The 72,089-nt window shown below is 41.6% G+C and overlaps 1 protein-coding gene across 3 annotated transcripts; it reads left to right on the forward strand.

The window, feature by feature from the left end:
• Positions 1–267: 267 nt before the first annotated feature.
• Positions 268–33,855, forward strand: ints2 (integrator complex subunit 2). 3 transcript variants are annotated; one of them, XM_036143433.1, is made up of 25 exons: positions 268–629; positions 2,343–2,652; positions 2,773–2,911; positions 4,119–4,221; positions 9,268–9,381; positions 10,305–10,435; positions 13,019–13,189; positions 14,038–14,258; positions 14,411–14,536; positions 15,548–15,619; positions 17,941–18,055; positions 18,549–18,617; positions 19,659–19,793; positions 20,290–20,466; positions 22,833–22,944; positions 23,635–23,739; positions 25,737–25,901; positions 26,098–26,299; positions 27,875–28,000; positions 28,135–28,336; positions 28,433–28,714; positions 29,025–29,132; positions 29,275–29,380; positions 29,631–29,807; positions 33,319–33,855. In XM_036143433.1, the coding sequence occupies exons 2-25, from the start codon at positions 2,360–2,362 to the stop codon at positions 33,498–33,500; spliced, it is 3,633 nt and encodes a 1,210-aa protein (XP_035999326.1). In that variant the 5' UTR covers positions 268–629; positions 2,343–2,359; the 3' UTR covers positions 33,501–33,855. The 3 variants fall into 3 exon arrangements, with proteins under 3 accessions (XP_035999326.1, XP_012720676.2, XP_012720677.2); XM_012865222.3 differs by having other exon boundaries at positions 269–638; positions 22,830–22,944; XM_012865223.3 differs by having other exon boundaries at positions 269–629; positions 22,830–22,944.
• The last annotated feature ends 38,234 nt before the right edge of the window (positions 33,856–72,089 follow it).

Consider the following 72,089-nt stretch of genomic DNA (forward strand, 5'->3'; position numbering starts at 1 on the left):
TACAGGAGAAGATTAGGACCATAAAAAAAGAAAAAAAAAAAAGTCTATTCAATTCTGACTTTAATCTCAGAGTTATGACATTTTCTCAGAATTCTGAGATTGAAGTCAGAATTCTGAGATTAAAGTTAGAATTGAATAGACTTTTTTTTATTAAATGGCCCTAATCCTCTTCCGTATTTTAAAATTAAACAGATACTTTTATTGTGCTGACGCTGGGTTCTGACTCCGCAGTCAGTTTGATGCTAAAACGAAGCTGCACAGCAATCAGTGAGACCTCAGAGGGAGTTGAATATCAGCATCGCTGCCTGGCTGCTGGAGACCAGACAGACCCAGGGCTCTTCCAGTCAGAGCTGCCTCATTGCGCCACTGACAGCATCGGTACTCTCACTTTTAACGCCGTGTTAAAAGTACAGGAGCTAACTGCAGATAGTGAATATGAATAATAGAGACGGTTAAGATATTTCCTTAAAAACCAGCCGCCGGACAGGACGAACTTCTCTGTCCCGGTCCTCCGGGAGAACGGCAACCGGCTTGTGACGTCAGGCTGTGCGGCTGACTGGATGCAACACAGTCCGAGGTCTCAAGGCCTCGATGGTTTGATCTCTCTCAGAAGTTACCGCATCAGTTCAGTAAGTGGGGTGAGCTACGTTTTGTTAAAATAGAAGCATTTTTAGTCACAGTTTAATTCAGCGAAGACAAAAGCGAAAGGGAATGCTCTCTGTCAAACTTAGCATTAGCATGCTTAGAGCCGCACCAAACTCACTGGGAAGCAGCGACGCTTTCTTTAGCCGCTAGCAGCTACTAGCCTCACAGAACGATAAACCCAGGAGCTCCGGGCAGTATTATGAGCTTTTCAGCACCTTTCTTAAACATTTCACACCTCTTTGCTGATATAATATATAGTCTTCTGACAAGAAAGTTCCGAATCAGCAGTTTACAATGATGAATCAGTAGAGGAAACCACTAGCCTTACATTGTTGTGTTGGTAACTAGATCGATCAATTTTGTTTTGTTGCATCTGAGTGATCAAACATGCAATGAGATTTATGAATGACATTATCATAGGTCAAATGTTACCCAGGCACAGCGTTAGCCATGATGGAGCAGTCATTTAATGGTATTGCTACAAAATACATAACTAACAGCTGTTAGCTTATACATGTCATTTCAGAAGAGTTATCGCTGGCTCAGTACGGCTTTAAAACATGATAAATTATTATTTGAATAAGCACTAAGCCATTGTATTGCAGACTACGTGATTTGCTTTCAACTTTACTCAGAATATACAGTAAAGGGTTCCGTACCCATATATTTATTTTTGTATCACACCATAATGTTTCGGATCATAAAACACATTTCAGTAGCCTAATAGTCAAAGATAATCTAATTTAAAAATAATAACAACCACAGTAGGCTTACCACCCATGCCTGATTACTGTCCGACCTGTAGAATCGAGCACTTCCTACAAACTGGACATGTCTCACAACTCGAAGCAGGCCACATTATGTAAAGAAACAACACCTAATGGTTACAGGGTGATTTCTAAGAACCCCTAGTGAACCACATTGACCGTTATTCCCTAATGGGGAAAAGCAAGGCACAGTGCTAAACCTTCCCAGAAGTGGCTGTGCCTCCAGAGAACCCAGGACAACATCTAAGGCTCCTCAGGCCTTACGTTCCTCTGTTAGGGTCAGTTTTCATGACTCAGCGAAAAGAAAGAGACCAGGCAAAAATGCCATTGTTGGAAGAGTTTCCAGGTAAAATCTACTGCAGACCAAAACGAACACAACGGTCTTTCTCACAATTGCTAAAAAAATATCTTCATGATCCTGAGACGTGTGTGTTCTGGGACATCTGGGTTAAACCGAATTCATTTCAGAAAATTAACATCATACCAGCCACCAAACACAATGGAGCTAGTTTGATGCTCTGATATAGATAGCTTTCTGTAATTGATGGAGTTAGGAATCCTGCTCTTTAATTGAAAATCCTAAAGGAGAGGGCCTGGCACATTTGGGTTATGCTGCAGGATAACTTTCCAACGCCACACACACAAGTCCACATCTGAATGCCTCAAAAAACAAATAAGTTCTGCTGTGGCCTAGCCCAAATCTGAGAATAAATCAGATTGACATGCTGTGACATGTTCTTAAACAGGTCAACTATCCTGTGATAGCATTTTCCCATAATAAATGAAATTACTGTTTAAAAAGATTTGTTTCTGTGTGCTTAGGTTATCCTGATGATCCATAACATTTAGGTGTGGAAAAAAAGCCTAAATAGAATAAATCTTTCACTTTATTCACAGCGCTCGTATCTCTTTTACACTTGATTCCAACAGGGATTAGGTGAGCAGGCATGGCCGAAAGCGCAGGGCTTCAGTTTGTCAGCTCCTATGCCTTTGAAGCCATGCAGAAAGTCGACGTGGTACGTCTGGCCGCCCTGAGCGACCCAGAGCTGAGGCTCCTGCTTCCCTGTCTGGTGAGGATGGCTTTATGTGCTCCTGCAGACCAGAGCCAGTCGTGGGCGCAGGACAAGAAGCTCATCCTGCGCCTGCTGTCGGGAGTGGAGGCTGTCAACTCCATCGTGGCGCTTCTGTCTGTGGACTTTCACGCGCTGGAGCAGGACGCACGGAAGGAACAGCAGCTAAGGTATCGCGGGCGTTTTCTGTGACGATGGCTGCTGAGACATATTTCTGCACTGCAGTTGCATCCATCCATTCAGTCAATGTCATGTGTTCATTAGAGCCAGTGTTCTGTGCTTCCTACCAGACACAAGGCAGGCGGCTCCAATGGAGAGAGCATCCTGGTGACGCAGCTGCAGCATGGACTCACCCTGGAGTTTGAACACAGCGATCCTCTGCGGAGGCTCCGTTTGACCCTCAGCGAGTTGCTGTCCATCATGAATAAGGTTGTCACAGGCCGGCGGCCATGCTGTATTCTGAGCCTTTGACTGAAACTTTGTTTATAGATGCTCTTGATTGTGCTGTCTTAAACTGCGTTTACATGGACAAAAGTAATCGAAATAAAGGGCCGGTCGGAATAAAAATGCGTCATGCAAACGAGCCAATCGGAATGTTGTGATCGGAGTAAACTCGGTGAGAATGAAAATGTATTCCGACTGAGAGGGGTGGTTTATGCCGATTGATAATTCCATTAAATTTAATTTTATTTATATAGCACCAATTCATGAAACATGTCATCTCAAGGCACTTTACAAAGTCAAATTCAATCATATTATACGGATTGGGTCAGATCATACAGATTGATGCAATCAACTGGGTTCCCTTAGATAGGAAATATTTTGACCAAAGTCCCGATAATCCGATCAGCGTCTATGTAAATGCTGGTCAGGGTCAAAATATTCTGAATGTTGCAAACTGACCCAAGTGTGTATGTGTGCCTGACGTAACGTGACGTATTTCCGTAATTGTTGAGTGGTGGAAATATGTCGGGAAGCAAAACTGTCGGGGCTCCCGATACAACCTTTCTATTAGAAACATTAAAAGAGCTCAAAATTGTTATTTATTCAGTAACAATTCAACCGGAATTACAATGTGGTGAAAGTCTAGCCTGGGCGCTTTGAAGAAAAGTTTTTACAGTATTGTTTTGTTCACTATTTTTTGTTGTTCAACAAAGACGGAGTTCTTCCTCTGTGTTTTTTTTTTTTTTTTTTTTTTAAGGAAAATTTGCTAAGTGCGCATGTCAGCGTGGTTCTATTCTGAGTAAAGCCAGGTGCATATACATGCACATTATGATCAGATTAATTGATTGTGTCCCCATATAAACAGTACAATCCGATTATTTTCTTTATTTATTTTTTTGTTTTTAATGTGAATACTTTTCAATCCGATCGTGAAACATGGAAACGTCATGCAGTAATGCCAAAAACCTAATCCCGAGTGTCTGGCTGTTGAATAAAATCCTGTGCGCCGATCATCTTACGCGTGTTTTAATTAGTAGCAAACGTGCTGATGTAAAACCAGGAATAAATAGAAATTGTTATTATTAAACCGTGTTACAGGTGGACTTTCGTTGAGTATTTGTCCAAGTTGGTGTTAGAAATGCATTTCTGGTTGAATCTGGATCTTTCTCAGATAATTGCTGTTGTTTCTTAGGTGGCAGACTCCAATGGAGAGTTTTTCTTAAAGTCCTCTGAGCTCTTCGAGAGCCCCGTGTATCTGGAAGAGGTGGCTGATGTCCTCTGCATTCTGCAAGCGGGTAACAATTTCACTTTTTTATTACCATTTTTTTTTTTTTTTTGTCTTTTCAGAGATTATTAACATGTGGCAGTGTCCTTGGGCATGGCACTACATCATCCCTTATTTGTGGGATTTCATCTTAGGTTCTGAATTGGTGCCTTTGTTACCTAAAATACTAATAGATAATTCATTTAGAAATTGGAGTGAATGGGAAATTTGTTATCATTTTTATTGATTTTAAAAAAAGGTTAGGTGCAGAGGTGAGAAATTACTATGAATGTCTTCTAGTTCCAACAGGCTTAAAGGCTAGAATTGAGACACATACAGCTCAGCCAATATTTGGATGAATGTCCTTGCATTATTCTGACTTTTTTAAACACACTTCTCATCACAGTTTATTTAAATAGCTTTGTTTCTTGACCCAAAGCCACCTTTTAAACCTAGTCTGTCATTCTTTTTAAGGGTTGATGTCCAGAAGGTCAATAATAGCCTGCTTTATCTGTTTCAAAACCAGTTTTGATGTTTGTTTGGTACCATTGTCCTGTTGAAGTACTCAACTGGGTCCAAGTTTCAACTGTCTGTCCGTCGCTAGTAGATGATTGGAAAAAGGCGCAAGCCTCTCAGACACTGGGAATGGCTGTGGCTGTCCACAGTGAAAAGAGTTGTTATAGTTCCTAAAATATTCAGTGCAGTTTTCACACATGGACCTGAGTGACGTCCCATTCTTCATTTTTGGTATGATGTTGGGTAGGCCGGCATGTTATTTTGGAACTTTCTTGTTACTGCAGGAACAGGGTAAGCAGTTTACACGTCACAAAAAAATGCTCTGACTGCATTAGATGGCACCGAGCGTTTGGGTTCTCCACGCCTGTGATTTATTCAGTGACACTTGTTGTTAAATGCAGCATAGCAGGTTTTTAAGGCAGGTCTGCAACCTGTGTCTCTGGAGCCACATGTGGCTCTTCGAAAGTTTGGCCAGAAATATTAGAGAATTGAGAAATGGAGCTAGTGTTAGCTTTTTTTTTTTGTCTATTTTCCATCTATATTTGCATAGAGTTTACACAACTGGATGACAATGTTGCAAAGAATAATTTGGTGTGTAGTAGGTTGTTGTCATTGGGCTGTAAAATGCCCCCCCCCCCCATGAATATGAAACGTTTCATTCAAGCAAATGTTTTTTTTTCTTTTTTTTTTTTTCTAATGCCTAAACTTAGAGATACTTTTTTATCTGTTGTTTAACAATTAACAATAAAAACATAAACATTTGTACAATAATAGCTTTTCATAAACTTAAAAAGGTCATGTAGGTTTTCTAGCTCTTGATTGAAATTTTGATTCTTGTTTTATGGCTCTAATTTGGGTTCTGGGATGAATATACCAAGTTAACGTTAAACATCTGGATTTACTCCAACCCCAACTAATGAGAATGTGTGAGCTCCATGGTGCAGAAGTAGGTCGTTTTAACAAGCTAGGGCAGTAAAATATCCTGCCAGAACCACGCCACACCTTTGTGGAAGGCAACAAAGGCGTCTGGTTGAGATGCAACTAGCTGTGTGGCCTTTTCCAAAAATCTTACTTGGTTGCATGAAGGGTTGGGTGATAAATACATTTTATCGATTAATTAAAATTTGTAATTCATAAAGATTAGATTTTTGGAAAATCAAGCTTTTTTTTGTTGCCAACATACTCCTTGGTCTTCCATGAAACATTGCACTCTATTAATCCTGATAAGGGAAATAGTTTATGCAATGTTAAATATATGTTTAAGAAAATATACTGTCAAAATACTGTAATGGAAACTTTTGACCCTAGGACAAGGCGCTTAGTTTAAAGGTAAACAAGTGAAGTGAAGCCTAGCTCACTGTGTAAAGCACATGTTTTAAAGCTTGTATGAAATTGTACTTTGAATTCAGGTCAACTCCCAGACGAGATGATTGAAATAAAAATAAGCTTTTAAAAATAATTTCATTTGTTTTATTAAATGAAAGGGAGATATTTGATATAGCAAAAACCTGAAATTTTATTTTCAAACACTGGTTGTATGTATGTATTTATGTATATATTTGTGCATCTATGTATAATATTGACCTTGTGTGGTGTAGAGCAAAAACCAACAAATTCAAACTTTCACACACAATTCTTGCTTTCAGACGTTACTGAAGCTGTATATTGTATCATCGATCCACCTTTTTTTTGTTTTTTTGGGGGATTTTTTGCGGCTCTAGTGGACCTGAGTGAAGTTGGCCCCCCACCCTCTTCAAATCAGACGAAATTGGTGTCAAACATTTGTGCTACGTTTGTGCTGGTTTGTGCAGCAAAAATTTTCGTTTGTGCCGCTATCATTTTAAAGATATAAACAAATGTTTTTAGAGGTCAAAGGTCAACCAGCCCCCCCACCTTCTTCAAATCAGACGAAATTGATGTCAATCAACTCGACTCCGTTTGTGTTGGTTTGTGCAGCAAAAATTTTCGTTTGTGCTGCTTTCGTTTTGAAGATATTAATGAAAAGGTAAAGGTCAAAAGGTCAACCAGCCCCCCACCTTCTTCAAATTAGACAAAATTGGTGTCAAACGTTTGTGCTACGTTTATGCTGGTTTGTGCAGCAAAAATTTTCGTTTGTGCCTCTATCATTTTTTTCCAGGTTAAAATTAAATTATTGTTATTCATAGGTTAGCAACTTATAATTTGTATGAAATTCACATTTTCAGCATGAACAGATGTTTACTGAACCTTTGATGACCTCTACAACTTATTAATATCATTAAAATGATAGTAGTGCTGAGTACTTGACATGAGGCAGTTTATGACCTCCCTCTCTCCCCATGAACTTTTTAGAACTTTCACCTCTCATGCAGCCCTGCTCACACTCCACCTCCTCGTTAGTTCCACCTGTCGTTTCTAATTTTCCAGGACTCAGTACACCTGCCAACACCTCTACTTAAACCCCCCTTAGTCTGCTCTTCCCCGCCGGTCAAAATCAGAATTCAAACTGCTGAAAGTACTGTAAATATAAGAATATTACATACTGTTCAATAAATGATAAGCTTTTTAATTAAGAGTCATTTTCATTTTACGGTCCTTTTATGGGGGCAGCCACCTTGGTGAAGAACAGTACTGCCTCCTCCCAGTTTGTGACGTCAGGTCGCAGTATCGGCTGTAGAGCAAGTCCCAATGCCCTATCTGTCCCCTTGTAAGTAAATATCCATTTTCATGCCAAACTATTTTTTAACCCCTTATACAAAGATAGACATGATATTAAGCATTTCAATTTAAATTAATACTAGTTTTACATTTTAGAGACATAAAAAGACAACAAATAAGCATTAAATACGGTTTATGGGTTGGGTTCTGCAATGTTATCAGGGAGTAAAAACTCATCTTTAGAACCAATCTCTGCTCAAAATGGTGATCTGCACCGCCTAATCTACTTTCAGCAGTTATCATCAGTTATTGCAACCGTAAACTGCAGAAAATACGGCCAGATCGGCTCCTTCTGAGTTCACTCTGCTCCTGTCAGGATGAGCTGCAGTGTGTTATGAGGCGGAGGGATATTTCAACGTCACTTAGTTTAGAGCCAAAACAAGCAACTTCATTTTCAGAAACAGGCCCAAAAAAACCTGTAACCTGCAACTCATGAAATTTACAAGCGACTGTATAAAATTAGTAACCTGACGCCGCCAGATAGATTTGCTTCGCATATCCATCTGGAAACCTTCCGTTGAAGTAATTTTGGGAAGGGGCGAAAATACTGGTTAGCTGATTGGCCTATGTTGGTGATAGACGGGCCAAATAAACCAATCAGATCAACGAAGCATATGACGTACTCGTCAACATGCTTCGTCGTCGCTCGTAACCGAGTGACGACGAAAACACAACCACAAGCCAAGCTACTCTTGCTGCTGCAGGTAAAGGCTCGTTAGCTCAGCAAAGAAATATTCTGTAATTACGATAAAACTTGCTCGATAGCCACGCTAACGCTAGTTTCATCGGCTGAAGCCGCCATGTTCTTTAGACTGAACTGTCGCGCTTCTCGTTGCGTCACACCTCAACCCGCCTCAAAGCCAACGCTGATTGGACGTTCGTTTGGTGAACGGCTCCAAATTTTCTTTAACGGAGAGTAGCCAGACTGATCTGCGAGTGAAACCTTGAAAGCTCGCGAGATCAGGATGGTCTCACGAGGCTATAAAATTAGACCAAAGTCACATAAAATAAGAGGGCTTCACAACAGTGAGCATCCTTTGAGAGTGTGTCGTATCACTCCGCCATTATTGCCCATATACAGTGATTGAGACGACAATTTATGCTTTTATTTTCTTATTGATTAACCCTAAATTCAATAAATCACCACGAACGTTTAATTTTAGGTATAGCTAATGATCCCCTGATTTTTCCTCGTTGACCGGACTTCTCCTTTAAAATGAAAGCGGCACAAACAAAAAATTTGCTGTACAAACCAGCACAAACAGAGTCGAGTTAATTGACTCCCATTTCGTCTGATTTGAGGAAGGTGGGGGGGGCTGGTTGGCCTTTGATGACCTCTAAAAACATTTGTTTATATCTTTAAAATGATAGCGGCACAAACAAAAATTTTTGCTGCACAAACGTAGCACAAACGTTTGACACCAATTTCGTCTGATTTGAAGAGGGTGGGGGGGCCAACTTCACTCAGGTCTCTAGTGGCTCGCTTTTTTTAACACTGTAGGCTGACAGGAATGGGGGTGGAAGAGGGGGAGAAACATGCGGCAGTAGACCGCAGGTCAGAATCAAACCCGGGTTGATCGCGTCGAGGACTAAGGCCTCCGTACGTGGGTCGCGCTACCCACTGCGCGGCCCTCATCGCTCCCCCTTTGATTAAAAGCCATTAAAAAAATCATCAAAACCCCCAAATTAAAATGGTATAATGGCAAATTAAAAATGGATGCAGGTATATCTGGTAAATATGTGCTTATAAACATTATTCCAGACTCATCTGGCTTAATTAAGAATTAAAAACAGTCTGTAAAATTCGCAGCTTGTATATATTTGTGTATTAATGCAACCTGTGTGTTTTTTGTCCCTCTCCCAGAGCTGCCTTCTTTGCTGCCCATTGTGGATGTAGCAGAGGCCTTGCTTCATGTCCGCAACGGTGACTGGTTTATGTGCCTGCTGGTTGCTAACGTGCCAGACAGCTTCAGTGAAGGCAAGTCATCGGTCTGGGAGGACTGCACAGATTGCCAGCAGATAGCGCATAAAAGAGCGGCAGGATAATTGGCTGTGCTAATGTCATCAGTACTGGCTGGTGCAGAGCACAGATATGAGTCAAAGTTAGCTCAGAAACCTCTCATCAATTTAATATATTTTTGAGTCAAATTTTACTTTATACTTCTAGCCTTTTTTCATCACTTCAGCTATTTCCCCTCTTAATTATAGCCATGCCACCATCCTCAAGGGGGTATGCATTTGTCTTTGACGATAAACATGAAATTCCCCGGCTTACAGAGAGAGAGAGACGCGTGTGCTTTAAGAAACAAATTAAAGGAGATCTTCTGTTGTCTCCAGTGCCTCCTTATCACAAACGGGGTCGGGGCTAAGTCGATGGAGTATTTGTGCGTTACAGACCGGTTAACATCATGAAATCCACTCGACATCATGACTAGAAAGACTTTGTTAGAATAAAGCGAGAGCCAAAGTGTAAGAAATGGCATGTCTAGAGGCATCGAGAGCAGCTTTTTTTTTTTTTTGAACATCAGCTGATAAGTGGTCTGAACTTTGCATGAAGAAGATGTTGGATTTAGCAGAGAAAGAAACCGATCTGATTTGAGAACATACCACAGTCTTATTCAGTCACAACATTTTACTTTATAAGCTGTCTGCTGTGGGGGAACTAGAGGGAAAATGAGATAATGCCTCCCTGATGAGATTAGAATTGTGTTCCCCCGACGGCAGATGAGTCATGACTCGGTGGTGTACAGTACTAATGAAAGGCAAGACCGGCCCATAGCAACAGAGAAACGGTCGCCTCACAGGCGCATGTTTGGTAAAACGTCTGATTGAAATTCTTCCACTGGTAAGATCCAACTGAATGCCTTCAGGTCGCTAAGATGTGGCTGTGTTTGCTTTCAGTTTGCAGAGGGCTGATCAAGAACGGAGAACGTCAGGATGAGGAGAGTGTGGGAGGTCGACGCAGGACCGAAGCCCTCAGGCAGCTCTGTCAGATGAACCCCTCACAAGCCCTCAACATCAGAGCCATGGTGGTTAGTCGCACTGTTGATATAATCACAAGACTCCAAACTGAGCCCAAGAAGCGCCTTTAGACTGCAAAACCTTTCCCATGAACTGGGGTGGTTTTCTGGGGTCATTCTTTACCCTCCTTAGTTTCGTATGCATCTGCCTGGATGAAAACTATTATTTTAGATCGTTTAGTGACGACAAGGATGCAAAATGTTCTGTGGACTGGCAAGACAAAAAGTGGAATGTTTTGGAAGGTGTGGATCCCGTTACATCTGACGTAAAACATCTTACCGGCGGTTAAACGTGGTGGTGGTAGTGTGATGGTCTGGGATGCTTTGCTGTTTTGAGTGTTTAACAATTTACACTAATTGATAGAACCATGAATTCTGTATGGGATTGTCCAGCCATCACCTCAGAGCCACGCCTATTTTATTTATGCTTTAAAAGCAGGTTAGAAGCGGTTGCGTTTTTGGCTTTCCTAAATACCTGTAATGTTTATAAAACAAATCCATTTATTTCACAAATTCTTTCCCTTTTACAGCATTTTAAACACAAAATGCCATTTAAGTCATTTAACTGTCTAATCTTAATTGTGTTTCATAGTTAACCTCCTGTTAAAAATAAAAATCTTTGGCTTTAAAGCCCTAAAAGATAAATCAATTTGGAGTTCCCATTCATCCATCCCACCTCTACCAAATGTAGTAAAGGTTGAAGTCTACTTCTCTGAATTTAATCTAAAATTTTGTTTTGTGCAAAGTTTACCGTAGCTTTTCCTAAAGTTATAGTTAGTAAACCAGGTCAGAAACACTTTTTATTATACTGGGTAAAATTGTCCTTCTATACTGAAAGTAGTAAATACATTAGGTATTCATCAAAAGGATGTTAAAAAATTGATCTCTGTGGGAGCTGCAATGCCTTTAAAAACTGACCAATCCCTGCCATTGTGTCCGAAAGCCAGATGATTGGTCCTGTCCTCACCCACCTCTGTTCCTCAACTTCCTTATCTATTGGTTGTCCCCAATGCCAATCATTGTGACGTGCTGACATAACGCCAGTGTGCCACTTGCTGGCTGCGCATGCACACCTCTAGTGTTTATGTATCTGGTTAGCTCAGCGGTTAGTTTTGGTGTTAGCCGTTCATTTTTCTGAGCTGTATGAAAACGAAATTTTGTTCTGTATGCACTCTGTGCTTACAAAATGACAATAAAGAAAGTCTAAGTCATAGTAGATAAATCCAAAAAGAGCAGTTAAGCTAGTTTCTCAAGTCCTAAATAAACAGCAGAGCTAACTAGCAGTAGCATGATAGCCCAAATCGACTGAAGGGGAACATTGTCTGTACAACTGACAATGTTTTACAGACATTTCTTTGTTTTGTGTTTTAATGTGTATTTTAATTGGTGTTTTATATCATTTCTTCTTTTTTTACTGTTTTTGATTGCTGTTGCTGTGCGGAACAGCAATCCTCATGCAGTCAGTAGTTATAAGAGAAGTAGACCCTCAGAATAAGTGAACATAATTTACATTAACATCATATTTTATGAAAATGTTCTATACGGCAGTAGAAACGTATACAACAAAAAGCTCAGGAATTTTCTCGGGGTTGGGGGCATATTAATTTTCTGCATTATCATTCATGGCAAAACTAAAAGAAATGCTTATTAGCACATTTTTTTGCATTTTTTCTTGGGCGATGCTTGTGGGAGGACAGTTTACGTTGCTGGATTGTTGTGTTTGTAGAAACATCATTGAAATGAACACTGAGTGTGATCTCAACATGACACACATCCTTAGTGGTTTAGCAGATTTCCTAGTAACGTCTTAGTTTACAACAGGCTTAGCGTCTGCATTTTTGTTCTGTTAAGGAATGAATCTTTGCACAGGGATTCAAAGAAAAACCCCACCTGATCTCAGAAGTAATATCTGTTTGTCTGCTATATGTTAAATCTGAAAGCTTAACTTGTTGTGTAATTGGCTCTGTTGTGCTGTCAATGTTTTTCTCTAGCAAGATGGACTCACATGGTAGAGGTTAGTAAAAGAGATTTGTCTCTTCACTGATTTATGTGGTGCTGCCCTCTGCGGTGCTAACCCTGAGGGGAGAAATTTGTCTTCTCGCTTCCCTCCTCCTCTGGAGGAGGTTACAGCGTTAGGTCAGTTATTGAACAAGGCCCCAGGAGGTTGTGAAAATTCATTGCTCCTCAGAATGATGCCTCAGCACGACTTGTCTCCTGCAAAGTATTTTTAGTTTACTGACTGTTTCATGGTCTGATCACCAAATGGTCTGATCATCAAAAGTCTGGAAAAATGTGGACTTAGTTTAAAGTATTTCTAGGTCTTGATATGTATTGGTTGGGGGGGTTGCATATAAAAAAAGATATTGGAAATTACACACCTTTTCCCCCTGTCCCATCATCTCTACGTTTTATTAATCCATCCATCTGTTTGTTTACCCATCCATTTATTTATCTGTTTATTCTCCATCTATACATCCATCATTCCTATTTGGACACTCATTCATTCCTTTGTCCATTAAGAGACCCAGCATTCAAGTTTGTATTCCAAAAAGAAGGCATTTTAAAGGCACAACAGAGTTTACCCTGTGTGCCCAGGTGGAGGAGTGCCACCTGCCTGGTCTTGGCGTGGCCCTTACTTTGGACTACAAACCGGATACGCCGGATGAGGCAGTCAGCCCGCTTGTGTCCTACGTCAGTGGTCTGCTGCTGGGAACCAACAGCAAAGTCCGAACCTGGTTCAGCATGTTCATCCGCAACGGACAACAGGTAAGCAGGAAGCGGTTGACCCTGTAGATTCACAAATCTTCTGGAAGTACTGCCTCCTCCACCACCTTCTTACTCAGGTTAGATGTTAAAACAAACAAAAAAGTGGAACAGGACCTAGTTGCATCTATTAAAAATCGAAATGCAACAATTATTCCAACTACCCCAAAAATATTGTAATGTGTTGGTTTTTACATTTATATTATTTATGTAATGCATTCATTATGTTGATTTTGATATTTTAAGAAAATAAAGTGTAGGCTATGGATTGAATAAACACAAAACTAAGTAGTGCTTTTAAAGTGCTTTTTGTGCTAATACATTTTGGCTGTTCTGCTCTTTGCAGAGTAACATAGTGGATAACAAGCAGATATTAGCTGGCTACTTATTGGGGCTGTCTGCTCAGGTAGCCATCCTGCAATCAGATGATTAGAGGCAAATTTCTCCTTCTTGTAAGCAAGGAAAATGCATGGTAGCCTCTTTTTAACCAGCTGACCAACCGGGTGCAGGAATAGCTGGGGGACGAAACATTTCTTCAGTAATTTGGTTTCTTCTATGCAGATCTTACTGACTTATATTATTGCTGTTGGGAAATTAAGCTTTCCTTAAACTGGCAGGAAAGGTTTCTCTGCGACATCCTGGGATGTCCCAGGCTGCTCCATTCATAATTAGAATTGTCCATATCTTAACAATGTTTCCAGTAATATATTTCATAGAATAATAGTTGTTGAAGAAACAGCAGTGAAAGTTGTAGTATAGTTCAGTTTGAGTCATTATTTCATTTAAAACAAAGCTAACAGAACTCGGCATTTGGCTCAGAGGTTGTCCCCTTCTTTACTCTGTGCTGCCAGCGGAAGAGGGAAAGCAGCTCGGTGCTGTGGCAGATGCGCAGACAGCTGCTGCTGGAGCTGGTGGCTATCCTGCCACGCTCCCGCAGCACACACGTGCCCAATGACGCCAACATGGAGGACGGGGGTGGTTCAGGTTACTCTGGTCTCAGGGAGGAGCATGTGGTGAAGGCCAGCGCTCTGCTCCGACTCTACTGTGCCCTCATGGGCATCGCAGGTCTCAGGTGAGAAGCATTGTGTAACCCCTGTAACTCTTTTCTCTTGTGGGGGCATTTTTTCCACTTGAGTCTGATATCAAAGTAAGCTTTTATCTTCTTACAGAGCCCACAGACGTCTGAAATGAAAACATCATGTAGTTAATTTGACTTGTCTTTAGACCTACAGATGAAGAAGCGGAGCAGCTGCTGCAGCTGATGACCAGCCGACCTCCAGCCACTCCTGCCGGTGTTCGCTTCGTCTCGCTGTCCTTCTGCAAGCTGCTGGCCTTCCCCACTCTGGTCAGGTACGTGAAGCCTTTATTATTTTTTTTGGTTCAAGTGGTCTTTGTTTCAATTCAATTCAAAATACTTGTTTTAAAGCTGCAGTAGGTCCCTTTAGTAAAATTTAGTTTTTTTTTTACATATTTGTTAAAACTGTCACAGTAGAATATGAGACGGATAATGTGTGAAATAATCAAGCTCCTCTGGCTCCTCCCAGTGGTCCTGCTGCCATTTGCAGAAATACACCGCTCCCGGTCACAAACAACCAATCAGAGGCAGGAGTCGTGCTTTAGCCTTCTCAATCACACTCATGTATGCGCTGCTCACACCCCTCCCCCGCACAGCATTACTCATTCAAGCTCAAGGTTTCGTGTGGACTGTAGCTGTGTGGGGAAATAACCTCCTTTATAGTAGAACTCTCAGGTTGTCGAGGGATCAGAAAACAGACAGGCTAACAACAGAGAGATGACGAAAAGCAAGCCCTGGAAGACCCTCCCCCCTCCCTTGCTGGAAATTCTTTGGTTAAAGCAGGAAAGTTTTGTTGCACTTCTATTGTTCGTGTTCACCACAGCAGGGCACATGTTCTCCAGCAGTGCTACGGTGGATTTGAAAACATCCCAGCGCCCGCTGTTGTTTATGCAGGAAAAATTACATTTGCCTGCTGGATTTGCCCTGGTACATGTGCTGGATGACTTCAATCTGTGGAAATTAAGCAGGGAGTGTTTCTAGCATTTTGAATAGTGTGTGGTGCACAGAGATCACAATTAAAACATTGCCAAGGAGACATGTTAACAAAATGGGGAAATAGAGTCCCGTTTTTAATGAGTCATTGTTGTGTAAATGGATTTCAGATTTCCTCTGTAAATATTTCACTATATTACCCTCATTTTAGTTTATGTGATCATTGTTTTAAATATTATTAAACAATATTAAGATATTGTTTTAATTATAATTAAATGTTCTAAGTGTTGTTTTTATCTCCTTTTTATTTCTTCAAGCTTATTTCAGTTCTTCTCATCCATGTGTTTTTGTAGCACTCCAGAGCAAGAACAGCTTATGGTCATGTGGTTAAGTTGGATGATCAAAGAGGAGGAATATTTTGAGAGGTAAGGCCTGTGGTCATGGTGATGAATAACTGAGAAAAGAAAAAGTAGACAGCTACACAAATTACTGGACTTCTTCCAGATCTGCCTTTCATATCTGCTTTTATTTGATGCTTATCAAAAGCTCTTTAATTGGTTTGTGTCAATTATTAAAGCTCTATGTCTGAGCATATAAATGTGACTTTTTCTGGGATATTTAAAGAAAAGCCTTATTGAATGGGTAAAGCTTCAGTTTGACCCTTAAACTGTCTATGTTACTAAAGACTGACCTTCATCTCAACATGGCTATTCATTTAAATGAGAAATCTTGATTCAGGGTACACCCCTTAGGTCTGTTGAATTTGTTGCTTGTATAAATCATACATATGTTAATGTTCATGACTGGACAATCTGTAGTTTTACTCGTGAATGTAGAAATCACAGGCTAACATAGTCCTAAAGCTTTAATATTTGTTTTTCTTCAAATTAATGATGTTTGTATTTATTTCTAGGTAGGTCTTTTTTTTATTTAACATTTTATTTAACCAGGAAAAAATCCCATTGAGATTAAAAACCTCTTTTTCAAGGGAGTCCTGGCCAAGAGGCAGCAAAGTTACATATTGAACAGAGATGCATAAATCTGCTTACCTGACTCCGCCAGATGGATTTGCTCCGCATATCCATCTGGAAACCTTCCGTTGAAGTAATTTTGGGAAGGGGCGAAAATACTGGTTAGCTGATTGGCCTATGTTGGTGGCCAAATAAACCAATCAAATCAACGAAGCATATGACGTACTCGTCAACATGCTTCGTCGTCGCTCTGTTACGAGCGACGACGAAAACACAACCACAACTCAAACTACTCTTGCTGCTGCAGGTAAAGGCTCATTAGCTCAGCAAAGAAATACTCTGTAATTCCGATAAAACTTGCTCGATAGCCACGCTAACGCTAGTTTCATCGGCTGAAGCCGCCATGTTCTTTAGACTGAACTGTCGCGCTTCTCGTTGCGTCACACCTCAACCCGCCTCAAAGCCAACGCTGATTGGACGTTCGTTTGGTGAACGGCTCCAAATTTTCTTTAACGGAAAGTAGCCAGACTGATCTGCGAGTGAAACCTTGAAAGCTCGCGAGATCAGGATGGTCTCACGAGGCTATAAATCTGCGGTCTAATGTGGAAATGAGCGATTCTTAGATTAAATGTATATCAAAAAGGATCCAAGACATTCCCTCCCCAGAATAAACTGAACTTAAAATATTGGACACATTTTTTATAACCTTTCAAGAGGTGAAAAAGATTTTAACATGAAACATGAACAGGGAGTTAATCAATCGATTTTCAATCAGTTTTTTGCACCAAAGACTTAACAATGTATAAACACGTTTTGACTGAGGCTCGTTAAAGGTATTTGCAATTTCAAATTGGCATTTGTTAACACTATGACTGTATAAACTAGGGTGCATTTGCAAATTTACTGTGAGGGAACGCAAAACAAAAACAAAAAATTCCCCATGTCCCATGTAGGGGGCTTTGTAAAAACACCCCATCACAGCAGTCATGATGGGATGGTCTTACGTTTATCAGTTATATCAGCAATGTTGGCTCGTAAGTAAAAGCATTTTTGACAAATTCACCCATTTGTAAATTTGATGTGAAATCTTAACTGCCCACATCTATAAAATGCTTTGACTCTTTAAAAAGTGCCAACCTATATCTAATGTATTACCAACTTACTTGCAGCTATTGTTTGTTTGTTATTGGTTTCAAGTATTTTATATGACAGCCTTCTAAGCTGCTGTTTGATGTTGTTCTCGGTGAATGATTTCACGTCATCGCGGTCGACTTATGCGTTTGCTGTGCTCAGCATAACTCTGGAGGGTTGTTGCTCTGGTGCCTCAGGAGAGGACTTCAGCCTTAATTTGTTGTGGCAGGATTGAAGAAAACGGTACTGGAGAAATAAGATGCAGTAGAGGTTAAGTATGTATCTCCTAGGGCTGCAGACATTCTTGGTAATAGATACAGTTTTTTGCAGCGTTCAAAAGTTAGATTTAGAAGTTAATTCTTTTAATTTTCATAATTATGAGCAAACTGTGCACACATGTTTTTTTTTGTCTGTCACAGAGACTTTACACATCCTTGTTTAGACTGGGGCATATAACATAAATGTTCTCAGCTGGAGTTTGAGCTCTACTTACAGGCTCCGCCCTGATGTGGCGTGTGACATGGAAGGTTATGGAAGAGGATCAGTCTTCTTTAAAATTCGGTCCAATACGACCCTGGATTATGTCCTGATGCCTATCCTCAGTCGCCTCTCATGCATATCTCTGCGTGTGTTCTTCCTTACAGTGCTGCAGGCGTATCTGCTTCTTTTGGAGAGATGCTATTACTGGTTGCCATGTATTTCCATAGCAACCAGCTCAGCTCCATTATTGAGTTGGTGTGCTCTACTTTGGGGATGAAGGTAAGGTGGGAGGGAGACTTGAATCAATAAATCTGTCTGACTGACCAGGTACTGGCCCTGCTTCCCCCTCCCATCTGCAGCAGCAGTGCATACAGACTATAACACTAATGAAACATTTGCAGCATACATACGTCAAGGAAGATGCATCATACCCTGTGGCCAATTTGCCATTTTATTACTTATTAAGTGCACTATTGTTTCCTCCCTGTGTCCTAAGTAGTTTTCCTGTCTCAGTGTGTTTTCCACTAAGATGTGTAATGTAATTGGATTTAGAGCCTGTTTGTTTCCACCCCCAGGGCATTCCTTTCAATTCAGCGCTCTGCCTGCCATGTAGAATTTTCTTATGAAAAATGAAAGGAGGGAATTACAAAATACTAGCGCTGCTGCCTGCAGGTTGTTTCCACTCACATCGGGCCTAACGCTGTCGACGTTTCTCATTGTGTTTTTGTCGTTGTTGTTGTTGTTGTCTTGGGGGGTGTTTATCTTTTCCCAGATTGCCATCAAGCCGAGCTCTCTAAGCAAAATGAAAACCATCTTCACTCAGGAGATTTTCACCGAACAGGTATTTATACTGGCCACCCATCCGACTGTACATTTTCCTCTCACAGTTATTAAGCAGCCTTCGTTCCACAGTGATGCGGAGAATATTTGGATGTGATGTTTAATGTCAGTTTTAGAAGCACGGAACTTGAAAGTGCGTGCTTGTAAAATTAGAGAGAGAGAGAGCGCTAATTGAACCTCCATGGGAGATGTGCAAGGAGTAGTTCTTTGTTCGTAAAGTCTGAAAAGAGAATGTAAACATAATTATCTGGACCCCAACACAGGGGTTCATGCCAGCTGCGAAGCATGGAGGTGGGAATGTCATAGTTTGGGGATGATTTGCTGCAGCAGGGCCTGGCCAGCTTACCATCATAGAGTCCATCATGAACTCGACCTTGTATCAGAAAATGTGAGACCATCTGTGAAGCGATTAATTAAAGCTAAACTGGGTCCGGCCCCATGACAAGGACCCAAAAATAAACCAGGAAATCCACAAAGGACTGGCTCACATCTTTCACTGCTTAAAGTGAGAATTGAACAAATTGTCCTCAGATCCACGTCAGAGAGGTAGATGGAGATGTGACCAACCAGCGTTATAAAAGTTTTTTTTTTTTTATAACTCAAGATTAATAGTTGTTTATCTGTCATTAAATCTTCCTTTGCAGAAATAAAAAAAGGTGAAATATGGATTATAGGTACATTTCATTTGAAAGAGCTACATCAAAGGGTTGTCCTCATTTTTTCACTTCACTGCAGTTAGAATTGCAATTAATGTGATGGAAAAATCACTAAATGTTTGGTAGCAATTGATAGATACAATTATGATGTGTTTAAACTGAGTAAGACTTTAAATGAATGAAAATAATTAAGATTTATTTTATATGTAATAACCAAAAAGAGATGATCCAAACTGTCATGAGACACTTGATGTCATGACTAAATGTTTGCAGGTATGCTTTAAAATGTTCCCGTAATAGTTGCAGGAAAATGCTGATATTGCTAATATTGGTTAGTCAGAGATGAAAGGGAGTGTTGCATTTAAATGTTTTGGTTTTCTGTGTAGGTGGTTACTGCCCATGCTGTGAGGGTCGCAGTGACAAACAACCTCAGCGCCAACATCACAGGATTTCTTCCCATTCACTGCATCTACCAGCTGCTTCGCAGCAGGGCCTTCACCAAGCACAAAGTCTCCATTAAGGTAGAGCCTCTGCTAAAAACAAGTAAAATACTTTATTTTACTGCAATACCATATTCTCAAAAATATCAAGAAAAAGTATATATTTTTTAATAAAATCCCAGTTGGCGCAGTTATTTGTAATTGCAATAATTCCTAAAACGAAAGAAATGAAAGCATTTTCACATTCATACTGTACTTTGAATTGATTAGAGTTTCAAAGAACGTCTAATTAGCAATGAGTTTTTGTGTCCCCAAATATGATAAAAAGCAGTGTTTTAGACACTGCTCACATTTATATTTAGCCACAGTAAGCACAGTCGCTAAAAAAACCCTCTCCAAAGCTTACTGTTAGAGAACTGTAGTAAGGAGTGGAATGTTGGGGTCTAATTAGACACTTTGTAAATGCCAACTGGTGGTCAGGAAGCATGCTGACCACCTGACTGCAGCCCCAGACCAAAATCCTAGAGGGGTACATTTTAAATAACCTTGTGGTGCTGACTGTGTGTGAACCTTCCAGGACTGGATCTATCGGCAGCTCTGTGAAACAACCACGCCCATCCACACCCAGCTGATTCCTCTAATCGATGCCTACATCAACTCCATCCTCACTCCAGCATCCAAGGCCAACCCTGAGGCTACCAATCAGCCAATTACTGAGCAGGAGATCCTCAATGTCTTTCAGAGCTCTGCTGGGGTGAGTTATTCCTCACCAGTACCATCAAGAAGACTGCAGGAATCTAATCTATCTAATCTAATTCTGCATCTTAGAACTTTAACAGCGGCAAGCATTGCATTGTCTTTTCTTCACAATTTCTTTGAATTCACGTGTGTATTAGATTTACTTTAATCCAATAAATATTATCTATTGACCTCAGCAGGATGTGAAATGCAACAAAACATTTTAACTTGGTCTGTTGTTTGCATTAACCTTTTTTTGAAGTTGGATTCCAGAAACAAATACAATCTGGATTTATTCTAGTTTTTCCTAAAAATGTAAGAGTTTCCAGCCCATATAGAATAATAGAATACACATTTACCACAGCACCTATAGAACTACAATCTCTCAAATATTCTGGTGACGTTTTGAGCCATACACCTAACACAAAGGTAAGCATAATTGGGAAATGAAAGGAAACTTGTAAATGGCTTTAAAACATTTGAAAAAGGTTTATAATAATAATTACAAATGATTTGTGTCCGACCCCTGAGTCCGGATCAGGTTTCTCTGCAGCTGCTAGCAGTGTTGCCAGGTCTGCCTATTCTAAGCAACTTTTGCCTTTAAAGTCGCAGGTTGGGCATTTTTTTTGGGCTTGTTTTTTAACGTTAAGTCGCTTATTTGGGTTTGTGTTTACCTGGTCATCGTGCCATACAATAAATGCTATTAAATTACCGGCATATAGAATATCTGTCAGCACCCACCACTGGCAAAACATTTTACGACCAGGAAATATCCTGGTGTACCCTACTCTGTATTACAGTGTGCTGGGTTGCTTGATGGGCTTCTTTTGGGCTTGTTTTCATAGAGCTGGTTGCTTGTTTCTCTCGCAAGATCTGGCAACTCTGGCTGCAAGCCTTTTACGGTATGTCTCTGCCAGCTTTGCACATCTTTGCACAAGATTAGATTATGGGTGTCTGTGAACATTTCCTTGCCACAGACTCACTATTCGATTTGGGTCTGGACTTTAACTAGGCCATTCTAACGTAGTTATGGTCTTTTTTTCATGAAGTTAAATGCAGCCCATTTATCATGTAAATATGCTTTAAAGACAAATGGACTGAATTTATAAAGCGCCTTTCCAATCTTGCTGACATCTCAGACATTCACACTAGACCCACATATACCCAGTCGCACTCACTAAGGCGAGCACATTCATGCACTGACACACAGATCATTGGCGATCAGATCAGTGCCCTGCCCAGGGGTACATCAGCATGTGACAGGAGGAAGCTGGATTGAACCCACAACTATGAGACTGCAACACAACTACTCTACAATAGAATGGTTTAATATGGTTGTATGTTCAACTCACGGATTCAAACTTCTCTTAAGATTTGGCACAATGTGGTCAGGAGGAACCGAACCAAGGGGGGAGCGTGTAGAATGGGACACAGTGGGTGGCACACCATCCTGAATTCATCCCAAATAGCAGTGACAGCCGATCTAAAGAACGGAAAGAATATGTGTTGGGGTGAAGAAATCAGGACGTCTGCAAAGTCTTACAAATTAGACGTTAAGTATATTTAGAAAGCATATTTAGAAAGAAAGACCTCAATGGAGCCATGTCAGGTGTTTTGAAGGGTCTTCTAATGGCATAAAAATCTGTTCCAGGAGTTAGACGCATTTCTCAAATATACCAGAATTGAGAAGAACTGGAAGTGGGGAATACACACATTGAACTGGAAAGCTGGGAAAACATAACCAGGCAGCAATGGAAAAGTACTCTCCTAACCTGGAGGGCATTTGTGTGGAAGAAAAGCGGGAGTTGCAATTTTCCTACACCGAGAATTGTCTTGTTGGAGACCTTGTGGCGAAAAAAGGCAAGCCACCTCCATATTCTCTGCTCTTACCCACGGACTAACCAACTTTGGACAGACATATTCAAGATATCAGAAAAAAAACATCTAAAGTAGCAATGCCATTCATATTCCAAACCTCATACTTGGGTTCTACACCCTCATCCTCTGCAGGGTCAGGAGAAAAATTTTCATACCTGTGCAAATTCTCACTTCTCCAGGTCATCGCAACAGCAAACGGGCTGAAATCGGAGGCAGCCGGACTTTGGCTCACTTTTTCTGAAAACGTTTCGACACCTATCCAGTAGTCTTTGTCAGTTCTGGTGCCTCGCTCCAGTCCAGTTGCCTCCGATTTAAGCCCATTTGCTGTTTTTGTTCATTTTGTTGATAGCCAGTAAGAAAGCTTATTGAACATGGAAAAATGTGGAAAGCTTCGAGGAGCATGCGCAGTTTTTGGAGCCACTGCATATTGTGCTGTTCCTCTACGCCCAGCTTGTGTGACCTGAACTGCACTCATTATTTTTTTATTTATCTGTCGTTTAGCAGGGCGATGGCAGTCGAGGAGGGCGACAGCGCCATTCCATCACCACGCAGCTGCTCATCCTATACTACATCCTGTCTTTTGAGGAGAACCTGCTGGCGAGCACTAAACAGCTGGGTGAGACGACATGTGTGTGTGTGTGTGTGTGTGTGTCCCAACAACAAAAAAACGCAGCCCTCCCGCCGTGACGTCGGCTCACTCTCCGTGTGTGATGGCTCGCGCCTGTCTGTATGGCATCAGCTGTCACGTCCTCCACTGAACCACGTTGTTTGTGCTAGTTTGAGGAAATTTGTCGGGGATCAAGAGGAGGAAGGGCGCTTTTTGTCCTCTTTAATGCTGTAGAAGACACTTTCACCGTGGATGAGCAGTTATTCATCTTTCTCGCTCTTGGCACAAGGTGTTGGCGGCTCCATCCAGAGTAAATGGAGGGCTGAAAAACGGCCAAGTCCAGTGGCTGTGGGATCACAGCTAACTAGGACACACATAGGCTGGATTAAGCCACCTAGTCTGTGTTTATTCTCCCAAATGACAGGCTCTCCTCTCGCCCTTCATTAGGCCAGATTTATGGGAGAGTTTATGCCCATCTCTTTAATTGCTGTGCTTACCCTAGTGCTCCCACAGCCTCCAAGAAGGGAGTAATGAAGCCCATCAGAGTGGTAATGAACCCACGTCAAAGAAAAATCACTTCGGAATTTCTTTCACTCATCAGCGCCGTGGCTTTTTTGCCTTTATGCAAACCAAATGAAATCTTTGTCCTTCCTCTGTGTGTACGGTCTCACTCTGTGTTCCCTGTTTTCTGTTTTTAAGCACTGATGCAGAGGAAGCCTAAGTCTTATTCTGCCGCCTTAATGGACCAGATCCCCATTAAGTACTTGGTTACCCAGGCCCAGGGGCTGCAGCAGGAGCTGGGGGGTGAGTCTCATACTTGACATCCACATTCATTAGGCTAAATGGGTGATTAAAAGCTAGAGGTGCAGTGATTAGAAGTTTCCTTCCAATTTCTGATCTCTGGACCTTTTTAAAGCTTTGACCTGCCAGAAAAGGATTTTAGCCAAATCTAATTTCTCTTTAATTCAATTTCAATTCAATTCAATTTTATTTATATAGCGCCAAATTATGAAACATGTCATCTCAAGGCACTTTACAAAGTCAAGTTCAATCATATTATACAGATTGGGTCAGATTATACAGATTGGTCAAAAATGTCCTATATAAGGAAACCAGTTGATTGCATCAAAGTCCCGACAAGCAGCATTCACTCCTGGGGAACCGTAGAGCCACAGGAAGAGTCATCTGCATTGTACATGGCTTTGCAGCAATCCCTCATACTGAGCAAGCATGAAGCGACAGTGGGAAGAAAAACCACCCATTAACGGGAAGGAAAAACCTCCGGCAGAACCGGGCTCAGTATGAACGGTCATCTGCCTCGACCGACTGGGGTTACAGAAGACAGAACAGAGACACAACAAGAGAAACAAAAAGCACAGAAGCACACATTGATCTAGTAATCTGTTCTACATTAGATGGTAGTAGCGGGTGAGCCGTCTTCTCTGGATGATGTCACAGTTAACAGAACGCCAGACCAGGTGTACCTACTATGAAGAGAAAAGAGAGAGAACAGAAAGTTAAAGCAGAAATGACAACACATAATGCATAATTGAAGAACAGTAGAACTCAATATAGTGAGAAAATTAGATCCTGATATACTCCAGTAACCTAAGCCTATAGCAGTAAAACTATAAAGGTAGCTGAGAGTAACATGAGTCACTAGTTATAATTTTTGTCAAAAAGAAAAGTTTTAAGCCTAGTCTTAAAAGTAGACAGGGTGTCTGCCTCACGGACCAAAACTGGGAGTTGGTTCCACAGGAGAGGAGCCTGATAGCTAAAGGATCTGCCTCCCATTCTACTTTTAGAGACTCTAGGAACCACCAGCAGACCTGCAGTCTGAGAGCGAAGTGCTCTGTTAGGAACATACGGGGTAATCAGAGCTCTGATATATGATGGAGCTTGATTATGAAGGGCTTTATACGTTAGAAGAAGAATTTTAAATTCTATTCTTGATTTAACAGGAAGCCAATGAAGGGAAGCTAAAATTGGAGAAATATGATCCCTCTTGTTGATTTTCATCAGAACTCTTGCTGCAGCATTTTGGATCAGCTGAAGGCTTTGAACTGCATTTTGTGGAATTCCTGATAGTAAAGAATTACAATAGTCCAGCCTTGAAGTAACAAATGCATGGACCAGTTTTTCAGCATCACTCCTGGACAGAATGTTTCTAATTTTGGCGATATTCCGGAGGTGAAAAAAGGAAACTCTGGAAACCTGTTTAATATGGGATTTAAATGACATGTCTTGGTCAAAAATAACACCAAGATTTTTTACTTTATTACCAGAGGCCAGTTTAATGCCACCCAGATTAAGTGATTGGTTAAGAAGTTTATTTTTTGAGGACTCTGGCCCAAAGATGGTTTAAGAACCATAATATAAAAGGATACAAAGTCGGCATTCAAAATGTTGTTGCCTAACCTTCTAGCCTATGTGTTTGTTTTTTTTTATTTGAAAATACTAGCTTATTAAGACCTCTGTCTTTAACAAGCAGCTAGATTGTCATCTTTCTTCTAACAAATTGATTAAACACCTCACTCTATCTAAAAAAGCTAACTTTGAGTCTGTTTCACTCAGTATCAACGTCCACACCAAAGAGTGTTGTTGGTGCAAACTGGTAGCTCTTTGGTATGGGGGGTTATAGATGGAAAAAGATTGTTTTTCCATCATTGAAAAAAAAAATTGGTTCCTTGTTTTTCCAATCTACCCCAGCTGATAAATCATCAGTCTCTAATAAAACATTTTTGTTTGTCAAAAATATTGAATATGCTTTATAAAAAGTGAGAACTTGTGGCTGATTGCAGGTCTGCACTCTGCACTGTTGCGACTCCTTGCCACCAACTACCCCCACTTGTGTTTAGTGGAGGACTGGGTGTGTGAGGAGGAAGTGACGGGCACACTGCCCCTCCTGAGGAGGATGATGCTTCCCAGCAATACATGCAGATACAGCCAGAGCCAGCTGCACCAAGGTCAGATTAATGAAGACGGAGCACAAGCTTATCAAGTCATTTTTTTTAATCATTATTATTCAAGCTCCCGTACCTTTCCGGTACCCAGTAACTTAAAGTGAAATTGTCTTGTAAAAGTACCATCCTTATCTTTTCAAAGATGCCACGAAGCTGGAGGATTAATGCAGCCTTTTTTTATCTTTATTTTTTTATCCAGCTTTCCAGAAGTTGCCCTCCAGCAGTCCCAGGCTCATGCGGATCCTGGAGCATTTAACTCTGCTTTCACCTGGAGACCTGATCCCTTACGCAGAGGCCCTCACAGCCAGCATGGCTCTGCTGCTGGAGCCCGGCGTGCCTCGACGTTTGCTGCAGACCCTCAACAAGCTCTGGATGGGCCTCAACACTGTGATGCCCCGCAGGTACTTGCTCTGCTCACAGGCGCATCGGCTTAAAAGAGCATCGGCCCGGTGTGATAAAGCCTGAAAAATGCACAAAAAGACTTGGTGTATTATATTAATAACAGAACTTCTATATTGAGCCAATTCATTTTGAAAGCGAGAACGGCATCACTTAGCTACTGGAGCTTGAAATACTTTGACTCCAAATTTACATCTTTCTAGGGATTAAAAGTTTTTTTTGCTAAATTCTGTCTCTTGTGAGAGGTTAAAGATTGATGAGGACTTTATTTTCTGCCTCTACGAAATGTGAAAGGCAGACTCAGCCAAGGGTTAAAGTAAAAACCTGCAGGGCAGAAGTTGTTGCTCTTAAGTCGGGGCCTCCTGCTCACTGTTTGTGTGAATAGATCGGTATTGAGCAAAGCAACTCTGTCAGTGTGGGTGGACTTGCTTGCTTACACGAGGGTCACCCTCAGCGCGCCCCAGGGCTCTTAGAGCGCAGTTACCTAAGCTCTGAGCAGACCTATCGATCCAAAGGAGGCCTGGAACAAGAAGAGCTCAGGGCAGGAAAACTCTCCATGAAGGAGATGTGAGGGATTGTTGCCTCCCCTCCGACTTTAGTCTCTTCCCTGCTCCCTCTGATGTGGAGTGTTTCAGAGGTAGAGGAGCGGGCTCCTGGTGAAGCTTGGAGGAGGGCAGCGGTGTCAGCGTTCCCGCAGATGCATTGATTGATGGGAGTGTGCGAGACGCCTGAAGGCTTAGAGCTCTAGGACTACCTGCTGTTCAGAGATCAACATTGGTTTCGCCCTAACCGGGGCGGGGAGGGATGGGGCGTCTTCCTTGAGCCAATCTTAGTAGATTAGGAAATGAATCCCATACCAAGATGTGCTGTGCCGCTGTTTAATACAACAGAAAGTTCAGTTTCCTGCCAGCGCCCTGTAAGAGTTTTCACACCCATTTGACTTCTTCCCATTTTACAACAACACCATTAACCAGAGAAGCAGAAAGGAGGCCTGAAGACACTCTGTAGGACTTGCAGAGGTCTACATCTCAGGTGGGAGCTTCTGTTGACGGGACAACTATTTGCCTCATGCTCCATACGCAGTAAACATGCGGAGGGCCTGTATTGACAAAGACTTGGTGGAGTAATGCCAACACCATACACCGTCCTGAACAAAGCATCCGTAAGGTGAAACATGGTTCATGGCATCATACTGTGGGCCTTCGTGGCACGATGCGTTACTACGGCAACAAGGAAGGTGGTCAGAGTTGAGAAGGTTGATGGATGTGAATACAGGACACCCTCTAAGGAAAGCTGTGACGGGCCAGGTTTGGCTCCTCAGCTTCCAGCAGGACACCGACTCTTAGCATTCAGCCACAATATACAGCTTCAATGCAATATATCAGATCACAACGTGTTCATGTTCTAGAATGGCCTAGTCAAAGTACGGGCCTCGATCCTATTAAGAATCTTGGGCAGGATTTAAGAACTGGTGTTCACGAACACTCTCCATCCGGTCAGAATTAGCTATCTCACAATAAAGGGTGGCAAAGCTGGCAGCCTGATTGTGAACTGATTAATTTCTCTCCCTGTCTCAGGCTGTGGGTGATGACCGTAAACGCCCTGCAGCCTTCAGCTAAGCTGCTCCACCAGCAGACGTACACTCAGAACGACCTGATGGTTGATCCTCTCATTGTGCTGCGCTGTGATCAGAGGGTGTACAGGTGAACGCTGCTCTTCGTCAGCCATCAGAAAGGCTGGCGAATATAACAGATTTACAGACCGTTGTCTCACATCAGCCCACCGATGCATAAGCAGTGTTTGTTAATTGGATGATTGTGTATACATTTCCCCCCAGGTGTCCTCCTCTAATGGACATCGTCCTGCACATGCTGAACGGGTACCTGCTGGCCTCGAAGGCCTACCTGCAGTGTCACCTGAAGGAGACGGCCGACTTCGATCGGCAGAACCAGATTGTGTCAAACGTGGCGGTTCCTGGTCAGCCAGATACGCCCGAGGTCACCAGAGAGGAGTTGAAGAACGCCCTTCTAGCTGCGCAGGTGTTTTAAAACACGTCGCTTCCTATCAAAGAGCGGATGAAGTGTGGCCGCTTTAGACGCGCAGCGCAATAACCGCTCGTCTCCGTGTGGCCGCAGGACAGCGCCGCCGTCCAGATTCTCCTGGAGATTTGTCTGCCAACCTCTGAAGAGCAGCTGTTGGGGGCCACCACAGAGAGCCTTTTGAGGAACAACCAGGGCCCCGTTCCAGGGAAGTCAAGACAAGGAAGCCTGCCGCCGAGCGCCAGAGGGAGGGTGGAAGACGGCGAGCCAGAGGGGGGGCTGCTGAGTGACCTGAGGGAGGTGCAGTGCCTCATCTGCTGCCTGCTGCATCAGATGTTCATCGCTGACCCAAACATCGCTAAGCTGGTTCACTTTCAGGTAAATACAGCAGGCGTTAGGAGTCATATCGTTTTATCCTGCTCCCCTCCCAGCAGCTTTGGGGTTTTAATGACGGGTCAGATCACGCTGACCGCATTAGTCAGCACCTTGTGCCGCGGCTTGGGTAATAAACGGCTGCAGCTCTCCCACACGTCTCAGACAGCCATACGGTGGGCTCTGTCAAAGTGAATCCACCTCTGTCCGCAATTGTGTTCCAAGCCCCGACTGCTTGGCCGGGTCGGCCACATGCTCCCTTGTCTTTAAGGTGTAACTCTAAGTTGAATGTTGTCTTTTCCATCTCATTGTGCAGGGTTACCCCCAGGCTCTACTGCCTCTGACTGTGGCAGGCATCCCCTCCATCCATATCTGTTTGGACTTCATCCCAGAGCTGCTGGCCCAGCCCCAGCTAGAAAAGCAGGTGAGGCCTTCCCTCCTGGTTCCGGACTTTAAAGCCCTGAACTCGTCGTGGGCCGGCGCCAGCGCCCCTGTGACAGACTTGTGCTTTCCAAAGGCAGCTCCTCTGGGCTGATCTCTGCTGTATGTTGTGTGTTTACCCACAGATCTTTGCCATTCAGCTGCTCTCCTACCTGTGTACGCAGTACGCCTTACCCAAATCCCTGAGCGTGGCCAGGTTAGCCATCAGTGTGATGGGCACCTTGTTAACAGGTCAGCTGCATCTTCTACTAAAGATTATTATTTAGATTATTGGCTCCTTTTTATTTGAGGTTTTTATTCCACTTCTGGCTGCTTTCAGCAAACATGGCGTCTTAATATGTGTCCCTGTAGATGGCTGCCACCGTCTGGCCACTAGCTGTTACTTCTGCATCCCGTCTTTACCACACAGTGCTCTACTTAAGACGGCTCGGTGTCAGCCCAGCTGCTGTTTCTACTCATAAGAGTGTGTTGTGCTTTGCAGTGCTGAATCGAGCCAAGCGCTTCTCCTTCTTCATGCCCACCCTGCCCTGCCTGGTGGCTTTCTGCCAGGCCTTCCCTCCTCTCTACGACGACGTGGCAGCTTTGCTGGTACAAGTGGGCCAAGTCTGTGCCTCCGATGTGGCCACCAGAGTCAGGGACATTGACCCCTTCATTGCCCGTGAGTATAATAGCCTACTTGGGACAGACAACCCTTGGATAGGCAGTCGTTTTCTCCTCTTTTAAATCATTGCCTTACACCCAACGCGGTTTATTTTCATAGTGTGGGTTACCTTTAGCAGAGGAAATACTTTTCTTTTTATTATCATTTTGGATGTTAAATATTACCAATATTCTTTAAAAAGTAGTTAAATATAGTAGTTAAATTGATATATTCAGCCAATGTGAGCATGTTTACCATGATTTGTTAATATTTTGGCTCACTTCATACACACGTTGTTAAAAGTATACCCTGACCCATCCAAAGGGTTCATCTCCGGCTATGGATTAAAAATAAAGTCTCTGTTTATTCTGGCGGCTGACAAACACTTCTGATAATTTAGTGTATTTTAATGCAGGTTCTTGCTTATGACTTTTCCAAAAAAAGGAACAAAAACAAAGCAACTGGATTTGTTTTCCGTAGTTTGAAGACGTTTCGCTTCCTCTCCAGGAAGCTTTCTCAATTCAAAAAGTCTGGAGTAATGTGGAGCATCAAGCTTTATACTACTGCCCAACAAAGGCCTTGTAATGGCTTAGATAACATGCAAATTCAAACAGAAACATCCACCTCCTTAGGAATGGACAGTCGTTAAAGTCATTAAGCCAGCCGATTGAACCAAAACTGGTCCACTCCTCTGTAACGAGGAGTTGTTAGGATTGTTATTGGCGGCTTAAAGGAGCAATGTTTTGATCCCCCGAATGAGGGTAAGAGTTGAGGTGATGATTGGCCGGAATTAATCCAATAGCTGTATTATAAGTTTTTGAGAGTTGGAACCTAAGGCCTCCTCCTTGGTTTAAGGTTGTTTTTTCTCTCTTAACGTAGATGGCTTCCTTCACACCCCTTTCAAACTATCTGTCTTCTTTGTCCAAAATGTGAACATTTTGGTCTTCAAAAGAGTGTCCTTTGTCCTTAAGGTGTAGGTGGACTTAGGAGGTAGCTCTCCTGTGTTGAGCCATGCGTCTGTGGAAAGGTCGTTTGGTTTCTCCAATATAAAGATCAGAACATTCCTCACTGCACTGAACTGCATACACCACTCCGCTCATCTTAGATTTCGGGGTTTTGTCCTTGGGATCTGCTGGCTTAATTACTTTAATGACTGCCCATTCCTAAGGGGGTGGACCTGTTTTTGTTTGAATGTGCATGTTATCTAAGCCATTACAAGGCCTTTGTTGGGCAGTAGTATAAAGCTTGATGCTCCACATTACTCCAGACTTTTTGAATGGGGTACCGCGCGCGAGCTATTTTTAGAAACACAACGTCACATCACGTGGTACGCAGTGGGGCAAACTCCGGAAACCCGCTGCTGTTTTGCTGTAAAAGAGACGTGCGTTAGCCTAGGTTTTACTCGTTAAAACGACTGCTTTTTCCAAATCTAAGACCATGGTTTTTAAACATTGTTGCTATGGAACGTGCAACAGCGACTCGAGGTACGCTGATCGGCCGCATATGAAGGATGTTTTCTTCAAGACTGCCAAGGAGAAATGTGTGCTTGGTACACCGGGGCGGTCGGCCTACACAACAGTTCAACCCGGAAAAAGTTACCAAATTCAAGTACATATGTAGCAAGCATGTTGTCGGAGGAAAGGGCACAACCGAAGAACAACCTGACCCAATTCCAGCGACATCAAGTCAAGGTAAGAGTATTTTGGTGGCCGACATGTTAATAAAGTAGCGCGTGCTACCATGACAGCATATAGGCTATCATGGTAGCAGGCGCTAACATGATACCCTGCTACCGGGATAGCTTACTCAAAAACATTTCAAATGAGACAAACATTAAACATATACCCATTCCTGGACGGTGATTGCAAACAACAACAAAAAAAAACGGCCGACGCTGCCATGATCGCCGCGCAGGAAAAAAAAACAAAGCTTACCGTTCATCAACTCGGCCAGTTTTCCAGTCTTTTTAAGCCCTCTAACCTCAAGCCATCGTTTGAGCTGAAGGTTGGTGTGTTCTTCGACAGTGCGACCAGTAAACCGTGTGCCTGGGACATCGTCTTGGGAAAGTTTAACGGCTGTAAAGTCGGTCATATCGCTGGTTCTGTTGCGCTTGTAATAGCTGAGTTATCCGTGCGTTCTCTCCTGTATGCCCTACCTAAGCGGCAAAAGGGGCGTTGCTCTTGAGACGGTGACGTCACGTGCGCGGTACCCCATTGAGAAAGCTTTCTGGAGAGGAAGCGAAACGTCTTCAAACTACGGAAAACAAGTCCAGTTGCTTTGTTTTTTACTTTTTTTGGAATGACCATGACCTGGATGACTGAGAATCTTCACCAGCATACCCACTTATGACTGATTTTAGTAGATCCAGGAAATCAAGGAGAAAGTCCCATTTATGAGCTGGATTTGTCATCTGTAGCACATTCAACATGTCTTATTGAAATTTTAGGGGATAAAAACCCTCTATCAACCTTCAAGGCTGACCTGATGGCTTTATCTAGAGCATCTCCCTACTGAGGCATCATCTAGTCTTCAACATCTGTAGTTTCAATTGAGAAAACATCTGTCCAGGCGTTGCGTGCACCGTTTCCCTGAGACTTATTCTAACCAGAAAGATTCAAACAGAACCATAAATGCACAAAGGCTCAGGATATCGGCTGAATGTTTTGAAGAATTGGGTGTAACACTAGGACCCTGTCCGGCCTACTCCAGAGGAGAGAGCTCTCTGAACGTTTACCACCAGGGGGCAGTAAACGTTCATTAAATAAGTCCTCACAAACTCATACATAAATTATTTCCATCCATCCATTGTCTATACCTGCTTATCCATGCCGTGTCGTGGGGTGGAGTACTGATGCTCCAGGGTACACCCTAAACGGATCACCGGTCCATTACAGCATAAGTTAATTATTATGCAAATTAAACTTAGGTTTTGGAGTTTAAAATGTGTTCTGGCTGTACAGTTGAATTCTGTATCCTTATGCGTAAAGCAAACAGTCATATAATCTTTTGGTTCTGGTCCACTGGGTTTTCTGACGTCCACAGTTAACCCAGCCATCTAGCAGCAGCTTTCAGAGCAGTTCATGCTTCCTTCTGCTGACTTTATTTTTCAGCAGGACCTGGTACCGACCCACACTGCCAAGGGTACCAAAAGTGGGTCAGGTGAACGTTGTGTTACTGGGCTTAATTGAGCACCAGATTGACCTGAACCCCACAGAGACCCAACGGTTATTGTCAGGAGGAAGATTAGAAACTGCAGAACCAGCAATGCAGATGACCTGCAGGCGGCTGTCAGAACGTTTTCATTATATTCACATTTTTAGATGCACCTTTATGTAAGCCAAATCCTGCTCGCCCCACTCTACCTTGGACAGCAAATAAAGGCTTATGGGTCAGTTTCAAAATGTATGGGGGGGACAAACAAATTTGCTGAAACGAAGCATTTTCAGAGCACAAGTACTAAAGTGGATAAAGATTACATTTAAAACACTCTGTTGCTCAGGTAGAACCAAAAGCTTTTTTCCTCCCCCAGGCCTGCAGAGTCTGAGAGAAAAACCCCAGGAAGCTGCAGCTTTGGGAGGAGGCGCCTCCAAGCTCACTCTACCCCAGAAGGCGGCCGAGGAACTAGGCGGCGCTGACCCAGATGTGCAGCTCTGCTACTGCATCGAAGCCACCTTCATGGACATCATCAGCTCCACGCTTCATGGACTATAGAGTGAACCGGCAGCTAACCTGCTGCGTGTGGGGAAACGCCGTCTAACACTCCTAAGAGGGCTGGTCTCATTCTCTGCACACAGTGACACCAAACGGTATTAGCTGCAGACATTCAGAAGGGTCTGCTGTCATCCAGCTTTGTGGGAAAACTACATTTCTACGAAGCATTTCTACATTTCTATTGTGATTAGAGGATACGTGTGCATTCGCGTCAACAGTTGTTGGAAATATCTAAGCAGACTGTTTGACTTTTAATTGGCAGTGAAAATGTAAATGTTGCCATGAACTGTGCAGAGCTTTTTGTACGCTTTGTAATAAAAGAATAAAAAATAATAATCTGAGTGCAGTCTAAAAACAGGAAAAAAACGTTTTTTTTCTTTAGAAATGACATCCAGAGTCACATTTAAGTGAGAGCACTCTCTCTGTTCCATAAAACCTCTTCCAGAAATCCACATTTAGCTGCACACACAAGGAGTCGTCCGGACTTTTAACTTCTTGACTTTTATGTCTTACCTTGTAAGTGCATGTCCTCCATGTAGGTCTGGGTAATTAATTGGAGCTTATTTAATGTTAAAGACCATCACGCAAAGCCAAGAGCTACGCTAGAACAAGGAAGCTGATAAAAGCTCCTCTGTGGTGTTACAGAACTCCTAAACTCCCTTAATCCACGGCTTCTAAACTCATCAGTGGGAACGTGCTCCACTGGTTAGTGCATCGCTTTTGAAATCATCTGCTTAAGATGCAGCGTGCAGCAAAAACCCTCCATGTGTCACAAAGTTTCCAGCATTTATCAGTTCAGCTTATATAACTAGTCAACAATAGAAGCACATAGAAAATTAACAGCTGAGGCAAAAGCAAACAGGAAAACCGGTGATGGCTGTTCAGAGTAAAATCAAATTAGTGAAATCTTCCAGACCGAAATCTTCATTAGTGTGGATAAATTAGGGCATCCTATTAAATGTTTTATTCTTTATTAAGAAGTGTTCACATATTGATGTTGAATCTTATTTTTTAGGTGTCCTTGGGATAAATTTTGCTGCCCCTAAACACCAAAATGCTCTTTGTTTTGCTCATTAAACAAATCAAAAAAGGCTTTTCTAGCTGAGGAAAGTGTTACTAGTTTGTTTAAAATAAGTGAGGCCTCCTGTCGCCTTCTACTGGTCTGAGCAAGGTTTGCCCCTCCTGTGATTTTCAGCTGAGATGTTTTTAGGTGTTTCTTACAGGCCTTGGTGGGTTTACTGGTATGTTTTGGATTGTCCTCTTGCAGGCTCCAGCTCTGCTTCAGCTTATCTTATTTTTCAAAGATGGCCTCAGATTTTTCTCCTCCTCCCTCTGATGGCCGGTGGAAAACATGGTGGACACTATGACGGTGAGCTGGTCAGGTCCTGCTGCGCCAAAGCGTCCCCAAACCATGGCGCTTCCACCTCCGTGCTTTGCAGATGGTCTGAGGTTCTTTTCCTGGAAGGATTTGGGACCAAACCTGGGCATGCTGGCAGGTGCTGTGAATGTCCTCCAGCTCCGGATGGGTTTCTCAACAGTAGTATTGCTGATTTAAAATTGTTTTCAGACAGATTTAAATCCCCTCCTAGACTCTGCAGCAGTCTTCTTTCTGAAGGCCTCTTCCAGTCCTACCATGGCGTTCACCCTCAGCAACAGTCGAGGTTTAAACGGCTCCAACCTCCGTCAAAAAAATGGAGCAATGGTGTCCCTTCTGTGGCATCTTAGCCATTTAAAGTTGAAATAAATGTATACTGATTTTAAATAGTGTTTTATCATATTACAAAAAGTTTTAAAATGCCTTCTTCAGGTTTAATTGTAATAATGTTTCAGTATCGTCCAGGGACACGTCTAAATATGCACAAGCCTTCAGAAGGTGTCCTCATTTTTCAGAGGTCTCTATTCCCTTTAAAGCCATTAGCAATCAGACATCCTGCGCAGCCCAATGTATAGCAAACATTGCAAGAGCTGAGCTCGGGAAACATGAACACATTGCACCTACTTGTTAATAAATCAGTGGCTAACCTTTTCTGTGGTTGCCTGAGAATGAAAGAATCAATGTGGATTCTTGTGGTTGGAAGCTTTTACAGCACAGAGCTGCATTTAAATTTGATTGATATTCAGTTTCAACTCCAGGTCAGAAATGTTAATGTTTACTATGTAACCATTCTGAAATTAAACAACCATAAAACTGTCAAGCAAAAAAAAAAAAAAAAACTATCGGCTCCTACTGAACCGTACAGTAAGTTGTGTTGAATGCAGATAAATAATCCATAACAGCATCAAACCTTATTCATAAAGCCGTTTAATAGTGACAAGTGTTACACAAAGCGCCTAACAGAGGTTAAAACAGCTGCACTAATAATGATCAAATTAAACAAAGAAAAAGGTGGATGGCTAATTCGAACAAGGAATAATTGGAAAGTAATATAAAAAGATTGTAAACAGAACAAATGATAAACAAAGACCAATATATTGGTGATGAAATCTAAAACCCTGATAGTCAAATGGATGAGATAATTTTATGAATCTAAACCTGTTACTTAAAATAGAAGAAAAATTATTCACATAAATGGAACAGAATACAATTTGCTCCAACTAAAATCAAACCGAATGCTTCCATCTTTAGTTTCTGCTCTTCTTGGTGTTGGACTGTGAGTCAGTAACCCTGAGCTTCACACGTTAAGTCCTCTCTCTCTAACCTAGTACAGATTTATTTTTAAAGAAGAAACTACAGCAGGTTCTGTGACTCATTCTGGGTTTTCCTATTCCTGGTTGTAATACTTTTTTCCCCTTGTGAAGTTAATTGTGATGCAGTAAATGATCTTGTTTTATTATTTTTAGAACAAGAGAGACACACTGCCACTCACACTTCTGGGGCAATATAGAAAGACCGGTTTACCTAACAGGCGTTTTTGAGCTGTGAGAGCCCAAGGCCAGGATTCGAACGCAGGACTTTCTTGCTGCAATCCAACAGCGCTACTAGCCGCACAGCCTAATGCAAAATTAGAAAAGCCAACTATTTTCTTCCATATTCTTGTTAGAGGGAAACCTTTTTTTCATGGCAACCCTTATAAACAAGTCATACCTGTTGATTGTTAAAACTTAGCCGGCTAATTGAGACCTGCTTGGTCTAAAGATGGAGCTCTGAGGTCAGATTCTTTACATTTGGTCTTATTTTAAATTCTAGTCAAACTGTTTTTATGTCCTACAGAGGGTAAATTTGCTTTGTTCTTCACATAAGGATAGAAAACATGCAGGTCAGGTGACATTTTAAACTACCACAAAGCCTTTGGACTTTTCTCTCCTGATCTGTTGGACGTTCTCAAAAGATCCGCCAGAGGGCAGTGTTGCCACACACACAAAAAAAGAAAAAGACAAGAAGAAAGAATACCCCAGCAAACCCACCCTGTTAGACTTCAGTCATTAATGAAAGAACTAAAGGTTAGGAGAAAGGATGTTGTATTTAAAAATGATAAAAAGATTAGATTTTAAGGGCACAGCATGGCTCTGTTAATTTACATAAAACTAGTGCTGTTTGTTCCCCTTTTTCATCAACATTAAAGGTGCCTTCATACACACAGACAATGTCATTTCCTCACAAGTACTCAGAGCGAACATGAGCATCAGGAATTAATGGGTATTTTAATCCTTAGCGATGTACCAGGGGAGAGAAAGACAAATGGAAGAGAGTCTTTGTTGTAAAGAGACTGGACTGACTTCTACCCAGAGCTGTTTTTCTTCTCTCTGTACAGCCAGGCCCATATGAAATGCACTTGAACAATTTGTTGTGCTGCTTGCAGTTTTCCCGTTGCTGTGAGAGATGCCTCAAGCAAGTGAAGCTGAAATCACAGAACAGTTTTGTTTTCACTGACGCTGCCTCAGCGCCTCCAACACCCAGCATCTTTAAAGACAACTTCTTGTGAGGAGGAATAAAAAGCTTCGGGGGAGAGAAAGTATATCTACAGCGCACAGTTTGGAGAAAGACCAAAAAAAAAAAGCTCCTTTGGGGGGTTTACCTGCAAAACCCAAACATGTTGGAGCTTTCTGCTTAAAGCTGCAGATTTTATGGAAATAAGCTATGAATGCATCCATGTGGCAATTTAACAATTTAACTGTACAGTTAATGAAAATAGCACAATTAAGAAATTAAAGAGGTGTGCAACTGATTATGGTTGATTTAAAAATGAAAAGTGCAAAAAAGTATTTGTGTTTTAATGTACAAAAAACATTCAAAGGAATTAATTATTTTTTTTCATACGGTCCTTCGGCCTCCAGCCTCCTTTACTGGGTTCAGGGGCCACCCTGAAACAAACATAGCCCTCCTGATGAGCTTATCTGATTGCTTCCTCAGCTGTATACAAGCTGCAGTTCCAACAGACCACACCATAGAAGATGGCTGATGCCACCACAGAGTCAGAGAAGGTCTCCAGAGCACCCCCTGCTCTCCAAAATACTTCATTCTCCTCAGCAGGTAGAGTCTGCTCTGACCCTTGCTGTAAAGAGCATCGTGTTGTGACTCCAGTCTAGTTCATTGTTCAGATGAACACCCAGGTACTTAGAAGAGTCCACTACCTCAACATCAGTTCCCTGGATATTCACCTCTGTCTGTGTGGTGGTCTGTGCCTGTGGAAATTTCCCACCAGCTCCTCGGTTTTCCTTGAGTCGGGAGATCAACGCAAGCGTTTCTCACACAGCAGAGGGTGAACAGGAACGAGACAATTTCTGTGAGATCAGCACAGCTTTTTACTGGAAGCTGGTGAACTACTCAGAAATGGCCTGCTTGGCCAGCTCAACAGGAAGCTGGTCTGGATCTTGGAGGTGATGGTGAGCCACACGGGAGGCCTCGGAGGCGACACGCTCAAAGATTCATGATGTTCATGACCTTTGAGGAGATCCTGCATATAGATGCCGTAGTTCTCCTTCCTGGTCATTCTCTTCTTCTATGCCCTTTTGCCGGTGGTCTTGTGCCTGCTTTTTTTTAAGAGCTCTTCTTGGGCGCAGACTTGGTGAATTCAGGCATGTGGGCTTTCCAACTTTGCAGGGAATCATTTACGGTGGGACACTGGGGAAAATGAGCAGGGATACTTGATTAAAATCCCTGGAGATCAGAAAAGGGGCCTGGGGGATGCTGTTTTGGGAGTCTGTTAGTAACACTGTGGAGGATATTGCATGGACACCAATATTGTGAAGACGTGTAAACTCCTGCTCTAGATAATGGGGCTTCGTGCTAACAGCTTGAAGTTCTTCCCGCAGAGCATCTCTTTGATAGTTAAATGCCCAGAGTTGCAACATTTACTGCTCCTAAACGCAACACATGCATGTTTGTGTCCCTACTTGTACTTGTGGCTGAGTGAGAACAATTTTTGCTTATTTTACTAGTAAAGTGATGATCGCAAAATGGTCCTCACTTTTTTTTGGTTTAGGACTAAGGTGTTAATTAGGTTTGGTGAGGGTTAGGATTAGGTATAAACTGGTAAAGGTTAGAGTCAGCGATAGGCCATAAAAAGACTCAAAGATAAATGGAAGTCTATGGAAGTCAAGGCGCAGTCCTCACTATGTGCATTAAACAAGGATGTGTGTGTGTTTAAGACTACCAAGCAGAGTTCCCAACTGTGTTCTTATGCTGTGTACATTTCTCAGGGGAAAAATAAACCATTGGATAGCATCTGAAAAAAGTTCCCAACATTGTCTTTAAAGCATCTGTTTGGGCGGAGCCTACCACAACACTCCAGCTTGTTTCAGATCACTTTACAACTCTATTTACTTGTTAGTGACAAAAACAAACCTGCAAGTGGTGGCAAAAAAAAATAAAAAGCTAAGCATAAACTTTTTTCTAAAAATCTAGCTCAGCTCTTTTACAAGAGTCTATGAGTTAGCATCCCGATGACCCTTACCAGGAATGGAATGACAAGTATATCATAGTAACACTCTGATAGCCTAATGTGATGACTAAGCCCTCCATGCAAAACAGGGAGGTTGTTTATCCAAACCTGCCTGTTGAATCAATAGAAGGATGACTAAAAATAGCAGCTGCAGCACTGCAGCTCAGACCGCATGGAGGCTGAGAGCATCTCTATCAAGGTCAGGGAGAAGTGATCTGTCTGTCTTGTATGCCTCTGAGAAAAAACAGACCCAGTTGAGCATAGATTTTTTTTCATTTAAGCAGGAAGTAAAGTTTCATTCTACATTGCATTTAAAGCCCCTGTTGTTCACCTGCTTTACTTAATGTAACCCATGTGTAGCTCAATTACATGGCAACAAAACTCATCCCTGACTTTACAGATGCAGTAAAGGACCTGAGATGTTTAATTAATCAAATTTGTCTTTAAAAAAAAAAGTAAACTCACGTCAACCTAATTCATGCTGGCGTCTCTCTGACTGCTGTGTCGATTTCGGACAGCCTATAACTCCGACGTCATGACGTAGCGGAAATGCTCATGGATGATGCGAGTCTAATCCGGGCCTATGGCCTTCCGAAAATGAACTACAAAGTGAGCTCTGTCTTCTCTGAGGACCTTTTTGTTGATTTCCGTGTGGGGGCTGTGCTTATATGTTATGTCACGCAAAGGATTGTGGGATACCTTAAGGGTTCTTAGCACCAGTAAGGGACATCCCAGGGTTCCAAGGCAAAACTAGCAGCTGGAGGGAGCATACAGGCTTCTTTTCCTACCTCCTTCCTTACTGCCTGCACTATTCAGACAGCACTGATCATGGAGACCGCTGACACACTTTGGTTTTGGCTAAAGAGTCCTTATTTGGATATTCGGATATTTGTATTGAGTCCTATTGGCAGCCGTTCAGCGCTTCCTGTTTCTGCCAGCCAAGAGGTGTCGTCACTGTTCCTTTAACTTTGAACTTGCAAGCTTTGTTTTCAACTGTATTTCTAGAAACAATCTCCAATTTAGCTTTATTTTATACCTTTCTTTTTTGTCAAGGCAACAATCTCCTCTGTGATGTTGTGTGGACATTTTCCTTGACTTGGCCACATTTTTAACATGCAGTCAAACGTTACCTTCAACATTCCTGGTATCTAAGGTGTCCCATTCCAAGCACACCTGAAACAACTGATGAAGCTCTTTATTGGTTGGGTCAGGTATGCCTGACATCACACCTGGTTGGGACATGTTTGCTCTTGGCGCACATCTCATTCAGGGGGTGGAATAATTTTAATATCAGAATAATCATTGAATTTGGATCTAGTGTTTAATTTGGATGAAAAAAAAATATTAAGGGTATTTAAATGTTTAAACAGCTCCTGTGTTTTTTCTATAGCAAATACCTGAACAATTTTACATTTTGAGGTGAGGGTCGAAAATTTCTAGATAACAATGTGCTCAAATGATGAGAACATTTGCCTTCAATGTTCATTGATGATGACTAAAACAAGCCTGGGCTCTATAGACACACAATCCCTTTGTGTGTAGGGTGCAGATTTAATAAGCAGAGTGCAAAACCCCTTTGCTCCAGCGGGTATCGATGCTTTGTGCTAAAAGCTTTAATATGTAGCTGGTAATTGGTTGGAATAGACACTGAATGTACAGTAATCAATAACAGGATTACCAACCATTTGAATTTCCAGCTACATCAGGAATTATTTCCATTGTGGACAAAGAGTCGCGTTTTAATTTCAACACTTCTTGATTAAAAGATCCCTTTACAATTAACCTCAAAGGAAAAAAAAGATGCAAGTGAGAGGCTGCTTTCTCTCGGATCCCTCCTCCCTGCCATGTCTTCTGCTGCCAGAAGCTGGTGGAGCTGATTACAAGGAACAGAAACTGTTTGTCGGGCCTGGATGCATTTTTCACCATGTGTTCTCAGGAACAAAGAGGCGCCGTCAAAGCTTTCATACCAGCCTGTAGAACTTTTGATTTTTTTCCCCCCTTGGTGGGGCAGGAGAGCTTCAGGAAGACTGCGATTGAAAATTAATTGGCAGCGTGTCAGCGGTGTATTTAGGTTTTCTGCTTTTAAACATGCAATTAATTAGGAGAGATGAAGAAATCTGCAGAGACTTGAGATGTGTTGTTGGTTGCTCTCCCTGCAGACTGGCTTCTGCTCTTAGGGAGTGGAAGCAAGTTTGCCAATTAACCACCGACTAAAAGAGCCGAGGCTTCAGTGTTTCAGCAGGTAAAAAAGGCCCAGATTTAAACTGCCTGCTGAGCAACATAATAGACAGAGAGGAGCACGCTGTTTGCATACCCCTCTGCTTGAAGCTAAGCTAGTAAGATTTAAGAAACGTTCCCTTTTAAGAGTTTTATAACTCCAAGAAACTACTGCAAATTAGGTTCAGGGAAGGCACTGTAAAAGCTATTTGCATTGTAAGGAAACTTCTGATCCCTCCTTTTTTTTATTCCTAAATGAGGTTTGCTTTAAAGTATAACCGACAGGGCTTAAAAGCAAAGGGTGTAGGTATTTTCAAATGTGGTGCCATGTTTCCCATTGAACAAGTATCAATGTATTATGTGACAGATCAGCACAAAGTAGTGAATAACTGTGAAGAGGAAGGAAAGTGATACACAGGCTTACTGAACTTCTCAGTAAATATCTGGAAGGCTTGACAGGCACTTATCTGACAGCCTGTTAGAGACGTTGCAATGCGATGTGAGACCGGTGCGAAGGCTCCCTTTCCAGCAGGACAGCATGCTAAACATCCGGCCAGTGCTTCAATGGAACAGCTTAAAGCAGATTCATGTGTGAGAATGGCCCAGTCAAAGCACAGACATTCAACAAACACAAAATTTCTGGCAAGACATCAAAATGTCCGTTCACAGACACCGTTAAATCAAATATTTCAGCTATTTTGCAAAGAAAAAGGGACAAAAATATACCCTGAAACTGGACACACTTTTCAGATTATCCGTAAATGTAATGATCCACGTGTTTTCTTCTGAGTTATTGTCTTTAAAGACTTTCCATATATATTCATTCTATTGTTTTGAGTTTCTTGCTTATTTCATGTGTTTTTGTTCTTTATAGACTCATCTGGTTTCGATATTACTATTTTCTCCTCAGTACTGAAGCTCCCTAGTTTCATTATTCTTTGCTGATTCCCTGCCCTGTTGTCCTTGTGCTACTCATGTAGGTTTATTTGTTTCCATTGTTAAAAACTTTAGCTGCCTATGTGCCTTCCACTCTTGCAGCCAAAAACCCTGACAGTTAAATATTTTGACACCCATGTATTCCCCTCCTCCCACATACTATTTGTGCATTTATCATTAGGAGTGTAACAATACATCGATGCACGTCAGTATGTCGTTACATTTATTAATGATTCAGTTACATTGACACAAAATGAATATATCGATTATATTGTCATTTTAAAGATACCTCTTTATTTTGAAATTCACAAGACATGAAACTTTAGTAAACAGGTTATATATATTATTTTAAAATTAGGAGAATGTATTTTTTTTTTATTTAAATGCCTTATACCCATAAGAGCTAAGAAATAAAATAGTCAAATCAAATATGTTTTTTTGTGAGCTGATATCAGAGTAAATAACTGTGTTAGATGGGCAGATGATATCGCACCATATCTATCACAGATTTGTAAATTTAATTTAACTGAAATCGTAAAGGACTTTGTGATATGGGCAAATATCGTATCGTCATCCAAACAAATTGATATAACATTGTATCGTGATAAGGCTTGTGATTTACACCCCTATTTATGATTTCAATCAGTCTTCCTTGTTGGGACTGTCAATTAGTCCCAACAAGGGATTAGCAGAAGAGCTTTAGGAAATAGTATATTTAAAGTTAAACTTTCATTAACGTCATATTTCACTTCTGCATCCATTAGAATTTCTTTTAAAACATGTTTTCCAATCAAAGGGCCTCTAGAGTTGTTGGGAGCATTCAGGAATAACAGTGCCAATGTTACACTGGAGTCAGAGCAAAGCTAGGTTTGTGTTTTCTCATCCTTAAAGGCTAAAAGGCAAAGTGAAGCTGTCAGAAATGCCCTAAGGCACATTAAAACCTTTTTTTTTTTCTTAATTTCACTGGTCCCTCTAGCAACGGCAAAAATAGGGACACCACCCAGGAGCTGCTGCAGAGTTTCTTTAACAACATTTGCTTTTTGTACCGGAGACACATCAGTCATGAGGGAAGGAGAGGGGGGGGGGGGGGCAACATAAGTTGGCAAGAACAACTTAAATGCCCCACATTTCCACTCTGGCTGTAACTACTGAAAAGTTTTTAAAGGGAAAGTTTGATGTTCCAACATAAAAAGGAGTAATACTCAGACACCTCGGGAGCTTGTTCGCTTCAGATTTTCCTGTGAAGCCCAGAAAGCTTCTTTTAAGAAGCTTGTATAATTGATTCCACCCAGAGGTAACCCAAGGCAATCACCTACCTCGCCAAAAAGAGCGTAGTTTTTTTTTTTGGTAAAATTCCTTATTCCCTGCCATCTTATTTTATTTCTTTATTTTATCCCACCTTTTATCTTCGAGTGTGAATAACTGAAGTGAGCCAAAGCTGAATAAACATTTGTCTGAATAGGTGATTGATGGATCAATTAAGGCCCTTCCTTTCCCAGCGCTGGCGTTCACATGGATTATTCCAGCAGATGGATACCGGCCAAAATAAAGTCCTTGAAATGAGCATCCCTTTTGGAAAAGGGCCAGCCCTGTTGAAACTAAACAGATGGCTCAATTCTGCTGTCATATGCATATTAATGACATAGCTACAATGCATTACAATTGAGAAATCCTGTTAATGTTTTGATCTAAAAAGCAATTAGGGGGTTTGATTATCTTGTGCCAAAGCAATACGGTGCTGCTTTACCATTGAGATAGTAGATTGATTCTTGAGCTGAAGATTGGATTTGGCCTCCTGACTGATGCTGTCTGGGACATGATGGAAGTGAATGAGGTTAAAGGGTAAAAGTGGAGAAAATGAAGATGGTCATGTGTGCATTGGAATGAATTATGTGAGCTCAGGGGGAGGAGGACTAAAGGATTGCTTCAGAAAGTTTATTCAGTTCCTTTACTGATTACATCAATTCAGAAAATGAATACACCCCATGAGCTTACGTTGTATTAGGAAAAAATCTTATCCACTTATGCCATTGCAGTATTTTTATTGAAATACTGGTCCGATGTCAGTGGTTGTCCTGTTTTTGTAGCTATTGATTTGCTAATATAAACAGTATTCGTTGAAGGACGATTTGTCCTTCGTTGGTTCAGTTTTTAACCTGTTAACAACATTTTCAAAAAATAATCTGAAATAATTCCTCTTTTTCACATTGGAAAATAAAAACAAAACAACAAAAGCGAGATGTTTGTAAGCTGTGACAACATGACTTCCAGGGTGAAAACAGAAGATACAACCCTTACTGATTACTGACTCAGGCCTACTCCAATTCTGTATTCTTTCCTCCATTTTCATAGGTGCACTTGGTTTCTGGCTGCCTTTTTAGGGCAGCTCCCATCCAATAAATTCAGGGAAAAGAGGTACATTCAGTAGAACTTTCCCAGCTGATTGGGTGAAGTGACCCCTAGTGCCCGCCTACCAAAGAATGATTTTAGCCAATCATGATATCAAATGAAAACATAAGTAGCAGGCACCATGAGAAACCAATGCGAGTTATGCTGCTAACAGCACTTCTTCACTGCTAAAAGCGATTCAGACAAAACAGTAGTAGCAGCTACTTGTGTGTCCTTCTGCCCTGCCATGTTTATTTTGGTGTAGCTGTTGGCTCGTCAGCTCTTGCTTTCTTCACAACTGGATGTCTCGCCTTAAACCATCATAATGCAACGTAATTGGTTCAGGTCTGAATAATTAACATGGGAGCGGGACAAGATGGATTTTCGTGTATTTGTGAATGCACAAATACCGCAAGAATTCTGCTTGCAGGAAAGGTTAAGGCAACAATCCACATGTTCAATTAGCCCTGAGGACAAATGGTATTTGATTGAGATCCTGAAGACTGGTTCACATAACAAAATGTTTAAATTGTTGACCAATTTTGAAAACCTGAGAGACACCACTCGTACCAATAGATTAATTTAGATATAACAGTGTGCTAACAGTAGATCAATTTTAATCTTAATCTTTATTATTTTATTCAATTTCTTACATCTTTTACGCGTTTTATACTATGTTTTACTCAAGTTGCTTATAATATCTTTTACGTATTTTTATGTTGTATTTTACTCTTGTTGCTTGTAACTTATGTATTTATCATATATGGTTTGCATATTAGGTCAGCATTTTGGTCAGCTGTGCTGTTTTTAAAGTGCTTATAAATAAAGTTGTCTTGGCTTGGCGTGTGTGATGTCTGGTCAGACGACAAGCACAAAATCACACACAAACAGATTTTCCACAGGATCATTCAGAATCAAACAGGAAATCTCGCAAAACCTTTTCTGATAAAACGTGAGTTCAGAGTAAATAAACATGGACAACAAGGAAGAACAATGGCGATAATTTGTGGACTAATTTTAATTGAGAAAAAACATTACAAAAACAAAAGGAGTTGGTTAAAGGAGTTATGACACTCCTTTAAGGAGTGGAGACACTCCTTTAACCAATCCTGGCCTTCAATCCCGCCACCACTCCAAAGAAGAGGAGACTGTGCGCTCGTTTGTCCTTGGGGAACACCACACACGCTAGAATATTGGGCCAAAACAATCCAAGATTCTGTATATTCCTGATCTGAGGTCGGAGTGGTCCTGACATTCTTCCGAGCAGACTAGATCACTCTTAACACACCACACACGGCAGGAATATTGCTGAAGATTATCTTAAGAGCCACCCTGATGATTGGGGCATGTCACAAGGGGAAGATTGGGACAAAAATTGGGCTAATTATCTTGCCCATTGAACCTGGCTTAAGCTCCAACAATACAGCACCATAAGCAGACTAGATGGCATGCATCTGATAAAAAAAAATTATTGTTTCCCTCATTATATACTTGACTTGGATTTGGGGGGGAAAGGCTAGAGAGTTGACTTAGACCTACCACTCAACAAACTTGTCTTGAACTTTCCTTAAAGACTCAACTTGAACTTGGGAAAATTATTTGCGAACACTTCTGCTAGTGTGACCTATTGAGATTATCAGTACCAGCCTCTGAACTACAGCATTAAAACCTATTCTGTTGAATCATGTTTAATTCCAGACATACTATTCACAAAAAAAATCTTAATATTTGTGCCTTGCCCAGGGGCACACTGGCATGCAACAGCAGGGAAACTGGAATTCACAACCTTCCAATTGCAAGACAACTTACCATTAAACCACATTCACCCCACTTTAAGCTGATGTAAGTGAAGTAAAACTGTTTCCTTTTTAAAGCATGTGTTAGTTTAAGTGCTTTTAACAGGAAACACTATGTATCCTTATGAAGAGGAACAGAGGGTAGCGATGTTAAAAAAAAAAATCTGATCCTATCGTCTACGCCTGCTCTGTTATTATCTCAGGTGTGAAATCTCTTTCTGAAAACCAAGCGGGTGTGTTCAGCTGTGAAATTGTATCTTTTCTGCTCTCCCCCTGCTCTGCCCCTGTAGCTCCTTTTTTCTGCACCGCGCCACAAATAAAAAGCTTTCTTTCTGGTTTAAAAAACAAAGTGCTACTCTCTTAAAGGTGAAGTTATTTTGCCCTGCACCTGCATAATAAGGAGCCTTTTTCCTGCATGACTCTCCTGCAGCTAACACCGAAAGGCTCCAACACCTTGACACAGAGGTAGTTCAACAGCTGCAAGAGTTGAGACAGCTGACTTCTCATTGGTTGGGTGAATGGGGTACTTTCTTCTTGCGAGAGCTCTCAGAGGAAATGAATCCCATACAGCACTGAAAAGCTCCATCAGAGTCCATTCAAAGTAGGATGTAATGAAGCCATGGCAAATAGTGGCCATCTGTCATGCAACAAGTTAGAGGAGATTTTAAATGGAATCTGTCTAAATTGGCTGGTCCAGATCCATCTTAAAATCCTTTTTTACTCATGCTGGTGTTATTTCTCACACCACATGTAGCTTTTTCTTTAACAGAAGAAATTCTACACATTTTGTGGAACCACATCAATACTCTGTCTCCCATATGAATTGCTGATGTCACGTTCCTACTTTAAGTAGTGTGTGTGTATTGGGATGAAGGGCATAGAACTTAGTGTTACTGTGTAAAGGAGAAGTAATTTGTTCACCTGTTTCATTAATTTATTTATTTTTCAGTTTGCCATATTTAAAGATCACCTGACCATCTGGGACCGACAAAAAAACACTCTTTACACTACACCCTCAAATCATTCTAAGCCAATTTGATTAGAACATAGCATCAACTACAATAACATCCTGGGTACTTTAGATCAAGTTATGTACATTTAGTTTCTGTGTCATTTCCAATCAGAAACAAATCTTTTTATTCGAATGAAAATAGCAAAATCTATATCAGTCAAGGGTAATTTTAGACTTAACCTGTGTGTGTGTGTGTGTGTGTGTGTGTGTGTGTGTGTGTGTGTGTGTGTGTGTAACCTTTTTGAAGCTTTTTTCAGCCAGATATATCTGTCATCAGTCAAAGTTCCTTCAGATTTAGTCTTTCACTCTAGGTAAGATTCTAGTCTCTGTGTTTAATTTTTTATATGAATTTCAACATTACTAGAGAATATGCATTTCTGGTGAGAGATTGTTACATGTCTATCTGACTGTATTGGTGTTTCCATCCGTCCCCTTTCTCTCTGTTTGTCCTAAAGTTTGGAGTGCAGGCTCCTGCCATTTGGAATTCTGAATTTGGATTGGATGGATAATTTATAGGGCAAAACCAGGACTCATTATTGTTTATGAAACAAGTGGGGGCTCATCTGGGATTTCTTTCTTTCTTTCTTTTTTCTTTTTTTTTTTTTTGCTTAGCTGCAGACAATCACAGTAATTGATAGGCTGCAGTAATTGTGTCTAACAATGGGGCTTGACTTACAAGATATTTTTGCCGTGGTTGTTTGTAATAGGAAAAAATTTGAACACCCCCTCCATTTGTCATGATCTTGGCACTCACGCTGGTTTGATTCATCACCCAACACACCTGGATAGCTCCGCCTTATTCTCATCACCACTCATCTTATCCACCTGATCCTGTCACTATATAATCACCCTCCAAACCAGAAACGAGTGCCAGATTATTTCAAGTGTATTTTTTTAGTCCAGTGTATTTTCCTGAAAACTTGACACAGAAAAAGAGTCACTTTCCTGATTATCGATTCCCCACAGGTTCCCATTGTTCTAGGGGTTACGTGGCTTAGGCAACATAATCCCCGGATCGATTGGCAGAGGGTCGAGGTGCTAGGGTGGGCATCCTCCTGTTCTGGGTCTTGTTTGTTCTCCGCTCAGTCCCTCCAAGTCCCTGAGAATGATGTTGAGGAGGTGTATCCTGATCTGTCTAGGGTTCCGTCTTATTATCATGATCTTAAGGTGGTGTTTAACAAGTCCAAGGCCACGGCCCTACCTCCTCATTGTCCTTTCGACTGCAGTATTGGCTTATTACCAGGGACTACTCCTCCCAGGGGTCGACTTTATTCGTTATCCTTACCAGAGTCACAGGCAGTACAGAAGTACATAGACGACTCACTTAAGGCAGGTATTATTCACCCTTCATCATCACCTGCAGGTGCAGGTTTTTTCTTTGTAGGTAAGAAGGACGGTTCCCTCAGACCCTGCATTGATTATAGGGGACTTAATGGGATTTCAGTCAAGAATTGTTATCCGATTCCTCTCATCAATACAGCCTTTGATCAAATCCAGGGGGCTAAAGTGTTTACCAAGTTAGATCTGCGGAACGCGTACCGCTTGGTCCGCATAAAGGAGGGGGATGAATGGAAAACGGCGTTCAACACCCCTACCGGCCACTACGAGTACTTAGTTATGCCGTTTGGGTTAACCAACGCCCCTGCAGTCTTCCAGAACATAGTAAATGAGGTTCTTAGGGACATGATAGGTCAGTTTGTTTTTGTTTATTTGGATGATATTATTATATACTCGAAGGATTTAGCCACCCATAAACAACATGTCCTTTTAGTTCTCCTCCAACTGCTCCAGAACCAGTTGTTTGTCAAGGCAGAAAAGTGCGAGTTTCATGTCACCACCGTGTCTTTCTTGGGTTTATTGTTTCCCCAGACCAGATTTCTATGGATCTGGCCATGGTTCAGGCAGTTACTGAGTGGTCAACCCCTACCGATAAGAAACAGCTTCAGAGGTTCTTAGAGTTTACAAACTTTTATAGAAGGTTCATTCGGAATTATAGTCAGGTTGCTGCTCCCGTTCACACACTAACCTCATGTAAGGTGAAGTTTTTGTGGAATGATCAAGCGGACAAGGCTTTTAAGAGACTCAAGACCCTCTTCACATCAGCGCCAGTATTAATATCTCCTGATCCTGAAAGACAATTTATTGTGGAGGTTGATGTGTCAAGCAATGGAGTGGGGCCCATCTTGAGTCAGAAAGGCTAGTGATGGTCGGATTCATCCATGCGCCTATTTTTCCAAGAAACTTTCCGATGCAGAACAAAATTACGATGTGGGGGACTGAGTACCTAAGGACAGCTAAGAGATTAAATTCCAGACAGGCCCGGTGGGCCTTATTCTTTGGCCGATTCAATTTCTTACTGTCTTACAGGCCTGGGGCAAAGAACGTCAAGCCTGACACCCTTTCCAGGATGTACGAGGCGGGCGAGGAGAGTTCCAGTGGTGCTGAGGAGTTTATCCTCCTGGAGTCAGTAAGATGCTCTATCACCATGCTTGGCCTGAAGAGGGAAGTCAGGAACGCCCTTGTCAACGAACATTTCCCTGAGACCTGCCCTAGGGACCGTCTGTATGTTCCGAACGCCCTGACTGAGAGGGTTCTCAACTTCTGTCACTGTTCCCGTCTGTTCTGTCATCCGGGAGTGACTAAGACCATCAAGACTATTCAGTCTCAGTTTTGGTGGCCCTCCTTGTCAGCGGATGTCAAGGAGTTTATTGAGGCTTGTACACAGTGCAACCAGGCCATGGTTTCCCGTTGTCCTCCCTCCGGCTTACTTCGACCTCTCCCTTTGCTGTCTCGGCCCTGGTCCAACATCTCTATGGATTTCATTACTGGTTTGCCTGTCTCAGAGGGTAACTCTGTTATTCTCACAGTGGTGGACAGGTTTTCTAAAATGGTCCACCTGGTTCCGTAACCTAAGCTTCCCTCAGCTAAGGAGATGGGTAACATCCTGACCAGAGAAGTGTTCCGGCTACATGGGTTACCGACTGATAATGTTTCTGACAGAGGTCCCCAGTTTGTGGCCCGGTATTGGCAGGAATTCTGTTCTATGTTAGGTATCTCTGTCAGCCTTTCTTCTGGTTCCAACCCTCAGACAGATGGTCAGACCGAGAGGGTCAATGAGGAGGTCGAGACAAAACTTCGTATTTTGTGTGAGTCTGATCCCACTAGGTGGGCACAAAATCTACCCTGGGTTGAGCATTCCATCAACTCCACACCGTCTAGCACCACTGGTCTCTCTCCTTTTTATATTGTTTACGGTTTTCAGCCACCAGTGTTTACCATACAGGAGAAGGAGTCCAGGGTGCCATCTGCCCGTTTATCTGCCCTGAGGTGCCAAGGTGCGTGGAAGAGGGCGAGAAGGACCATGGGTCACATGTTACAGGTTCAGACACAGGCCGCCAACCATCGTCGGATCCCAGCACCCCAGTATCAGGTGGGGCAGAGGGTTTGGTTGTCCACCAGAGATCTTCCTTTAAGGGTGGAGTGCAAGAAGCTGGCACCATGGTATATTGGCCCATTCCCGATTTCCAAGGTGATTAACCCGATGGCTGTCTTTCTTCAACTGCCTCGTACCATGAAGATTCATCCCACCTTTCACGTGTCCCGGGTCAAACCTGTTAAGACGTCAAGATTCCAGACACTCTTGGGTTAAAAATAAATACATAAATAAGTAGAAATGACAATAATAACAACAATGATAATAATTCTGAGAGAAAAAAAGGTGGAGGGGTTGGTGTCCAAAGCTGCTGATTATGCTGAAACAGATGAAAACTCATGTTCAAAATAGGAAATGAAAGGCTGCCATATCTTGGAATATCTCTCATTGCCCTGTAAAGTAAATCTAAGGCTACGTTCACACTGCAGCCTGAAGTGACCCAATTCCGATTTTTTTTGCCCATATGCGACCTGGATCTGATCTTTTCATGACAGTCTGAACAACACAGATCAGATTTTTTCAAATGCGACCCAGGTAGCTTGTATCCACCTTATTTTCAAACGTGGAAGTAACTACGGGTCAACTTCCGTTTGTTTGTGCCGCACTTCCGTTTCAGCACTTCCCTCGGCCAAATAACATTAGTTTGACTGAAATGATCAACTGTCGCGGCAACAGTGTCAAAAATTGCAGAGCAATCAAAGTGGCAGGTTAGGGCCACAGCTTCAAACTATTCATGAGTGAGTGGATGATACAAAGAAGTGGCCTCATATAACGTACGAGGACATTTTAACCTGTTTTGTGTCGTTACTTGGTGCGGACGGCTCTGCAGTGCGACTTTACCGAAGCGAACCTCCGCAGTGAAAGAGTTGGATCGGTGTTAATAAATATCAACATGGATGACCTGGTATTCATGGAGGCTGATGTCCGTTCAAGCCAAAACTAGTCCGACATTCACGCTGCTGGATTCTGACTGCATCAACCGGCTCTACCGAGACGATCGGAGCGCTCTGATGCTGCGGCTTCAGGGGAAGCCTTCAGTCGGGCAGTGGCGACTTATGGAAGGTAGGCTGATGAATTATCTGATTCAGAAACATACTGGCTGTTGGCTCGTTGTGATTAGATTGCTGGTCAGGTAATATTGTAATGTTTGGGATTTAACTGATGTTATAAGAGGATATCAAAACATTAGCTTACCTGTCTCCTCTCCTCTTGACGTCTCCTGTTTTTGTTTTTTTTATGGAACTTCGCAGCCCAGACACTTTTCTGGCGTCGTGTGGTCTTGTGTTGGTCTTGTGTTGGTCTTGTGTTGGTCTTTTGTCCACAAAATGAAAACATACGGTCGCTTTGGTGGTTTCTTCAGATTTTAAGCTTTTAACCACAGGCGAAGGGATTCCTCCTTCTTCGGCTGAGGGTGAATGAAGTAGGGCGCCTCGTATCCACAGCTTTTGTACACGGTCGATGATTAAAACACTCCTGCTCCATGTAAACCTCTCTTTTACATGCGTTATTATAACAACCTCTAACCGCACAAACGATCCCGGTCTTCCTCAAAGTCATAATGACGAGTAATTTGAGACAAAGTAGCTGCATTAGCCGCTTCTCAGCTAGCTAAACACTGACAGGAAGTGAGCGGGCGGAAGTCTCGCCCAAACAAACGTCAACTTGCTGCCTCCATGTTTCCGTCAAAAATAAGGTGGATATGTGGTGCTGAATCCGATACATATCTGATCTTTTCAAATGCAACCTGTGTCTGTACGGCCAGGTCGCGTTTATCCGACCTGTACGTCACTGATATAAGAGGTTGGCTTAAAAAATAAATAAATAAAGAGGTTGGCTATTGTGCTGTAACGAGCACCTGTTGCAAGTCAATACAGCCCCACGGCAATGCATTTACTCGCTGCTATGGTCGCCGAAGATGTGTGTTTTTATGTGAGAGCACTAAAGAGATCAGTTCAGACGCACATAAAGGTTGCCTTTGTCATTCAAAAATTATGAATGAAGTCCGTATCAGTAAAGCCACTCACATCACTAAAATTTGTCTCTCTTTCTTTTCGATCTTCTTGCATTGGTAATGTGCTGGCTCCATTTGGAGAATAACGTAAAGAACACAAGATGCGCAAGATGTGCTGCAGCATTACGATCCATGTTTACTTCCGCAAACAATGAGCACGCTTGCTACGTATGACGTCATCGCATCCTCCACTGCGCATGCGGGACACTTAGGCGTATAAATGTAGTTCACACAGGAGATCACATACAAGTCGCATTTATTTGGAAATGTGAACGGACTGGCAAAAAATACGATTTCACAATAAAATCCGAATTGAGCATTAAGGCCTGCAGTGTGAACGTAGCCTAAGATGTTCTGTTTAAGGTGTGCCATCACCTCCTCTACCCATCGTTTGTGAGTTGCTGGTGCTGCCTATATCCAAATTAAATAAGATCAGTCTCCTGTACGTTGTAAGTTCTAATAATGTTTTGTGCCATTAAGCACTTTTTTAATTTTTTTTGTGGCAACGGGGCATCCGGTTGCAATGAATTACTCCAAGGTGAAGCTTGTTATCTGAGCAGTGACAGTGAGCAGGCGGCTAGCTCAAAGCTGGGCTGTGAGGAGGCTCCCACTCCTTCATGTGGGTCTCAGGCCGTAGGAAGCTCAGCGCTGCGGGGGCTGCAGCATGTGGGTCTCTGTACGGCAGAGGTGTGGCTCGCTCCCGGATCAGCTTTTCTCCTGCACAGCTTAGAAAGATAATAAACAGCTTGCTTCATGGGCATGGCAGTCGTCTGTTAAATTTCCGATGTTGGAAAAGGGCAGGGATTTACTCAGCGTGACCGACCCTGCATGCTTATAGGTCTCTCCAGTGTGAACTCCTCTCTCCTCGAGGGTCCACGGGTAAAAAGAGTGTTATCCCCAATGCTGCTAGGGTAGTGGGTGAAAGACGAGAGTGATAAACCTGGACAGCTAGTCTTTATACAGTGAGCTCCCCTGCTGTGAGAGGCAGTCTCCTGGGTGCCTGTAAAAGTATCATGTGTCATGTGGCTTTCAACTCAAGTCTGATTTATCCCACATGGCGATTGGACAATAACAGTGGTTTAAATGATTCCGATGAGCAATGATGTGTAAGTGTTGTGTTGTCTAACAATTAATAGCATTTTTTATCAGTAGGATGGGACTTTGAGTTGCTGGATGGATTATGGGGTGGGTGTGAATTTTAGGAGTTTGATTTCTTAGCTTGCAATGTTGCTCTGTGTTGTGTTGTCAGTGTATGGGTCCCTGATTATAAGCTGTATAGCTTCAAAGGTGGCTTTGCAAACTGTTTCTCATTAATTGTACATAGTATATACTGTATTTACATAACATCTGTTTGTAAATAAATTAATACATAAATGAATGTATAAACTTGCCTTACCTTTGAAAAAAAAGGTGAGGCTGAAGCAAAATTTAACCTTGTAACAAGATAATGACCCAAATTATACCACTAAATCTTCCATGGACGGACAAATAAATAAGAAAGGTATATTTAAACCATGGTACATTCCATTAGATGGTTTTTACCCTCCAAGTACATAATTATGTGCACATACTGTCAATATGTATATTTGGATAAATGTGACTCTAGTGTCTTCTTGGTCAGTCTATATGTCTGAGTTGGGACACTAATGTGGTCTAACTGGAGACTACATTAGCATGCTAAAGCATCAGGAAACCAATGGTGTTATTTATTTAAAGCTATGTCTTTTTGTATAAAAGCCCAACAGCATGGTAGGGTGTTTTAAATTTTTGTCACTTTATTAGTCACCTCTCTGTGAATATTAGGAGTCTTGGTTTTCCCTTTTTCTAAATTATTACATATTTATACATCATAGCTCTAAATATGAAAACCTTCAGTTTACCTTCATTCTGCTGAAAAATGTTGCCAGAATCAAAACAACAACTGCTGTCAACTTTTTGCTAAATCTCAGCACCAGTCAGTTTTGACCCTAAACCTTCCGGTGTCTGCTGGAAAGCTCAAGACTGGTTTCTTTTTGCAGCAGTGAGTCCAAGCACTGAACAGACAACAGCAACCAGAGGGCCAAGGTAGAGCCATTGATATCACATAAAGACCCCTTTTATGCTAAACTTGTGGTCAGTAGTATCTCTCTGGTTTTACCAGAATTTGGTCTTTAAACCACACTCCTCATTCTAAACGTAAGAAGAATACAGAAAATGGTAGTCACATTTAGAACACAACCAGTGCTGAACAGAAATCCTTGCAACTCCTTCATTGTTATCATTTGGATCTCTGCAGCATCCCTGACAAATTTACTTGTGGATAATTTTTTCTCAATCATAGAGAAATACCTGATATGCCCATAAACATGTCTGTAACTCATATTTTACATGCAACTGAATTTAGTGAAGGGTCCCTGATGAATGAAAACGGAATCAATTTTAGTGATGGCACCGAGACCCCATAATTTCCCCTGTTATCGAAATCTTCAGTGTCGTGGGATAAATATAATGCAGGGAGGTTTTTATGCCCTTCTACTTAATGATACATTTGTGCAAAAGGAGAATTTTAGTCTTTTCTGACTTCTCTGCAAGTTTGGACTTGTAGCTAAAATATATGTAAATGAGCAAGTGTCATGAAAATACTTTTAGGACTGCTGAAATTGCTTTCTGGTTAATCAGATTCTGTATAATGGAGTGTAGATGTTTACACACAAAGATTGCATGCAGAAACCTAATCAGAGGGTGGTTCAACAAAGACTGGGCAGGCTTTTGAATCGGGGTCATTGCAGATTTTTAGTTTTGTACGTTCACCCTCAATAGTTTTGTCTTTGCAGTTAAATAATACAGGTAAGGCGAGTTTATTTATAAAGCACTTTTCAGTAACAATATGATTCAAGGTGCTGCACATGAACAAACAAAAACATTACAGAAGAAAGAAAAGCATTACAGAGACAGAGGGAAAGCATTACAGAGGCAAGCACATCGCAGTGGAAAAGTAACAGTAGGTCAGAGACAGTATAAGACAAGTTGGACTAAAAACTTCAACACTAACAAGGCAACTCTAGACAAAAAGGCATTTAGCCTTGATTTAAATGAACTCATGGTTTCAGCACTTTTACAGAGTTTGTTCCAGATAAGTGGAGCATAAAAAGTAAATGCTGCTTCTCCATGTTTGGCTCTGGTTCTGGGTATGCATAGTAGACTTGAGCCTGAAGACCTGAGTGGTCTGGATAGTTGAAACACTGACAGCAAGTCAGTGATATGTATTGGTGCTAAGCTATTCAGTGATTTATAGACTAACAGGAGCATTTTAAAGTCTATTCTGAGATACAGGGAGCCACTAGATCTTGGGTGAATGTACAGCATTCAGTTTAAACAGGAAAGTATTGATCATTCATTTCCACTGTGTATGTACTGTGTGATACATTCTTACCCCTATGTAAAGTCGTCTAGGCCCTCTTCTGTCATGGAAAATTATATCCTACCTTTAAAAAAATTCATATCTGCACTGAAATATTAAACAGTAAAAGAAATTCCAGAGTCAGTGAGTAAAATGATAAATGGTGGGGTGAAACTTCACTTTATTACTAAACAGAGGCATATAAAGGGATTTAGAAAGCAGCTCTGTTCAAACCCATTACATGGCTGAGGCCATTGTAGAAATTCAGTTGTTATATAAAAGCACAGCCTTGCCAATAACAATACATTTGGAAGCCATTCAACAGGCAATATGAGCTCCATACCTTTTTATGACGGTATACATTTTCCCTTTGTGCAGCCTTAAGTTAAGTGAGGCTGACAGCAGGAACGACTGCAGAATAATTTAACAGCACTGTTGGGAGAGGCAGAGAAGAGACAAAGCCCTCCAATAGCATCTCGGAGGACCCCGCAGCAATCCGATGTTCTCCTCCCGCCACCGCCATTACTGACACTATTGATTATGGCCCTGGGAGTGATGATGGCATTCGGCTCTCCTCCTCCAGCGAAAGCCACAATCATGCCGCCATGTTGCCAAATGATAGACTGTCTGGGAAATGAAAGAGGAGGTGAGAGCTGGGGAGAGAGAGATAAGGGTGATTGAGAGAGATAGGAGAGGCAGACGGCGGGGATGGGAGCCCAGAAGGGGAGGGCATTAATGCGGCCTGGCGAGTTTTTCACAGCAGCTGAGGAATGTAATGCCTCCTTCGCTGGTGTTAAAACACCGGGCCCTTGTGTCAGAATTATGTTGGAGGCAGCGGGGCCTTGCTGGAAACATGAAAATAGCATAATTGCCTCTTTGCCTGTTGGAATCGTTAACAAGGGAGCCTGACATTTTCACACTTGCTCAGTTGTGCAGAGTTTAGGACACTAAAACAGTTTTCCAAGCAAGCAACAGTGGCTTTAAGGTAAGGAGAGCCAGGGGCAACCAGAACATACAGAGGAGATAAAACAAATCTGAGAGACGATGCTGTAGAATGTCTGCATAAACAGGGGCTGAAAGTTTTCCTCTGTGAGGGCGCACACACACACACACACACACACACACACACACACACACACACACACACACAAACACACGCACACACACACACACACACACACACACACACACACACACACACACACACACACACACACACACACACACACACGCCAGGTGGCTCCTTGATTTAATTAGCACAGCGAAGCTCCAATTAGCTACAAGAGCAGATCAGATGGTGGTTTTCATCCCAGCATTGAGCTGATGGACCCAGTAGTTCTGTATTCTGCGTCCCCCACTGGGAGAACTGTGAATCTGTCAGCTGCGAGTGGAGGAACTCCAGGCAAGTTATACATTGAGTTGGAAACGTGTACACAGCCCCAGCACCGCATTTTCTCATGTTACAACCACAAAATGTATTTCATTGGGATTAAATGAGAAGCATCATTAAAAGCAGTGCATAGTTTGAAGTGGAAAGAAGATATGCAGTTTTGATTTTTTATATACCATGTTTTTCAGACCATAAGGCGCACCTCATTATAAGGCACACCGTGAATGAACATGTCTATGTTTGCCTTTTTCCACATATAAGGCGCACCAGAGTATAAGGAACACTAAATATTCTTCCCAAGTGTGTAATTTCACTCCACCCCTTCATGTACACAGCTCTCTCCTGAGAGGGAGAGCTATCTGTCTCTGTCGGAAGGACAGAGTAGCTGGACTACACTGCTCTGTTTCTAACATAAGGCCAAAATAAAAATAACTTTTATGTTGAATTAACTTACAAGGAATATTGTTTTTTTTTTTTTTTCTTTTTTTTTTTTTTTTCTCCCCAAGGAATATTGTTGATGGCACGTACTCCGGGCGCCGGCTGGCTAAAAGCTCCCACATACTTGGACGTACAGTACTCATACTTTGAGCTTGCCGGACTCTGCGGTTATTCTCTACGGACATTTTACCCTTCATAATCGAGTGTACTACTGCCTACATTTCTTGTGGCAATTCTTACAATTCCCACACTTTCTGCCAGTGGCACGAAGCGGCGGAACGGATGGTAAAATGTGTGAATAGCTAGCTGAGCACCTAGAGCCGTTTCTTTTCCAGCAGGCTCCCACCACACATCTGTCAGTGAGAACAGAGAGGGACCGTGAAGGACTGCGCGTCCTTACGACCGCCTGCTTGGAGCAGCTCGGTGTCACATATAAAACAATTCAGAGTACAAGAGGCAGAGACCACCTTGAGTACAAGCGGACCTCTGCGGAGTCAAGTACACCCGAGTATGTGGGGGGCCTTTACATGAATGCACTTCCAGTTTTGACATTACAGTCAGGCAGTCTTGTAGACAGCTCAGGGGTCCAATCAGGTTGTGTCGCAGTGTACCGTAATGCTCTAAATATCCATTGAGTGAAGTGGCTTTGTTGCGTACCATGTGTCATACTTACACATTTTAACAGATTTTTGAGCACATTATACCACATAAAATCGGTCAGTAAGCACAACGATAATCACATATAAGGCGCACTGGATTATAAGGCACGGCATCAATGTTTGAGAAAATTTAAAGATTTTGAAGCCTTATAATCCGAAAATACATTAAATCTAAAAAAGTTAGGTGTAAATTGGTTTGTATACCCCTTTACTCTGATTCTGCTCAATACAATTCTGTGTAACCAGCTGCCTTCAGGAACAACTTAATTAGTTAATTTATAAATAAAATCCACCGGTGCAGTATTATAAGGCCTCAGTGGTTTGTTAGGGAACTAGAAACTTTGGAGGAGCTGCAGGGATGCACAGTTAGGTTGACAGGATAACTATTTATGTTGTCCACAAATTTGCCCTTTATAGTAGAGTGGCAATAAGAACGGTATTGTTGGAAGGATGTCCTAAGAAGCCCCGTTTGTTGAAAGAGTTACGTTTGATTTTAATTCTAGGATGACATCCCCCTGAATCGGTACCAGCTGATCAAAACAGTTTGGTATAGAGTTAAAGGAAATCAAGTTATTACCAGTAATCTAGCAAGTTAGGTGTGGAATGATCCAGAGCTGAGTGTTGGAGGACAGACATGAGCTGTAGAAGACTGTTATGGAAGCAGGTTTGTGGTGCAGGCAGGTCATCTTCAGGAGGAGATTGACTGAGCATGGAGAAGTCTCTATGTCATCAAAATCACAAGGCGAATGTAAGGATGCGAGGTGAGCTGTAAGAAACATGGATCACTAATAATTCAAAGGAAGGTCTGATAATACTACTTAGACTGACACTCCACCAAAGAGTACTAACCCCGCCCACATCCATCCATTGTCTATACCCGCTTGTCCTTGCAGGGTTGCTGGGGGTTGGGGTGCCTTATCTCCATCAGTCATTGGGCAAAAGATGGGACACATCCTGGACACAGAGACACACAGGACCAACAACCATGCACGCATACACTCATACCTAAGGGAAATTTACAGTAACCAATTAATAACAATGGCTTGGGACTGTGGGAGTAAGCCATAGTCCTGGGAAAGAACTCAGACATACATTGCGACAACATGCAAAACTCCATGCTGAAAGACCCCAGGCTGGGCTATAAACCCAGGACATTCTTGCTGCAAGGCAGCAATGCTACCAACTGCATCCACAACATTTTATTTTTGGGTCTGGATTTAAACTCCAATCTGCTGACTTGCAGCATCAGGAAAGACTGGGGTTGGAGTCCATACAGTTTGGAGCATCACACTTGTCTGAGAAGAGGTTTGAGTGACGGCTCAGTGTGCGGTCGAATAGACTTGGAGTCATGCTGGCATAAGCACACTGAGGGGAACTCAATATTAAATTGGAAATTTCAAGGTTTCTGCACCAGATTTAGTTGCATACACACTCAAACCGTGTGTGTGTGTGTGTGTGTGTGTGTGTGGAGGGAGGGGTGTATGTAGGTGTGTGTGTGTGACTGTCACTAATTGAATTCAGGCACCTTGTTGCAGCGAGACGGCGCTCACGGTTTGTGTAGCTGCTCTGTTTATCGTTATAAATCAGGCAGGCGTGTAATTGCTGTTTTGACACAGATGTCATGACTCTGACTTCGTATGATTTCCTTCATCCACTCTCAGTGTGTTTTGTTTATATACTCATGACTCAAAGCTTACAGTTCTGCTTAGGACTAATACTACACGCAGAAAAGCACATTTTGATTGGACAGATGTTGCAGGCATCAGCAAACTGGTTCTCTGTAAACGGTGAGAGCAGAGCTTGAATAAAACTATACAACTGTGAAGATGCAGTGGATTCCTGTAAAATAGAGTTAAATCGCTCATTCATTGGTCAGTTTTACCCCAATACTAATTTTATACGTGTCTGATCAAGTACAGTGCCTATAGATAGTCATTCTCCTTGAACCTTTTTAGATTTTGCCACGCCAAAATGACAAACTTGAATGTATTTTATTGGAATTTCATGTGATAGGCCAAAACAAAGTATTACTGTGTAGCAGACAGAAAATGATGCATCCATTTCAAAAATGTTTCACAGAAATTTTGAAAAATGTGGTATTCATTTGTATTCAGCACCTTTACTCAAAATAATGACCGTCTCAAAGTGTACCATTAAATCCAGTGTCAAAGGTGGCACAACTCAAACCTACTATGAATAATTGTCCACCTAAATTGACAGGCTGAGCATTAATCAGAAAAGCAGCCAAGAGGACAGCGGTAACTCTGGAGGAGCTGCAGAGATCCACAGCTCAAGTGGGAGAATCTGCCAATATGAGAACAATCACTTCTGCTCTTCATCAAAGAATATGAGGCAGGTAGGAGTTCCCGTTTAGTTTCTTCTGATGCAACAAACATGTGGAGCAAGGTGCTCTGGACAGGTGAGACCAAATGTTGAACTGTCTGGCCTGCATGCAAAGCAGAGGAAACTCTAAATTGTATGTTACCATGAATACGGCAGCATCATGCTTCAGCATGGGCTAGAGTCACAATTGGATGATGGAGGAGACGGCGGCCACCTTGTTGTTGTCGGACTTGAACTAAACTCCCTCCTCCATCCTTCTCTATTTTGGGTTAAAGTTCATAGTAGCTAGGGTTCTAAAGACTTCTGAATCTAACAAGTATTACCCTGCTTGGAGTTCCTGTGAGACCTTTTTAACTAGATAAGTAGGATATGTCCGATCTACTAACCACCTCCCTCCTAGGACCACACCATTTTTCAGTACACAAGTTGGACAACCTAGTAGCCTGAGGCCACCTATTTCCTGTCCACCGCCCTAGCCAATAGGCTCCTACTATTACACAATGGCACTTGTTAATGGATCGGTTACTTTTTAGTAACTCAAAAGTCCCTAAGGGTGCTGTTTGTTAAATTTTGCTAGAGGCAACCTTTAAAGACCTCCTAAATAATTTTAGAACCATGCACCATGTCTGTTTTACAACTATTAAAGAACTCAATAAATGTTGACTCAATAATTGAATGTCCACAACTCCTAATATAATTTTATATGCTTCTTTAATAAGTATGCTTTTAGCAGGGAATTAGTAACAGCATTATTAATCAACTCCAAAAGTCCCTGTTAATGTTGCAGCAGTCACAGGTTTCTTCCTCTTTTTTTCAGGCCGATTCAAGACAAGCAACAGGTTTCTTCCTCTTCAAGTCATCCATCAACCCTCTTTCAACTTTTACTGGTCAAACTCAAGATTGCTCCACGGCCTTCAATGAACATGTTCAAAAAATACTTGTTTCCATCCTGTCTAACACATCTCGGTTATTAAAAACAATCATTATTTTATTTCATTTGCTCAGAACATAAGTGCTTGACTCTTTAATAAAAAGAAGCTTTTATGTTATCCGTTCTTCTTAGTAGATTCAATGTCCAAATCATTGTATTGTATCATGGTATTAGGGCTGCTTTTATTGTTACTTAAACGAAATTTCCATACAATTATTTGCATGGTGATAGATGACAAATGGAGCTAATGAGCATGAACAGCAAACCAAAAATGTGATTTTCAAGCAAACCTCCCCACCAGCCTATTTTAAACACCTAAGGAAACCTTAACAAAGTAAGAACATGGGTCCTTATCACTCCCGAAACTGCTTTCTTAACACTTGGTTTTATTTTTGATTATTTTAGGGCGACTGACCAGCTAATGAACAACCTGTTTGAGCTTAAATGCCAGTTTCAATAAACCACCCTCTCTACTTTCATCTTTTCTTCATCTGAAATGGCAGCAGGGGAAAAACTGGAAGAACTCATTGTGTGACCTGAGCAGGTGAACAAGAAACAAATGCCAATGGCTACTCATGCTGTTTTCTATCCCCCCTTACAGCTGGAACCTGAATCTGGTAATTTAATTCAACGCAACTGTTATAATTTTTCCTTTTTAATCAACTAGATATAAAACCTCATTTATAACCAATATAAGGTTAGCAAGTACTGAGAAAATTTAGAATTTACAGCAGTGATTCTTGTTATCAAATCTCTGAGAACGACTGCTCCAAATTATTGAGTCTGTGGGAAATATACCCCAAAAACTTGGTAAAACTAAAATCAGGTATCACTTCACAGTTGTGCTTCACTCAGTGTTGGTCTGTCACAGATAATGTAGTTTCAGGTTTAAGGTGACAAAAATGTAAAAGAGTACATAAATGCTTTTGTGAGGGACCATAACCTGTGACAACAGTAATGAACTACAATCATATAACATGAAGCTCCAGACTTGAAATACTGATGAAGCACAAGCAGACACCTAATGAAACCTGTATTATGCTCAGTGAATGTTTGGACTTCTTGCATGTGAACTTTATTTCTGAATTAGTGTGGACTTGTTTCTTCTCCCCCACAGCTGCAGGACCAGAGACGCTCATCAAAGAGGCAGATGAAAGGCGGACCTCTCCAATCCAAACATCAACATATGGCTTCAGAGCTTCCTGGCTGCAGCAGCGGTGAGGGCCAAGCAGATGGAGGGCAGCCTGCAAAGGCAGAATCGACAGCGATGGGGCGGCTCAAGCCTCTCCTGTTTTATATGTGCATTTTCATACACACCTGCCACACCGACTTCACTGAACTGCTGTGGGCTTCCAGATGCTCCCCCTTGGGGGGTCCAAATTCTCTACAGGACAACAGAGAAATAAGGATCACTGATTCAAGAACAAACATTTTTATTCAAGAGAAGATAAATGAGTTAATAACGATAGCAAGTTAAGCAGTACGTGTAGCTAGTTTTAAACTCTGCAAAGTTGGAGTTTGCTATATGGTTTGATGTAGAGCCCTCAAGTTTTCTTATAATTGTACGGCTCAGCTGGAATCTAGTCGATGCAGACCAAACTGGCTAAAAGAAAGCTCCGAGGGTTTTACTGAGCAGCCTTGTATTCATTATATTAGGGTCAAAAGGTACTTGCTGTAAGTGTGAATACGCTGCAGGTTCTTTGAGTGATCGTTTTTACCCATTGCACACAAGAACTAGGAGTTTAAGTAGTTTAGAAAGCTGTAAAGTAGGACTGTCAGTGTGGCCAATTTTCAGTGGTGAAAAGTGTTGTCTTGTTAACATCAGAAATCAGAGCCAGCCTGAGGCAAAAGTAAACAAAGTTGCTGCTCCAGGCATCCAAACCAACAGGGGGATCTTGGAAATACCGTATTTTTCGCAATATAAGTCACACTTTTTTTCGTAGTTTGGCCAATCCTGAGACTTATAGTCAGGTGTGACTTATATATCAATTTTAAATGGTAATTCACACTTACCAACATGAACCAAGTAGTAAACATTACTGTCTATAGCCACAAGAGGGGGCTCTAGACTTGTGAAAAGTATATGCTGCTCCTGTGCCACTTATCGAAACATTAACTTATAGACAACAAACATTGAACACATAGATGAACCCAAACACAACCACACACAGAGCTAGTTTGAGAGTTTTATTGAAGGTTGGCGGATAGTGGAGGAACAAACCAAGAGTCTGTACCGGGCTGGAGCAGGAGGATGATGATGGCAGGAACTGGCAAGCAAGACGGAGCTGGAGCAGGCAGGCTTGAATGAACACAGGCAGGCTGACGGAGGAAGTACTGGCTGGCAGAGTTAGTAAACTCGGGCAGGACAAGGTAAGGAGGATAACGTGAGCAGTAATGAGCAGACGATCCAGCAGGGAAGAACTGACTGAAGTGAGTCTTTATAGTAGTGTTCACAGGTGGAATGAGTGCGGGCTTGATTAGGGACGGCAGGTGAAACTGATCAGATGGTGGAGTGGAGAAATGGGGTGTATGGGAGGTGGAAAGTGCCAAGAAATGTCCATGGTGCAGCAGGCAAAGCTGCTACATGACAGTTTTGCTGTTTCAGTGTCATTCACGCAGTGGAGCATTGCCTGGTGCAACTGGAAGGGCCCAGACCGCGACAGAACCCTGTTATCGGGCTGTCCATAAAACTAATAACAGCTAGCGCTAGCTTACAAGTCTGTTGTCCAGGCGGGTTACAACTTCTATCATGCTCGTGCGCTATAGCTATATGTTGCTCTGAAACAGCCGCGTCATACTGTTAGCTTAGCACGTAGCACCGCTACGCTGTCAGTCTAATTTCAGTGTAAACTATTGTCAGTGTAATGGGCTGTTACGTTGAAATGAGCTGACGAGAACTTTCCGGGTTAGCATTTCTGGCTTGTTATGCTAATTTCCTCCATCCAAACTCCCAGGTATGTTCCATGTTATTGAGCCGATTGAGGGTGCAGCTGTGTAACTGATTAAGTCGGCGTACCAGATTAAATGTCAATTTTTAGTCTTGGATTATGTGAAATAAATGTCCAAATAAATGCGATATATAGTCCGGTGCGACTTATATATGTTTTTCACCTATTTATGATGCAGTTTTTGACTGATGCGATTTATATTCCGGAGCGACGTATAATCCGAAAAACACGGTAGTTTAGTTGTTGCACAGAGCACAGATCTCAAAATTTCTCGTGTAGTTATCCAAATTAAGCATACTATTTGTTTTAGGATGGCTACATTTTTTAATTATTTTTAAATTTATAGTTGATGTGGATGTCCTGTCCCAGCTTTAGTTTGTGTGTTGGTGATGACGTGCTTTGGCCCTAATCCGTACATATTCATATTCTTACAGAGAGCATATATTGAGACAAATTGCTTGGAATCCAGTGTTTAACATCCCCAGGACCAATGTCAACATCTCAACATTTTCTTTTTTTAATTCAAGGATTGAAATTGTATTCAGTAAACATTACGTGTGAGAGCCGTTGTGCTCGTTTGACAGGATTTTTGAGTGTGCCCTGAAATTCTGTGGCAGCCCAGCTGAATTAGATTGTGCATGCTGCAGTGGTAAATGTGTAACACTGCAGCATATATCACATCACCGTCCTCCATTGTCCCCACAAAGCTACAAGGAGCTTCTTGTAAAGCTTATTAAAAAACCTAGATGAACTTGTGATCTTTCTGGCTAAATGAGATTCAGTGGAGTAAAGGGGGCTGCGATTCCTTGGATAATACTCATTAATTTGAATGATGGTCAGTCACTGCTATTAAATGTTCATCTGACAGGAAAGGATGGGATGAAATGGAAGATGTGATGTGATGAGATTAGATGGAGTGAAAAATGGGCAGTTACAAGAAATACTGTTACCATGTAAAGCAGCTGATTGACAGGGATGGATTTGTCATAGATCTCTGGTGCCCAATACATCACCAGGGACCGGCTTCGCCCTTCACTGATAAGTCCTATCAGCTCCAGGGAGTTGCTAGAGAACCCTTCAAGGATATTATTAATCTTCTTTACCATAAGAAGTCTCAAAATCAGCAATTTTAAACAGTCAATCAACATTTAAAAAATGAATGTTTAAATATTTTTCAGCTTTGGATAAAAAATATTGAAGTTGATTTAGTTAGTGTTGCAACCCCATGTGTTTCATTGGATTTTATCTGTCAAACTAAAGCAAATTACTACATAATTGTGGACTGGAAGAACATAAGAATACCTTTTACAAAAAAAAAAATAGATAGAAAGACTGATTTTTCTATAATTTCATCCCTTTTAATAAAATGCCAGCCTGAGGCAACCAAATGACCTCAGAAGCCATCTAGCAAGTAAATAGAGTCCAACTGTGTGTTGTTTAAACCTAGTAAAAATTAACTACTTTGTGAATTCTTAAAAGTTTGTTAGAGAGAAATAATGAACAAATTTTTTCATTAATACCGAGAAACACAACACACAGGTCAGGGAGAAAGTTGTGACAAAGTTTAAAGAAGGATTAAGTTTTAAAACAACAATCCCAAGCTTTGAACATCATCAGAACACATAAAGGGTAAAGTACACCTGCAAACCTACAAAGACAAGAAACCTACTGAAACTGATAAGCCACTAATCAGATAAGCAGGGAACCCCTGAGGTAACTTTGAAGGAGCTGCAGAGCTCAAGCGGGAGAACATCTTGAGAGAAAATCTGCTCTACTCTCCATAAATCTGCCTTTTATGGAGCAGAGGTGAAAAGAAAGCCATTGTTGGAGGAAACCTATCAGAAGTCTCATTTGCAGTTTCCCATGAGCCATGTTTGGGCGACAGAAAACATAGGGAAGAAGGGATCAAAATGTAACTTTTGCGCCTGTATGCAAAATGATATCTATGATGAAAAACTAAGAGTGCACATAAACCTATAAACTCACTTTCCCCACAATGAAACATGGTGAAGGCAGTGTCATGCTGCGGGGCTGTTTTTCTTCAGTAGGAACAGGGATGCTGGTCAGAATTGAAAAGCGGATGGAGGGAAATATAGGGTGAATCTGAAAATACCTGACAATATCTGGCAAGACTTGAATAGTTCCTGTTCATAGATGCTCTATACCTCATTTTTGAGTTTTGTATTTATTTGAGACAGACCACATTAATCAACAATATGCCTCATTGCAAATATACTGGGATTGGAACAGAAATTAAATTTCAGGAGCAGTCCTGAGTTAAAAAAATGTTTAACTCAGGACTCAAAAATCCATTAAATACTCCAATGCATTGAGGAAAAAAGTGATACAAAAAAAAAAGTTAATGAAGACATATCCCAAATGACCTCTAGCAATAACTGCGAGTTGCAGTTCCATAAAATATTTATTTAGAAGACAAATGTACACCACACTTCTTAGATTTTTATTTAAAAAAATAAAGAAAAAAACTATGTATCATTTTCGTTTCCCTTCACAATCATGCACTTCTTTGTTTTGGTCTATGATCTAAAATTCCCAAGTTACAGAAGTTTATAGTTTAACATGACAAAATGGCAAAAGTAAAGAGATGTGAATATGTTTACTAGAAATATTAGATCTCTAAGACCAGTCTGTCATTACCTTAGTGTTAAACTCATTTTCCTTTTAAACAAGGGACTCTCTTGCAAAGGATTAAATCCTTAACTCAATTCTTGTCCTCAAGCTTAATTTTTCGTTTTTGAGAAAACATAACTATGATTTTTCTTGATATCTAAGCATATAATTTAGAGTGGCACACTGCCAGATTTACTTGAAATTTTAAGTACTGGACAACTTCTTAGCAGAAGTAATCCCATAAAGTCTCTGTGCCGTATTTGCTGCCTTCTACTCAGCAGAGTCTGAACTTGCTCTTAGCATTTAGAGATAAAAGGTGGTGGATTACAACCACTCGGTCCACTGTGGTGAAAATCTTTCCCATGAAAAGATGAGGCTGGGATAAACACGTCTGTGGCGGCTCCCATTTACATAGCGATCCATCTTTGATAGGAGGAGTGCCCTTTTTGTTTTGACCAGAAGGAGTGGAGAAGCTTCTCTATCAAACCCAGCAGTCACTTTCTAAACACAGCCAATTAGGATGACGAATGGCTTGCGCCTCGCCGAGCGTCCCGGGAGAGACCTGAACATACAGCCCGAGCAACAAGGCAAACAAAGAAAAACAAAGAAGGACATCAGAGAGCAAAACGGGATTATTTTTCATCCTGGGAATGTTTTTTTTTTTTTTTTTGTGCTTTGATTCCCTCCCCTTGCTCGATTGTTCTTTATCACACCTGACACTGTTCTGTTTAGGGAGATTTGTAGTGCAGGTTTTGATGCATAATGGATGGCCTTTGAGTTGAAGCAGTGCCTTATGGGAAGACGGAGTTAAACTGGAGAGGGTCTGATTGCTTCTTATGGAGCTCGAGCACCCTAGGGAGTGTTGTTATGAGGCACTCAGCGTGCAGCAGCACTGTACGGAGTCAGGCCTCCAGCTATGACCTACATGATTACAAACAGTACATCAGCGGTCTGTGTTGAAAAAAAGAGCTGTGATTTACGCATATTAATGCCTTTTTACTAACTTTAGTACCACATTGTTCCTGTGATGGGGAAAATCTCCCAGCCAACAATGTCAGGACGAGCTCCGGGAAACTGAAGCCGCTCTCGCCTTCTGCAAATCTGTTAAGAAAACTCATTACTGAGAACCGCTGAGAATTACTGGCAGGAATCATCTTTAATGAGGACTCAGTGCCCAGAGGACAGAATGGAAGAGTGACAGGGAAATCTTTATTTAGTGTGCCTATATTAATAAATGAATGTTCCAGAGGTCAGATGTTGCCGCAGGGTTATGCAGGTAATACAATCTCACACATTCCACTTCATTGCTACACTCTTTATTGTTTTTGTCAGCCTCCATGTGTAACACAGTGCCTTCCTGAGATTTTTATACCTCTTGAACAATTGAGAACTTCCTTTTTAGCATCTTATGCTGTGGTTCTACAGTTGGATTTAGATCCAAACGTGGACTGGACCATTCAAGCTTATCAATAGGCTTTTAGCGGAAGCATTGTATTGTAGCTGTGATGGCACGTTCAGGTTTGGTGCAGTGCTGGAAGTTGAGCCGCCACCCCAGTCTGAGGTCTTTTGCATCCTCTAACGGGTATTTCTCCAAGAAATATAATTTAGCTCAATCCATCTCCTCATCAACTCTGACCAGCTTCCTTATTGCTGCTGAAGAAAATCATCCCCACAGCCTGATGCTACCACTACTACGTCTCATTAAGGATGCTGTGTTCAGAGGGATTTGTTCTTTTTTTTTTTACATTTATTTGTTTTTAGCTTTTTCCACGCAGTATTTTGTCGGAACACAAACAAGGTCACATTTTGTTTTTGCTCACATGTGCTTGCATGTTCTGTTGTCTCCTCTGCATCATTTTTTGCAGGCAGGACTTCTCATGTGATGTTTGTTCACCAATGTTCTCTGACAAACTTTGAGAGCTTCAGATAAACATGTGTCCTTTTCCTTCTACTTTACTGTCATGTTTTTTATTATTACGTTGACCTGTCACATACGGTTCCCAAAAAGCACCCACTGAAGTTATTGGTTTATTGTGACAAAATTTGGAAAAAATTTCAAGGGTGAGGAGAGTATTGCAAGGCATCCTGTAGTGTAGTGGTCAACCAGAATCCCTGTTAATGCGCTGGTTTGAGCAGTTCTATCACAACTGTCTTTCCTCTTCCTCTTGTCTTGCTAACATCCACTTCCTTGTTCCTAACACAGTAGTATCTCTGTCTGAGCCACTGTAGCGTGCACAAATATATGTGAGCCATGGCTCTGCTAAAAAGGGAGTTATGTTCAGTGATGACAAGAATTGATTTCCAATTTCCTCCACAATGACTGCATCATTTCCAGCATCGCAGGCAATTTGGCCTGCATTACTGAGCCTGCTGGGGGCTGTAGATCAGGGTGACAGCTGTCTTCACCTGATGCCCCGATCTCTTGCATCAGGGAGATCTGCTCTGCCTGGTTCAATTTGGATCTGTCTTTTAGAGAACATAGTAGTTGCACCTCTTTTATGAACAGAAACAAATGTACTTTTGTATTTATTTAAGGTGTGGTTAGAGAAGGCATGGTTATGAGTATCTACATGATACTGGTCTATTTGAGCCTTAAAGTACATGTACGTTGGTTCTGTTTTATATTGAAACTCTGATATTGTAATTTTGTTTTTATACAATTTAAACTACAAGAAGTTGTCATTTTTACACAGTAAACAGCCCTCAGCCATGGGCAAATGATCATTTGTTCAGCTTTTTTAACTCATCATTCATTCCACAGAAGGACATCTGTTTTGTATTTACAGCGAATAGTACAGATTTTTTACAAAGTTGAATTCTTGATTCACTGTTACTTATTGCTGTCTGGCTGTCCTTTGAGTTTGACTGTTATTTTAGATGTGATACATGGCCTTTCAAAATTAAATCAGGGAATTCAACAAGGGCCCAGCCCTTTATTTTCTTTTTACAAGAAATGTAAGGATAAAATATGTTGTATTTATTCAGACTTTTTTTTCAGAGCCCAAAATTAAAAGTACACCATAGATGACCACTTCTGCCTTGATTTTAATCTGCGTACTTACTGAGATTTCACTTCTCATCGTGGAGATCAGTTTAAGTCCTTTAGGAAAAAAGAAATCTACTTTGTTTCAAAGTTGAAGAGAAATTAAGTCATGAAATTGGCCTATCCAGACATTAAAATGATTAAATGTACATACATGGAACCTATGATGGGCACTGCTATCTTGAATCACCACTGCTGCCACCTAGAGGGCCTTGTCAGTCTGCTAGGTCCTCCAATAACTATCAAGTCAAAGACTTGATAGTTATTGGATTTGGGTTTACGTTCTAGCAAATAGTATGCAGCCATCTATAGTTGGCTATCCTTGCGGGCTTATTGAAGGATTAATGCAAATCTTCTCTCTTCCATTAATTAACAATATGAGAGAGCCTCTATTTGTAACTTTATGTATAAAAAAATAATCACACTTAGCTTATATAAAACGATATTTCTTATGTGCAGGTTTATGCTACTTTATCTGTTTCATTTGGAATTGATCAAAGTCAGGTTGTGTGCATAACAGAGCCTGATCACAGCAGAACTTAGTTACTCATGAGCTTCTGTTCTCAGTGGTTCCTTTCATTAAGTTCTGCAGAACATTTAAAGTTTTATGGAAGCAGAACAGAGACAGGTCCAGTATTATTTCACAGTTTCATATTTCACCTAATCCTTTTCCGGGTTATTCAAACTCAATCACCGATGCTGTCACGTTCTAAACTCCAGGCATTCCACCCTCCCTGCTATCAGTCAATGCTACATCGTTTCCCCCTTTTGAGGCTCTAAAGCTAGTCTAAATTAATCCCTTCATCCTTTTTGTCAGTTAGCAATATTTTATCTGAAAGCAGGTCTATGACCTTCTTCTCTTAGATCCCATTATTTTGCTTGGCTCACCTTTGCCAACTCTGTCACTCTCAATACTCCTTTGTTCTCATTCCTCATTTAAACAGTCCTGGCTTTTGTCATTTGCTGCACCAAGTGCTGCTGCCTTAAGCTTCCTTCATTTGGTTTATCGACAGATATCTATTTTCTCCAAAGGTCTCCAGTTCATCCTGAGCTTTTCCAACTCTACTTTAATCATTCTAGCCTATTTTCAGCTCATTCATTTAGAATTGGAGCAGCCTGTATAGCAGTATTCCATTGCAGTCCTTTCAGCCT

The sequence above is a fragment of the Fundulus heteroclitus genome, chromosome 11, assembly GCF_011125445.2.
Source record: "Fundulus heteroclitus isolate FHET01 chromosome 11, MU-UCD_Fhet_4.1, whole genome shotgun sequence".
Taxonomy (NCBI): Eukaryota; Metazoa; Chordata; class Actinopteri; order Cyprinodontiformes; family Fundulidae; genus Fundulus; species Fundulus heteroclitus.

Excerpts from the sequence above, each read along its gene's own strand:
- ints2 (XM_012865222.3), top strand. The coding sequence starts at position 2,360 with ATGGCCGAAAGCGCAGGGCTTCAGTTTGTCAGCTCCTATGCCTTTGAA. Across the intron at positions 23,740-25,736 it reads GCTGCAGCAGGAGCTGGGGG|GTCTGCACTCTGCACTGTTG; the intron begins GTGAGTCTCATA and ends GGCTGATTGCAG. Across the intron at positions 29,381-29,630 it reads GATGGGCACCTTGTTAACAG|TGCTGAATCGAGCCAAGCGC; the intron begins GTCAGCTGCATC and ends TGTGCTTTGCAG.